Below are 72,089 nucleotides of genomic sequence, written 5' to 3' on the forward strand. Positions count from 1 at the left end.
TGCTGGTGGGAGTGGTCTGAGGGAGAGTTTTCTTCAGTACAGCAGAGGCAAAATGAATGAGATAGAGGACCGATGGAAAAAGTTAAGGCTGACTGAGGAGGAAGCTCTGAATATTGAGCTCGATGATGGAGTTTCGGAGGAAGTAAGTTTCAAAGAGGAGGTGTGCTTGATAGGGAAGGTTTGGATTGACAGAAGAGTTAACAAGGGGGTGATTGAATCGGTGATGGCAAAAATATGGAGGATAAGCAGGAGGGCAAAGTTTCACGTAGTTGGGCCAAATACGTTTGTGGTTGAGCTAGCCAGTGAGTCTGATAAGTTGAGAATTATGGTAGGAAGACCTTGGCTATTCGATGAACGCCTGTTTGTGCTAAAAGAATATGATGGATGTGTCCCCCCACACAAAATGCAGTTTAACACCGAGAGGTTCTGGTTACAGATGTTCGAGTTGCCCCTAAATTGCATGAATAAATCTAAGGGAGAAATGGTGGGTGGCACCATTGGGAGAGTTATAGAAGTCGAAACAGGAGAGGATGGGCGTGGATGGGGGATCTCTCTAAGAGTGCAAGTAGAGATAGACATTCAGAAGCCACTAGCAAGAGGGAGGACCATAAACTTGAAGGGGAGGAGTTACTGGATTCCTTTGAGGTATGAGAAACTACCTCATTTCTGTTTTACTTGTGGTTGTATTGTGCATGATGAGATAGGTTGTAAGGGGGAAAAGGAAGGAGAGGCTCAGTTTGGTGTGTGGTTAAGAGCAGGGAGCAGGCCGAAATATAGTGATGACTGGAGATCCAAAGAGAAAACAATCAATAATGCCATGGAAGGAGTTTGTAGTGGGGAGGGGAGTGACAATACAGGAAGGGGGGGTGGGACAGTGAGAGAAAAGGGTGGGGAAGTGGGAATTGAAGTGGAGTATGTCCCTGTTACCCAAGAGATAGAGATACTTAACAAAAAAGTTAGTGAAAAAAAGGGAAGAGCAATGGATGAGGGGGAAAGCAGGTTGTGTGAATGTCTCGACTATGAAGAAGTGGAGGGTAGCGAGGGGATAGGGGTCAAGAAGGGGATTAAAAAACAGAAAATGGAAGTATTGGCTGGGGAGGGGGTGAGTAATGACCTACCTGAAGTGGTAAGAAGAAGCAAGGGGAGGGGGGTTTGGAAAAGAAAAGCAAGAGAGGTTGGGAAGAGGGGTGAGGATCCAACAGCATCTCTTTCACCTTCAAAAAGAATGCTAAGATCAGGGGTTGACAAGGAGGAGGAGGAGAGAATAGAAAAAAAAATCAAGAGGAATGGATGGGAGTGGAACTGAACCAAAGGAAGGTTATGCAATTGAATTGGTGGAGGCTGTGAAGCAGCCCCACCAATCATCATGAAAACACTAAGTTGGAACTACTGAGGGCTTGGGAACTCTCGGACAGTTCAGGACCTCTGCCATATGGTAGAGGAAAGAAGACCCAATGTAGTGTTTTTAATTGAAACAAAAATGAAAAAAAACAAAAGCTGAAAGTCTGAGGAGGAGGTTAAAATTTGAAGGTTGTATGGTAGTAGAATCAGTAGGATTGAAGGGAGGCTTGATGATGTTGTGGGATCACATGATAGAAGTAGAGGTGGTTAATTTCTCATTCTGGCATATAAGTGCCTGGATAAAGGAACCCGGCTATGTAGAAAAATGGCTGTTAACAGGTTTCTATGGTCAGCCTGATTCTAGCTTAAAAGAGGTAACATGGTGCCTCTTGAGCTCTTTAAAGCCAGAAAGTGGAAAAGGTTGGTGTGTGATAGGTGACTTTAATGAGATAATAGCTCAAGATGAAAAACATGGGGGAAAACAAAGACCAGAAAGGCAGATGGCCAGTTTTAGAGATGGGACAAGTTCACCTGGAGTAATAAGCATGAGGATGAGTCTTTTACCAAAGAGAGGCTCGACAGGGCAGTAGTCAATGCTAAATGGATAGAAATCCACACTGAGGGATGGGTGGAGGTACTGGTAGCCAGGAGCTCAGATCACAGGCCCATTCTACTGAGCAACAGCCTGAAAACAGAATTGAGAGGTAGACAAAAGAGATTGTTTAGGTATGAGGCCAGTTGGGCACTAGAGGATAGTTGTGAGGGAATTGTCAAAGCAATATGGGCAGAAGGTGCTAAGATGGGGATCCAGCCAATGGAACTACTAAACAATCTGTCTAAGACAGAAAGTGCTCTTTCGAGGTGGAGTAAGCAAATGCTTACTGATCAGAGAAAGATTTTAAAAGAAAAGACTGCAAACCTGAAAATGCTACAAGAACAAGAAGGAAGGCACAATACTGCAGCTATAAAAAACCTCCAAAAAGAAATAGGGATCATGATGGCAAAGGAGGATTTGAAGTGGAGGCAAAGAGCAAAGGTAAATTGGTATCAACATGGAGACAAGAATACCAAGTTTTTTCACTGCTGTGCAAACCAGAGAAGGAAGGTAAATAAAATTCAGGAAGTTATTGATGAGCAGAACAGCAGGCATACCAGTCAAGAGGGATTGGCAGGAACGTTTAAGGCTTATTTTGAGAGGTTGTTTGCCTCTTCTAAACCTGGCAGTGGTGAAATTGATAACTGCCTAAGAAATCTGGCACCTTCTGTTACAAACAGCATGAATGAACAACTATCTAAAGTCTTCACTAGAGGAGAAGTTGAGGCAGCTATCAAACTAATGGCTCCATACAAGTCACCTGGACCCGATGGCTTTGGAGCCTGCTTCTACCAGAAATACTGGCACCTTGTTGGAGAAGGAGTCTGCAATTCAGTACTAGCTTGGTTGAATGGTAACTCTCTATCCTCTAATTCAAATTACACTTTCATTACCCTTATTCCTAAGAAAAAAGAACCTAGATTGGTAAGTGAATACAGACCTATCAGTCTTTGTAACGTGGCTTATAAAATTATGGCAAAAGTCTTGGCAAACAGACTTAAAAAAGTCCTAAATGAAGTCATCTCCCTTAATCAAAGTGCCTTCATACCTGGAAGATTAATCACTGACAACATTCTGGTAGCTTTTGAATTATTGCATTCCATGAAAGTGAGGAAGAAGGGGAAGGAAGGGCACATGGCCATCAAGCTTGACATGTCAAAAGCCTATGACAGGATTGAGTGGCCCTTCTTGCAAGCTGTCATGGAAAAAATGGGGTTTTGCTCCAAGTGGGTCGAGCTGGGCATGAAATGTGTGTCCTCAGTTACATATTCAGTCCTAGTGAATGGGAAGCCAGGTGAAAAGATTTTTCCAACGAGAGGATTGAGACAAGGGGATCCTCTTTCCCCCTATCTGTCATACTTTGTGCTGAGGGGCTCAGCACTCTACTTAATTTCTTAGACCAGATGGGGGAAACAAGGGGAGTTACTGTCTCAAGGGGTGGAACTAGAGTCAATTATCTCCTCTTTGCAGATGATTGCATTGTCTTCGGGAGAGCCAAGTTTGAGGAGTGGGAAAAGATCAATGGAATTCTTTGGCAATATGAGAGAGCATCAGGTCAGGTTATGAACAAAGACAAGACTGCAGTTTACTTTAGTTCCAACTCTAAGGAGGAAGAGAAGAGGAAAATCATGCAAAATGGAGGTGCTGTCATGAGAGGCTCTTATGAGTATTACTTGGGGCTACCTCCTGTAGTAGGAGGGTCAAAGTACAATGCATTCAGGTGTATTAAAGAGAAAGTGTGGAAGAGGATCAATAACTGGAAGAACTCTTTTCTGTCAGCAGCAGGCAAAGAAGTGTTGATTAAGGCAGTCCTACAAGCAGTGCCCACTTACACTATGAGTGTATTTCAGCTACCAAAATAGTTATGTAAGGAGCTCAATGTTATGTTAGGGAAGTTTTGGTGGGGCAATCATCAAACAGGGAAAGGTATGAGTTGGTGCAGCTGGGAAAAAATGGGAAGACAGAAGGGGTTAGGAGGATTGGGCTATAGGGACTTAGAGAGTTTCAATCTGGCCCTCCTGGCTAAGCAGAGTTGGAGACTGATCCAAGATGCAAACAGTTTGGCTACCAAGATAATGAAAGAAAAATATTTCAAAGATGGGGCCCTTTTGACAGCAAGGTTGGGTCATAGACCTTCCTATGTGTGGAGGAGTATGTGGAATGCTACGAAGTTGCTAAAAGAGGGACTGAGATGGAGGGTGGGTGATGGGAAGAAGGTCAGAATATAGGGGCAGAGATGGCTCCCTTTACATTCCTCTGGGAAGGTGCAGTCACCAGTTAGAATACTTGACAGTGATGCCTTTGTGAGTGAGCTGATGAATGGACAAGGAACATGAAATGAGCCCCTAATCAGGAGTGTTTTCACTAAGGAGGAAGCTGAGTATATCTGCAACTTGCCTCTGAGTAAGATGGGAGTGGAGGACAGGATGATATGGGGACCTTCTACTAAAGGCCTGTTTTCTGTTAGAAGTGCCTATCACCTGGACAAGGAAAGAAAACAGGCCATTCATGGTGGCTCATCCAGACAAGATGAGAGGAAAAGAACCTGGGATAGCATATGGAGTTTGAATGTTCCAGAAAAAATTAAAATCTTTCTCTGGAAAGCAGCAAATGAGCTTCTAGCTACCAAAAGAAACCTGTTTGTAAGGAAAATTACCAACAATCCCATGTGCCATATCTGCAGGAGAGAGGAGGAAACTATGATGCATGTCATCTGGCAATGCCCAGCAGCAGCCGATGTATGGGCTGAGTACCTGAAGAAGATGCAAAAAATGAAGACCAATGAAGTTGATTTACTAGCTCTGTGGGAAAAGCTAAGGGGATTACTCGATGAACATGAACTAGAAGTAACTGCAGCAGTCATGAGGGGGTTATGGTTGAGGTGAAATGAGAACTTCTTTGAGGAGAAGTTCAAGTCTCCATGCCAGGTCCTAAGAGCAGCAAAGCAGGACATTTCTGAGCTCCAACAGGCACAACAATTGATCAACGTAAGGAATAACAGAAATGAAGAAGTGTGCAGAAGGGAGCAAGGCTGGAAAAAACCAAGTGCAGGTTATGTTAAAGTAAATTGGGATGCTGCAGTTAGAAGGATGGAAAAAAAGGTAGGATTAGGGGTGGTTATGAGAGATGAGGATGGAGATTTTTTATTGGCAGTGGAAGAGAAGAAGTCACACGTTGAGCTACCTATAGTTGCAGAAGCACATGCTCTGTGGAGGGCAATGGCAGTGTGTAGAGAGCTCAGGCTAGTAAAGGTGCAGTTTGAGGGGGATGCTCAAGAAGTGGTAAACGCAGTTAATTCACCTACGGAAGACCTATCCTTCCATGGTAGTTTAATCGAGGACATTAAAATGCTACTCAAGCAAAGGAGTGGCTGGTCAGTACAGTATACACACAGATCCAATAATGAAGTTGCACATTTAATAGCTAAGGAAAGTCTATCCATAGAGACTAATTTGGTATGGCTCGACAGCATACCTGTTTGCATTAAGGATATTGTTGAAAAAGAGAGCTCATGTAATGATCTTTGATTAATGAAGTAAGATGTTCTTTTCAAAAAAAAAAGTATGCATCGCTCAGCTTCTTTTCATAAAATCCTTTAATATGCATGCATGGAAAAGTTCATATATTTTTACTCCTTTTAATGGATATAAAAAAACCAAAAAAAAAAAAAAAATAGTCCCAATCATCTTTCAAGAATGTTCCCATTTTACGTTAGAGTACTGCTTCATTTCCATACATACGTTAATAGATATATATCATGAGAATGGCATATGATCTAATAAAAAACAGAGTATGGCACATGATCCGTCCATGCCAAAAGGGTCGTCTTCTACATCATTACACATTTCCGAACCCTTCATTTTCATTCAATTACCATAGTCCCAAACAGCCACACGCTTACCATGGCCATATAGCCCTTTAAAACGTGCACCAAAGAATGCTGATGAGGCTAGCAATTATATATCCACTTACATTTCCTTTCTTCCTCCGCCATTCGCATACGCGGCAAACTTCCCCATCCAGAAATTTCTACAAGCTCAAAGCATAGTGATCCCTAGCGCATATATATCAACGGCGACGCTTGTCCTACACCTTATGCTCAGCTGGCTAGCAGTGTACAAGATGCGGCTTGGCCTTTTGGGTGCATCAACGGTGCTGAGCTTGTCGTGGTGGATTATAGTGGTGGGGACAGTTTGTGTATATAGTGAAGAGTGAGAGATGCAAGTATACGTGGAGAGGGTTCAATCTGCAGGCGTTTAAAGGCTTGATGGGATTCTTCAGGTTATCGGTGGCATCGGCTGTGATGCTGTGCCTGGAGACGTGGTATTTCCAGATTCTTGTTCTGCTTGCTGGATTGCTAGAGAACCCCGAGTTGGCTTTGGACTCTCTATCTATTTGGTAAGATAATTATTTGCAGCTAGCTAGCCTTCTTTTTATCTTAATTGCTTCCCACGTACAGTGACAAAGTAGTTTCTTTCATTGTTTTGCTTGCGTTCTTCTAACATCCTCGTTGCATGGTTTCCGACCCATCTCTGCAATGATAAATATTATTATTCATGTTCATAATTATTGTAGCTAGGATTTACTTTTGTGAAACGCTTCAGACCGGATACTCCTATAAGTGGAGAACAACGGAGACCAATTGGTCTGTGCCACGTAAGGGTTAAAATTTTAAACTGCTACACCGCGATGCAGGGGAAAATTCCTGCCGAGAACAACGCTCGCACACCCATTTTTTGAAATCCCATGCAATGCGATCTATCCGTTTTTTCTTGTGACTTCTACGTGGCATGTCTCTATTTGACTCCGTTGGTTGAAGAATAACGGAGGCTCCTGCGGGAAGGTTTTCTCAAAGGGTAAATATGCTGTACCGGTTGGGAATGCCTTAAGGTAAAAGATAAGTTCTGCGTAGATTTTTACAAAAAATATGAGATATATTAATAAAAATAGAGTTTTTTTAATATTTTTTATAGTGTAAATTCTTTTATAAAAAAACTGTGCGAAGCCTACTATTTAAAATTTATACAAATCATTACACTTTACAAGTTATCTGTACGGCACCTATATATATATATTTTATGAGGGAACGCCAGGTTAAAAATAAAATTTCCCGGAAACTGAACCCTTGAAATGGCCATTCCGCATGGGCTTCTTTTTTCTTGTTAAAGGTTAGCCAATGGCTCTATTTTTCCTTCTTTTTTTTTTTTTTTTTTTTTTTTTTTTTTTTTTTTTTTTTTTTTTTTTTTTTTTTTCTACATTGTCAAATGGAATGCTAATTGCAGCACTATAATCTCGGGATGGGTCTTCATGAACTCCGTTGGCTTCAACGCAGCCGCAAGGTCAGTCTATTTTTTCCTCCCTTTGTACATGTTGCATGCATGTATGTATAAATCCTACTTATTTTCCCCTCAAAAAAAGAAAAAACATCCTACTTATTTATGTCTAATAGGATAGTAAAAGAATTACATCGCATATTATTTCAATATTCAAACCATATAAATGTAAATATTTTTTAATTTTAAATGTTTAATTTTTTTGTCTAATCATTACAATTTTCACAAAATTCATTTTTTTCAAATCTTAAAATAAAAATAATATTATAACAATGTTTTGATCTTATAATATTTTTATTCAATTTTTTATTTCTTATTTCCTAAAATTTCATAAAACATCTAAACTCAAATAATTTTATTACTATTCACAAACCATTTAACTACTATTTAAAAATAATATGATTTCATCTTATTGTTCAAACTAGAACTAAGAGCAATGTTACGTGAAGTTACCGGTCCTTCTCTCTCTACTCCCGGCAGAGTGAGTGTAAGGTTTTGTTTTCTTTGTATCTTGATACAAAGAAATCTGTCTCTTAGTGAGAGCTAAGAGGTTTGGTGTATTGCAGTGATCTTCTTTTGTAGGGTAGGCTTTGATAACAGTTTTCATTCTAGTTTCAAGGAAACCTGAAGCCTTTGCAAGTTAAGAGTACCAGGTTGTGTGACGTAAAACATCCATGGAGGAAGAGGACCTTTCAAAGCTATGGGAAGGTCTCAACTTGACTGAGGATGAAGAGGCCTTTGTCCAAGTCTCCGACCAGGACCTAATGGTGGTGGCTCAGAGAGGGTCCTTCTGTCTGTTGGCAAAAACTATCATTGAAAGAGGCTTTCACAAAATTCATTTTTTCTAAATTTTAAAACAAAAATTATATTATAACAATATTTTAATCTTATAATATTTTTATTCAATTTTTTATTTCTTATTTTTCAAAACTTCATAAAACATCTCAACTCAAATAATTTTATTACTATTCACAAATCATTTAATTACTATTAAAAGATAATCTCTTCTCATCTTATTCTTCAAACTAGAACTAAGAGTTCACTTCCTTAAAAGTTACTGCCTCTTTAGTTTCTTATACCATCCCCTAGCTAGCTACTTCGATTAGATCGTACTTATTACCTGTTTTACCATCTGTATGTATCCTTTGACATGTAGATTAGAATAATGCTACTAATTTTTAGCCTAACTTTTCTTATTAATTTTAGTTGCATGAGTCAGAGCTAGAGAATAAAATGGGCTTTGCAGCATATATTTACTCTAGTATAATATATATCTATAGATTAGAAATGTATATGTTTCATTTTATTTTTTACTAGAAATGAAATTTGCAGTATTAAATATGTAAATTTCGTGTACTCTCTTTAAAAGATATGGATAAATTTAAAATTTATGTAAAATTAAAAATTATTTTTAATAATAGTAGATCCCACTTTTTTTTAGAGAGAGTGCGAGTGACTTGTTTATTTTAATACTGTATGTAGTATTACTCAATTTTTATTATATATATCAAATTACACATTAATTATTGATAATGCACATTTTAAACGCGCGATTGTCCATGCATTTAACATGTGGACACGATACTAAACCACTTAAAAATGAGTTTAGATCATTACCTATAGTTCAGTTAATATTATAATACACAATTTCGGTGCATGCATGACATGAAATAGTTGTAGAAAATGATTTATTTGTCCATGGGAAGCGCACAGTGTGAGAGTGAGCAATGAGCTTAATCTTTATATATTGCAGGTGGAAGAAGCTAGGAAAAGGTTGGACAAGTGGGAGGATCATAAGATCAAGGACAAGCTGGAACGTCCAGCACTTAATTTGAAGAACTGATCAACTGAAACAAGTCGTTTTTGTAGGCTGATCGATGATGATGATCAACGCAGCTAGCTTGCATAATTTGCTAGAAATTCATTTTTCGTTATCAACTGGTACCATCCATATTAATTAATTAGCACGATATATTGACATTTTTTGATATCTCCGATTATACTTAGTGATTGAACTCTACCTCCAACTCTAATTGTTGTCGGCGTGTTTCGTAGATCTAAGGGTTGGGTTCTTAGTGGTCTGGGTCTTTTATGGCTTGGCCCTGTAGATACAAAGATAGAGTAGAAAAATGTGGCCTTGGGATATCCCGGGAAGTCTCCAATGGCAAAGTCAGTAATTGCTCACAGAAAATAAGGATTTACGTAAATTAAGTATTGAATATGAGGAAAAACTTATTAGAAGAAGCAGGACCCTTTAATTGAAGGTTGAGTGACCTTATATACCCAATCTCAGGAGTCAGAAGGCCATACCCTGCGACCTGGAGGGGGAAGGAAAATCCTCACGGAGCTCCTTCTGCCATATTGTCATTAATGCAATGTGGCCTCTAGGCTTAGTCATTAATGCAGCGTGGTTGTCTGAGGAACCTATTTAATGTGGCGTGATCTCTTCGTACTGTTTTGGAGTCTTGTCCATTCTCTTTGAAGTGCCATTTTCCCTTTCTTTTGGCTTGGCTTTTGAGCTCTGTGCAATGTCTCATCCTAAAAAGGATGGACATGCCCAATTTTTGTGAGTCACAGGTCCCATCCGAGTTGTTAAATGGCACCGCGAGTTTGGGCCAGGCCTCTCGAACACTCTAGGGTATGGGAGACTTGCCTGATGTTGAGTCTTAGCTCGTCTTTGTGGGCTTTATGCCATTGGCGAAAATCCCCCCAACAGTTACCCCACTAATTCTCATTGGGCTAGACCGATGGAAATTTCTTTTGCTTCTATTTAATGTTGCCATTTGTCGTTCTTTTCCTATCGTTGAGAGCAAATACTAGTGCGCTAATTGTTCTACGTGTTCGGACTTGAGTCTTGATTGAGCTGAAATATTGTATATTTTATACATTTAGAACTAATATATTTTATTTATTTCATTACATTACATTATTATTGGTTTTAAATGAAAAAATGTTAAAGATGAATAAATCTGAGTTGTAATTTAAATTGGTTAATAGTATTATTTATACTTAATTTTATAACTTGTGATTTAATTGGATAATGTTCATTCACATACACAACATATTTTTTATATTCTATTATTTCTTTTTATTTTATTTTATTTCTAATTTTTATTGCTTTTATAGGTCAAGAAATGAAAAGCATAAAAAAGAAGAAGAGAAAAGTCACATTTGCATGTGGGATCCATTACTTTTGATTTTTGGCCGAAATTTGGTTTCTCTCAACTCACACACATTGCTCCTTAAGGAAAAGACATGCACTAAAGACAAAAAAATGCCTTTTGGAGCTTGACACACAGGAATGTGAGAGGTTTGGGCAGAGTTTTAAAATTCGTTCTAGAGATCATTCCGATTGAGGCACTGGAATGGAATATTTCGGTACCGGTACGTTTCGGTGTACCGTTTCGGAATTAATTATATATTATATATAAATATTTATATGTATATATAAACTAACAATTAATAAAATAAATACATATATATGTAAGTGTGTATCATGTATATGTGTATATATATAGAAGAATTAAAGATTTATAAAATGAATATATATTAAAAAAATCACAAACTTGAGTTAGGACACAAAAATAAAGAAAAACAAATTAAAAAATAGACTGATTATTAAAAGTAACAATACTTCTAGTGCACGGAAAGGGATATTTGAATTCTAAAAGTATAATTTTATCCATTATTTTTCAACTTATTTACAAGAGAGCTATTTTTTATTTATTTTTTAATTTAAATTTTAATTTCGGATTGGAATTACTATTCCGGCTGGAATACCGGAATCCAGCCAGAATTGACCGGAAAGACCAGAATTTGACCGAAATTGCCAGAATTTGATCCAAAACGGAATAGATACCTATCCCATTCTGGTCACTGTTCCGGCACGAAAAATTCCAGTCATTCCAGCCTGAACGAAACGATTTTTAAAACTTTGATTTGGGGGCTTTTTGGGAGTTTTGACAGAAGGACATTCTGGGATGTTAGGGTCTAAAGTGCACGGGGAATTGATATTAATTTCTCTTGGGAGTCTTCATTCATGTAAAAAAAGAAGGAACACACGCCACACTAATTTTTTTTTTTTCGAAAAGGAAGACGACAGTAGCGGCAGCTTGAAGTCAAGGATCCAAACTACAACGGCTTCATCCATCTTCATCTATTTGGTTTACTCTTTTCTTTTTCTAATCTCTATTTAATTTTAGTCTGAATTTTATAGTGCATTTTTTAGATTTTTAGTTTAGAATCATTTTATTTTGGATATTTTATTTTTAGTATATTAAAGTTTGATGTCGTTATTTTTCTTACTTTCATTTAACAATGATTACAATTATTATGGATTGATTTTGAAAATTTGTGATTTGAATACAAGGATGAACCATAGAATTTTGATTTTGAGGCTTTTCAATTTTTAGTTCATATTTTGTTAATTATTTTATACTTAATTTTAATTCTTAACTTAGTTTTATTAATTTCTTAGTTCCATTATATTTTAGATTGATTAAAGGTTAATTAAGGTTTAAATAATTTCAGTTTTATTATTTAATTTTCAGATTAATGAAGATTTTTTAGCTTAGTTAATTCCTTAATTGTTAATTTCAATTTATTAGTCTTTTACATTCTGTTTCAACACTTAAAAATATAAAAATATGAATCTAGTTTATGGCTAGTGCCATTTTTATTTACGTTGCACTCTTCCACTCATTACACATATCACCACTTTGATTTCTTCTTTGTGAACATTTTTACATTTTACACAAGTTTGATTTTAAACAAATTTTTCCGATGAGACGATTTAAGAATTTTATTCCTAGTTATTACACGACATTCTTCTGTACTTGGGATAGCCTTTGTGCTACTCTTTTTTTAGTGAGTCAAGTTTTTGACATCGTTGCCAGGGATAATTGTCTAACTTAAATTTAAACTTGTTATTTTTTTATTTTTTATTTTTTTATCTCAATTATTATTATTATTATTATTATTTTTCACTATCTTATCTCTGATTACACATTTCACTTGCCATCTACTGCTCAGTCACTTGAACCTTATTTATGCTATTTGGACTGATATTTCATGTCATGGGTGAGGGATAGTTCAAATAGATTGCTTAGAGTTACACCGAGTATTAAGATTAGAATACATAACTCAGAGATAGATAGCTCTTCTGTCTCTTCCATGAGTAAGGATATTGAAATTAATAAATCATGACTGCACCTGCACCATGCACTCTTAAGGATTATTTGCAACCCACTCACACTACTACACTTTTATCCATTGTTTTACCTGATGATGCACCTAATTTTTCTATTAAGCATGGTATGATGTCAGTGATACCTCAGTTCCACGAGATGGATTCTAAGAGTCCTTACCAGAACCTGACAGATTTTGAGCTGGCTTGCACTACTTTTATTACTAGGGCCATTACTGATGAATTTATTAGACGTCGTTTATTTCTTTTCTCTTTAAAGGATAAAGCAAAAATCTGGTTTAATTTTTTGAGGCCTAATTCTATCTCTAGTTAGTCTGATATGCAACGTGAATTCTTACAAAAAAAAATTTCCTTTTCATATAACTCAGTAGCAATAGCAAATCACTCAATTCAATTAGAAACCTGATGAGACTTTTTAGGACAGTTGGAAAAATTTTAAAGATTTGATAAATATCTGTCCACATCATGGTTTGGAATCTTGGAGGTTGGTGAGCTATTTTTTCACCGGTTTCACTCCAGAATGCAATCAGTTTGTTTAGATGATGTGCAATAGAGAATTCTTTAGCAAGAAATTCGATGAAGTACTATCATTTTTTGACTATCTTGTCAAGAGTGCAGAACAGTGTAACACTCGGATTGATCAAGTTCCGTTAACAGCCCAACCACTAAGATCTATTTATTGTGGGGGCAAATATGAGTTTAAGGAGGATATTGATATTTAAGCCCAAGTAGCTGCTTTAACTAAAAGAGTGGAGGTCATGAAAATGGAAAAAGCAAAGGCTGTGAAAGCAGTAGAGGCATGCTCTATATGCGTTGATTCAAACCATAAGACCCAAGACTGCTCGATTATGCCAGTATTTCAGAAAAGCAGGTCTGAGCAGATGCAATAAGCTAACTAGGTTAATAGAGCACATAATCAACATTTTTCCAACACATATAATTCGGGGTGGAAGAATCACCTAAATTTCTCATGGAGAAATGATCAGCCTGGCAGGTCTCTACCATTTTCACAGCAGCCATTTCATCAGGGTGCTCCTCATCACCAGTATCTGCCATATCAGAGTTCTCAGAACTATCATTTTGTAGCACCATCTAGATTTCAGCTTCATGTAGTTGCACAGAGTTCTCAGCTTTAATCATCTACAAAGAAGTCTCTAAAAGATAGTATGACACATATGGCCAATACACTTCAGCAATTCATGCAGATTCAGGCTACCACAAACAATCAAAACACTTAGGCCATAAATGAGTTGTGAGGCACCATTAATAAAATGAGTAAGACATTGAGCACTCTAGAGAAGGGGAAATTTCCAACACATCCTCAACCTAATCCTCAAGTATACAAACAACAACAACAACAAGTGCATAATGTCTCAGGAGATGTTATTGAGACAACAAAGGCTGTTCTTACTTTGGTAAGTGGAAAGAAAGTTATCTAAGCTGATATGACCATGGACATACAGGTAGTTGCTTATAATCCTGAAGATGTAACAAAAACTGATGAAGTTGAGAAAGAACCAGAGGAAGTGAGGCTCGAGTCGAATAAGCATGTGAGTGGAGAGGCCGAAACTAGTAGGGGGTACCAAACTGTGGTTCCCTATAATCAGAGATTAGCAACTGACCAAAAGAAAAAATATCACACTGAGATTTAGGAGATCTTCAAGCAAGTAAAGATTAATATTCCACTCTTGGATGCCAAACAACAAGTTTCTTCATATGCAAAATTTTTGAAAGACTTGTGCACAGTGAAGAGGAAGCTAAATGTGAAGAAGAAAGCCTTCCTAACAGTACAAGTTAGTGCATTGATATTGAGCAAGACTCTTCAGAAGTTTGGAGATCCCGGTTCTTCCCACATTTCCATTATGATTGGTGAGTCACATATTGGGAGAGCTCTACTTAATTTGGGGAGTAGTGTGAACTTGTTACCATTCTCAGTGTATGAGCAATTGGGATTGGGAGAGCTGAAAAAGACCTCCATCATGCTATCGTTGACTGACAGATCAATTAAAGTGTCGAGGAGTATAGTTGAAGAGTGCTAGTCCAGGTAGACAAATTTTATTACCCAGTGGATTTTGTAGTTCTTGACATGTAGCAGCTAGTCTCCACCATTCACCATGCTCCTGTCATCTTTGGATGCCCATTCCTTGCTACCTCCAATGCACTTATCAATTATTGAAGTGGAGTACTGAATCTCACTTAATATGACATTGGAGGTGAATGTGTTCAACGCTTATAAGATGCCTAGTGGATGCAATGACTCAGATGTGCATGCTATTGATATGGTATATGATTTTGACGTTTTGGAGTTGTTATTAGTATTTGATTTCGAGAGTGCATCTGAGGATGGCTTTCCTGAGCAGCGTATGGTTCTTATTGAGACAATTCCTACGTTTGACAGAATCAAATGGGCAGTTGACAGAGACAACTGAGTCTTTTCAGTTATCAGATGTGAGTTACATGAGCAATTGGTGTAGGCTAGTCTTTGAAGTTCTTGATTTACCAGAAGCCATGAAGTCATCAGAAGAAGAAATCCCAATAATAGAGTTGAAGCTATTATCCGAGAACTTGAAGTATATTTTTTTGGACCCAATTGAGGGTACATTTCTTATAGTCATTTCTTCTCAGATTACTTCAAAGCAAGAAGCAGAATTATTAACAGTGCTGAGACATCATCGAGAAGCGATAGGCTGGACTATTATAGATATCAAAGGTATTGATCATTCAATTTATACCCACAACATTTTTCTAGAAGGATATGCGAGCCCAGTTTGTGAAGCACAGAGGAGGTTGAATCCTACTATAAAGGAGGTGGAGAACAATGAATTACTGAAATTGTTAGTTGTGGGTATCATCTATCCTATCTCCGACAGCAAGCGAGTAAGTCCAACACAAATAGTCCAAAAAAATCTAGTTTAACTATTATTGAAAATACTAATGGTAAATTGATACCGACTAGGAAGGTAACAGGCTGAAGAATGTGTATTGACTACCAAAAGTTGAATTTGGTCAGTCAAAAAGATCACTTCCCGTTACTTTTTCTAGACCAGATTTTAGAAAAAGTAACTAGTAATGCTTTTTATTATTTTTTGGATGGTTTTTTTTTTTTTATTGTCAAATTTCCATAGTACCAGATGATTAAGAGAAGACCACATTCATTTGCTCCTTTGGTACTTTTGTTTTTAAAATAATTCCATTTGGTTTATGTAATGCACCTGCTACTTTCTAACCTTGTATGATATTTTTTTATATGCTTGATGACATGTGTGAGGTTTTTATGGATGATTTTTCTGTGTTTGGTAAATCTTTTGATGTCTATTTAAAAAATCTTGTTGTGTTGAAAAGATGTGAGGAGAAGAATTTATTGCTAAATTAGGAGAAATGTCAGTTTATAGTCACTAATGGTTTGGTACTTGGACATTTAGTTTCTGAATGCGACATAGAAGTTGACAGGGCCAAGATAGAATTAATATCTCAACTGCCTATTCATAAGACAGTGAAGGATATTCGTTCTTTTCTTGATCATGCTGGCTTTTATCGACGTTTCATTCAAGGCTTTTGTAGTATTGTAAAAGCATTGTGTAATTTGTTGCAAAATGATACTATTTTTGTTTGGACTGATGAGTGCCAGCATACTTTTGAGACCCTGAAGGAACACTTAACAGTTTTACCTATTATGCAAACTCTTTGATGAGACTTGCCGTTTGAGATTATGACCGACGCTAGTGATTTCGCTCTTGGTGTCGTTCTTGGCCAAAGAGTGGATAATAAGTGTTCGGTCATTTATTATACAAGTCGTATTTTGAATCATGCACAGAAAAAGTACACCACCACCGAGAATGAGTTATTAGCTGTTGTGGTAGCTTTAAATAAATTTCGTTCTTATATTATTGGGTCTCATGTTATCATTTTTACTGACTAATCTGCTTTTAAGTATTTGTTGGCAAAGAAGGATGCTAAACCCAGGTTGATTCGTTGGATTCTTTTGTTCCAAGAATTCGACATCACTATTCAGGATAAAAAGAGAGTCGAGAATGTGGTAGCCAATCACTTGGCACAACTACAGCTACATGATGTGTCTACATCAATTCCTCCCACAAATAAAGATTTTCTTGATAAGCATCTTTTTGTCGTGTCACGCACTCCATGGTTCACAGACATTGTGAATTACCTTGTCACTGACCGGATGCCGAAACACTGGACAGTTCAGGATAAGCGTAAGTTCCTTGCAGAGGTACGATTTTATTACTTCAACACTCCTTATCTTTTTAATTATTGTATTGATCAGTTGGTGTGTCGATGTATTTCTGATGATGAGTTTACCTCTGTTTTTACTTTTGCCATACTGGGGCTTGTGGATGCCATTTTCCAGCTAAAAAAATTGTTGCTAAAATTTTGTAAAGTTGACTCTACTGGCCCACCATTTTTAGAAATGTGGAGTCTTTTTGTAAGGCATGTGAGCCTTGTCAGAAACTTAAAAAAATCACAGCACGTAATATGATGCCCCTTTCCCCTATTCTTACACTTGAGATATTTGATTGTTGGGAATTGACTTTATGGGACCATTCCCAAATTCATTTGGAAATTCTTATATTTTAGTTGCTGTGGATTACGTTTCAAAATGGGTAGAGGCTATACCTTGTAGAACAAATGATCATAAGGTTGTCATTTGTTTCTTGAAAAAATTGTTTGCACGTTTTGGTATACCTAATGCGATCATTAGTGATGGGGGTTCACATTTTTGTAGCGAACCTTTTCAAAAGTTTATGCAGAAATATGAAGTGACCTACAAAGTTTCTACCCCATATCACCCCTACACTAATGGTCAAGTTGAGGTGGCCAATAGAGAGATCAAACTCATTCTTGAAAAAATAGTCCATCCTACTTGAAATGATTGGTCTGAAAAACTAGTTGATGCTCTCTAGACTTATAGGACTGCATTCAAAACTAATTTAGGGACGTCACCTTATAGATTGGTTTATAGTCGGGCTTGTCATTTACCTATTGAGATGCAACATCATGCTTTATGGGTTATTAAACAAATTAACTTTTTACTTGATACTACCAAAAATTTAAAAAAATTGCAGATTTTGAAACTTGATAAAGCAAGGAGGGAGGCCTACGACAATTGTCACTTGGCAAATGAGTGAATGAAGGTTGTGCATGACAGGAAGATACATGACAAACATCTTGTCCCTGATCAAAAGTGCTCATTTATAATTCTAAACTATATTTTTTTTTTCAGGAAGCTGAAATCCTAATGGAGTGGGCCATACATTGTAAATGAGGTTCATCCTCAAGGGGCAGTAAATATTGTCAATCCGAAAAATGACAGATGCACTGTCAATGAATAACGTCTAAAGCCATTTATGACTGCCTTTGATTTAAACGAAGAGATCTTGTTTCTGTAAGACCCAGGGAAGTTTTTTATTTTGATTTATTTATTTTCTTCCTTATATGGCTTTCTTTACATGCATTTTGTCTTTTATATTTATTCATTGTTTTCCCTTGATTTTATATCACATGATTGGTTGTCTGTGTTGCTTAATTATTCTTGTGCACCTTGTTTTTTTTCGTTCGATTCATTGAGGACCATGTATCTCACTAGTTGGGGGGTAGTATGTGTGCACAATACACAAATGATTGACACACACTCTATTTCTAGCATTTTGTGAAATTTGAGCACTTTGGTGGAGTGTTTGAACATAATTATTTTGTGAAGATTTATTTTTAAGCCTGAGCATAGAGCATGATTTTTGATGCATCATATTTTGTTGATATATGGTTTGAAATACTGGGATGCTATACTTATTGAGATGAGACATGGTAAGATTTATATAGAACAAAGGCAAAAGTTTGAAAGACATTTTGCACATGCTTACCCTGTAGTGTTCATCATTTATTGTCTACTGATTTAACACAGGAGAAGTAAACTGCAGGACTATCGAGCTATGTTAAAAAAAAAAAAAAAAATGGATTCGAAAAGAATCGAGAAAAGGAAGAAGAAGAAGATAAAGGCAGCTTAGTGAACTTTCCTAAATAAATAGTTAGAAAAAAGTTACCCTAACTAGGGGGTTGAGTGTTCAACCTTTAAACAAAATTGGCGTAAAAACTACTAATCCCTTGGGTTTTGAGGTAGTTAGAATCAACAATGATTAATCTTAATGTTGAAAAATCCTAGAAAAAATCATGGCTAGTAATAAGGAATACACAAACGTGTAGCTATACACACATCTGAGTTTTAAAACATTTTTTCAAATTCTATGTGAAAGATTGTAGAGACAATCCTGGTGGGCATAGATCCTGGGGTTGAGTAGTCATAAATCACCTATTGTATGAATTTGGAATTGTATTTGATTGCTTTTGTTTAGATTTCAATCTTTTCACAATATTCATCTCAACTAATTTTTACTATTTTGCTTAAGGATTAGCAAAATGCTAGTTAGGGAGTGTGATTAAATTGAAATATTGCATATCTTGTACATTTAGAATTAATATATTTTATTTATTTCATTACATTATTATTGGTTTTAGATGAAAAATGTTAAAGATGAATAAATTTGAGTTGTGATTTAAATTGGTTAATAGCATGATTTATACTTATTTTTATAACTTGTGATTTAATTGGACAAGATTCATTTATATGCATAACTTATTTTTGATATTCTATTATTTCTTTTTCTTTTATTTTATTTCTAATTTATATTGTTTTTATAGGTTAAGAAATGAAAATCATAAAAAAATTTTTTAAAAAAAAAAGAAAGAAAGAAGAAGACAAAAGTCACATTTGCATGTGCGATCCATTACCTTTGACGAAATTTGGTTTCTGTCAACTCACACGCATGACTCTTAAGAAAAAGACATGCACTAAAGACAAAAAAAATACCTTTTGGAGTTTGATACACATGGACGTGAGAGGCTTGGGGGCCTTTTGGGAGTTTTGATGGAAGGGCATTCTGGGACATTAGGGTCTAATATACATGAGGAATTGACATTAATTTCTCTTGGGGTCTTCATTCATGCAAAAAAAAAAAAAAAAAAAAAAAAAGGAATGCACGCCGCACTATATATATATATATATTCTTTTTTGGAAAAGAAGATGACAACTGCGGCAGCTTGAAGAACTCTTCAAAGGTCTAAATTGCAGTGGTTTTATTCATCTCTATCTATTTAGCTTACTCTTTTCTTTTCCTAATCTCTATTTAATTTTAGTTCGAATTTTATATTCTATTTTTGAGATTTTTAGTTTAGAATTATTTGATTTTAGATATTTTGTTTTTAGTATATTAAAGTTTGATGTCATTATTTTTCTTGCTTTCATTTAATAGTGATTAAAATTGTTATGGATTGATTTTGAGAATTTGTGATTTGAATACAAGGATGAACCATAGAATCTTGATTTTGAGGCTTTTCAATTTTCAGCTCGTATTTTGTCAATTACTTTCTAATCTTGTTTAATTCTTGACTTAGTTTTATTAATCTCTTAGTTTCATTACATTTTAGATTGATTAAAGGTTAATTAGGACTTAAATATAATTTTAGTTTTATTATTTAATTTTCATATTAATGAAAATTGTTTAGCTTAGTTGATTCCTTAATTATTGATTTTAATTTGTTAGTATTTTACATTCCATTTTAACACTTAAGAATCTAAAAATATGAATCTAGTCTATGACTAATGTCATTTTTATTTCCGTTGCACTCTTCTACTCATTACACATATTACCACTTTGATTTCTTCTTTGTGAATATTTTTACCTTTTACATGCATTTGATTTTAAACAATTTTCCTCGAGGAGACGATTTATGAATTTTATTCTTAATTATTACATTACACCCTCCTGCACTTGGGATAGCCTTTATGCTACTTATTTTTGAATGAGTCAATTCTTCCACTGCTGTTGTTAGGGACTTAATCCTGATGCTCGATGGGGTTGATCCATCTTTTCCACAATGATGACTATTAGTTGTTCTCTATCCTTTGTAGCCACGTATGCATGCGGGGCTTTAAATCTTTCCTCCCAGATGCATTTGTAGTGTATCGAGAACTGATAGCTTATGTCATGCTCTTTTACTTCTCTCTCATCTCGTTCACTCCGTGTGTATTTCTTCCTACTCCTCTCTTTTTGTCAGATTCTAGATGCCCACGTGGAAATATGCCGAACCCACAGGTTCCGAGCGCTGTCCTGAGGCTGGTTCATCGAAGCCAAGCCACGCAGGTTGCTTTTGGCGTTCTGAGGCCTCCCCTAACTTCCTTCAATCGTTGGCTCTGACTTACCATATTTAGGATATGGTGGTTCTTGAAGCCCTGGGGCTGCGTGATGGGGCTATAAGTGCTGACAGCTAGGCAATGTGTGTTGCTCTCTTTCCTAGCATGTTCTCCTGCGGGTTGAGGCTTCCTTTCCCTCATTCTGTTTGAGAAGTCTCGCATCGTCTTAGGTTGGCCCCCACTCAACTTCATTCAAATGCTTGGCGGATCTTGATCTACTGCTGCATCTTGTGGCGATGGCTTTGTTGAAGTCTAACCCTGAACACGCCGACCTAACCTTCCGCGAATTTCTCTTGACTCAAAACGTGAAGAGGGGTGCTAGGGATATCTGTACCTTCGTGGGAATGCACGCTCTGATTGTACTAAAGCTGAGATATCGCAAGGTGTTAGACTAGATCGGCAAGTTCTTCTTCATGTCTAGCCATGGATGGGAGTTCCCGGTGGATCAGGTCAACCATGTTGAGTTCTTGATTAAGGCTTCTTGGGGAGTTGTCCCGAGCAACAGGGCTGTGCATCCTACTGCCACGCTGGACGAGCTACGCCGCATCGTGATCGTCTGAGACTAGGCGACCCAGCATTCCTTCCTCGTTCACTCAGAGGTTCTCCTTAGGAAGGATAATCTTGTCACTTTCCTCCCTCCGATAGGCCATGTTGTCCCTTCCTCCCACGGCATTGTTATTTCCTCGTCGCCCGATTATTCAAGAAAACGAGCCTTGGACCTTCCTTATGAAGGCAAGGGGAAGAGGGCCAGCTCAGAGCCTAGCTAGGATGTCTCATTGTTGAAGAAGGCCTTGGCCCCTAGGGCTATTGGTGCCAGAGGTTCTGGCTCTTCTTCTTCTTCTGCGAGATTGATCCGACTTCATGGGAAGGAGAGCCTGCGAATCCGGGTGCTTCTAACACGCCCCCCTGTGGCCTTAATTGTGGAGCCTGGTCCAAGGGGTCTAGGTGTTCTTGCGGCACCATGGGATGCTTCCTGATAGGCAAACTTGGTCAACATGCATTTCTGGTGTACTCTTTTGGGTAGGGCACCTTGCCAAACCCGGGTGGTGGAATTGTGCCTGGAGCTGAACTTGTAGATGTCTCCTTCTTCGGCGTCTACCACTCAATCCCTGGCCGAGGCTTTTGAGTCCAAGGAGGTCTTGGGCTATCTTGTGGTGGACTTTGAGTCTGCCAAAGAGAAGACTTCTATCCGACGATCTCCTCATGATGGAGTAACTACAGGCAACTCTTCTTCTGTTATTGCTGCGATTGGGGTCACCGGTGCGTACAAACGCCGGTGCTGTTGAAGATGACCAAGTAATGGTCAAGCACGTCATCCCTACCCCACCGAGTCCTAGAAAGGCCGCGGTGGTCGTACCTCCCGCTCCTACCCTGCCAAGCCCAATGAAGGCTATGGCTGCAGTAGGGAATTCTGAGGGGGGAAGCTGGCATAGCCCTTAGTTTGAGGAGGGGTCATCATCCCTCACATTTTCCCTCATACAAGTGACTGAAGGTGCTTCTGCTTCTTGCAATTGTAAGCCATTGAGGCAGCCCCTGATGGAACTAGGGGAGGTGGGGTGAACCCACACCTTATGGAAACTGTGGATGAAGCTGTCCCGACCCCTCCCCTTCTTCAGGGTAGAACCTGGTAGGAGGAGGCTCTTGAGCGGGAGTTTGAGTTGTTGCAGAAGCTTTTCTTTGAGGTCATTTTTTGTTTTATGTTCGGCTATACTTCCTTCCTTCTTCTTCTTCGTTAGTCTTCTTCTCCAACCTCAAAATCTGCAAGGGATCGAAAGGTTGGCCGAACATATAGTGGGGGGCCGAGAGGCTGTTGAGAGGGAAAACTTGGGCCTTCAGTGATAATGATGCTTCACTATACCAATAGAGATAGGGAGGAGAGAAGCTGTCTGGAAACGGAGCTGGCTATGGCTAGAGGGTGGGCCATGAAAGCCCAAGAGTCATTGAGTAAGCTTCAAGAGTCACAAGACTAACTCTAAGCAGAGAACGAAGAGCTGAGGGGCCTTAGAGCATTGGCAATGGCCTCGCCATTGCCAAGTCCAAAGTTTGGTTAGAATCTCAACTTTTAGCTATAGCATCAACTTTTGACTAGATGAATCCACATTAGACTAGTCATCTTAAAATCAAAATAATAATATAATATTATATATTTTAATAATATTTAACATTTTTTTTATATTTTGTAAATACACTTAATATATTCTCTAGATCTGCATGCTTTGTATTTGCCTTTGTAGAAATAATGCATTTACTTTATCAATATTCGTGATCAGTAAAATAAAATAAAAAAATTCTGCCAATGCATGCAATGCATGTTTTTACCTTTCAAAGTTCCAAAAGTCAAAGTAGTATTGAATAAACATTAACAACACAATCCATATCAATACCAACACAATCTACGAAAGTACCAACACAGTCCATACAAATGCCAATACAGTTTACAAAATACCAACATAGTTCATATAAATACCAATACAATCCACAAAAATACCAGCATAGTCCAAACAAATTACCAATACAATCCACAAAATACCAACACAGTCCATACAAATACCAATAAAGTCTAAAAAATACCAACAGAGTCCATATAAATACCAATACAGTCCACAAAAATACCAACACAGTCCATACAAATTACCAATAATGTCCACAAAATACCAACATAGTCCATATAAATACCACCTTCAGCATGTTCAAGTATGCAACGGGAATCACCAACAGATGCAACTGTTATGACCCATCCTTCTATTATTACAAAGGTGACAGTTGTTCCTGATCTCTGCGCTGAGGTAACCATAACAAATGCATCAATAGCATGCATGGAAATTATAGTAAAAGAAAATGAAATAGAGATTATAGGTAGAGACATAAAGCTACATAGGAAACTGTCCAACACACTAACCTTTACAAGAAGCCTTCAAAATATGTCCATCAAATAGCTACACAACATGGTTTAGTAAGAGCAGCCTACAAAATATGAAGGGGATTGTGAAGGAAAAAATACTACAATATAACATAGATGAAATGTAGGCACCAGTACTCCAATGGCTTTCTAGCTCATAGATAACTAATATAGTAGTAAAAAGGCAAAAATATACCAAAACTGAACTAAAAACCACAAATCAGCATCCTATTACAACTCTAATTTATGGGGAAAATTACAGAACCAAACAAATTAAACATGAAGTAATCATTAAATATTAGATGCAGAAAACATGATTCAGACTCATAGGTGATAGCCAAATGTGGTTAAGATAACAACATTCAAGACCCAACCAACAAACAACAACTCCTACCTTAGAACAGACATAAAAGATTAGCCAATGTATATACTAACCTAGCTAGCTGGTCTAAACAGACATCGAGAATGTTGAAAATGCCTCACAAACCAAACACATTAGCCTACAGTTAAAATCACCGTTTGAAAATTAGCTACAGGTTCAGAAACATACCATAGATACCCAATGATTCGTTTCATTCATTCTAGGAAATACTTTATGCAGAACTGAGAAGAAGACCTTTAAGTTTCCTGTAATCACCTCTCCAGATCATTACCCCACACCTCACTCCTAACAATTTTACAGACCTTTAAACAAACCTTCTCCATTGAATTATCCACTGACCCAGATGCATATACATCCCTCAATTTCTCAACATCACTACTAAATCCATCTTTTTCATAGCCTCAACCAAATCCCAAAACTCCTTCACAAACCTGATATTACCAAGAATGCCCAACATTAAATTAAAAGATTGAGAGCTCAACCTTTCACTCTCACTCTCCAAAACCCAATTGAAAACCTCTTTGCCGCACCAAGATCGATTCGAGCTTCCGTAAAACCCCTAATACCAATTCATGAATAACCATAACCTCACTCAGCGCCAAATATTTCCTAATCTTAACAAAACCCTTGTCACTTGCAAAAATGAGAGAAGTGGGAGTACATCAAAATCAGATCAAAAAATGAGAGAAGAGGGAGATGAGTGACTCAGAGCAAAATGAACAGAGAAGAGGAATGTAAGACTTACTGTTGCCCAGATGACTAATACAAGAGGGGGGTGAATTGAATTGTATTAAAAAAATAACAATTATAAATTAAATATACAATATAAAATATAAATAAAATATGAAATAGTAATAAATATAAAGAGTAAGGGTAAGAGAGAAGCAAACTCAGTATGTTAATAAGGTTCAGCCCCACTACCTACGTCCTCGCCTCAAGCTACCCCTTGAAGATTCTCAAATTCACTATTCAACCTCCTTCAGGTGGAGATAAAAACCTATTACACCTTTAAACAACACCGCTACAAAGGATCCGTGTAGAACACCCTCTACACTTGCAATCACCTTACACGTGATGATTCAACTATTTCCTATGTAGAACACTTTCTACACGTACAAGGGTTATACACACCCTTTTACTAATACAAGAGCTGATAGTAGGTAAGTTATCAGAAAACACTCCTCAATGAGTGGAATAAGAACAATACAGTGCAAACTATATCTCTTAAAATGAACAAGAATTAAGGCTCAATGCTTAGAGAAGAGAGAATAAAAGCTTTGAATGAATATTATATGCTCTTGGTGTTGTAAATGTGAAGATCTCAAATGATCTATTTATAGGCATATAAGACTTCATATTCAAATTTAAAAAGATTCACATGTCAAAGACAATATCATTCACTTTTTAAAAAAATTCAAATAAAATGTTCTTATTTTTCAATTGTCAAATACAACATCATTCATTTTTAAATATTTCAAACATAATCTTTTACTTTTGACATATGACAAAATGACCACACTTTACTTTTCAAAAAATTCAAACTTAATCTTTTACTTTTTGCATATGACAAAAGGAGCACACTTTACTTTTTAAAATTTTCAAACAAAATCATCTACCTTTTGCATAAGTAAAAAAAAAACGTATCAATCACTTTTGAAAAAATTCAAATAAACTATGCACATGTGAAAGATGACAATCAATTATCTTTAATATTTTCAAAGTTCAACCCTTTAATCAAGGTATGCACATGTGAAAGATGACAATCAATCATCTTTCAAAATTTTCAAATTTAATTTTCAAAATATTTATGCGCATGTGGAAAATGTATTTTAATGTTTTATGATAAAATATTAATTTTTGAGCCTTAATCCTAATTTCAAATTTTTAATAGATTTACAACATTACTCTATGACTTTAATGTGAACTTGTTCCCTTCTTGCTCATGCTTGTTTTCTTGATGTGCTTGACTCCATTGTGTAGACAACTTGAGTTTGAGACTTCTTTATTCTTTGAATTCATTTGCTATCATCAAAATTCATGTGTAGATATATAATTACACAAAACTTGAAACCTTGGGTTCAACACTTACTTGTTGGCTTGGAAGAAGATAGGAAAGAAGACAACTGACAGAGAGAAGAGAGATGAACGAGGAAGCTTGCGCGTTGAAGAAGAGCAATGGAGAGAAGAGTGCGAGGTTGCTTGCAGGTTGAAGAAAAAGAAAAGAATGAGGGAAAGAGACAGCGGTTACTAATTGATGAAATAATAAAATATACTTATCCAGGGCAAATGGTAGCTCACTAGGTATGGTGAGTGGCTAAGACTTACTATAATTGAAGTCTTAAACTTTTGTTGAATGGCCAGTCCGATGCAAAAGAAAATAATCAAAAGGGTCTAAATTTTAGACTTGCATTGAATGGCGAGGCCATTGCCAATGCTCTTAGAGACTTTAAAGCCCAAGGAGTCTTGCTGTCCTTGGCCAAGATCTGGGAGGAGGAGATGCTGGTCGAGTTGGGAGCTACTCATAAGAGGATAGCCACCCAGGATGTGGTCATCTGGGACCTACAAAGTGACTTGTCGCAGGTATAAAAGGCTTCCACTCAGCCCAGTGAACTATTGGGAAGGGCCCTATTCATTCGAGACAAAGCCTAATCCCATAAGTATCTTGAGGGCCTCCAAAGGATGCGCGACCATGTGATCCTAAATCCTCAGAGAAGCTTCAAAGCGTTGGAGGTACACTTGCTAGCTATTGATTTTAGAGACCTCAAGCCCGATCTGGCTGCCCTCAATCATGCCGGCGAGATTAGGCAAGTGGTGATTTTGGATGCCTTTCTCTTGAAATACAATGATCCTTCCGACCTCCCTCCTGATGATAATTTTGGTGCTGGCTTAGGAGGAGGTGGCTTTAAAGAGCCTGGGGATGACCCCGCTAAGCCTAGACAAGAGTTGGGTTCCCTTGAGGCGAGCCCTTAACCCCAAAGGGGACCTAGGGGTTTCCAATGATTGATCCCCCTTAGCACCATTGACATGTCCCTTTCTTTTGTTTCTCTTGTCTTTCCTTAGGGCTATGATGTAACGCTTTGTCACTGTTTTCTGTCTTACGTAGCCCGTGGACGTCCTAATTGTGTTAATACATATCCTGTATATTTTTTTCACATTTGTATATATTTTTTGTGTTAATACATCTCCTTACACCTTGATTGCCATTTTGTATTCTTGGCTTCCTTTTCATAGTGTCTATCTGTCTGTTCACCGTAGAGATTTATGTTGCTTCGTATTTTGCTCATTCTTCATCGTATGATAAACTTTGGTTTCCCAATGAGATTGATCTAATTTTTGATGTCCCGCTCGTGAATCTACACGAATCATGGGCAGTTGGCTATTAATGTACATCCATTAGCCTCCTAGTGTTTATAGCTTCAAATAACTCCTGCCTTATGCGCTATGGGATTCGTGTTGGGTTCTCCATGGGATTCGAGTTGGATTTGATATGGCTTTGGGATATGCATGCTTTCAAAAGTCTAGGGGAACGAACCGTCATCCCTCGCCTATAAATAGTCCCATTTACCTTTGTCATTTGCAATCAACTCTCCCCTTCTGCTTCTCAAGAACTCCAAAGCTTTATTTTCCCCTACGCTGAGTTGTTGTTTTGCTATTTTTTCTGGCCGTAGGCCAACCTCTTGGTACTATATCCTATGGTGGGCTTTTGTGGAGGCAACCGCGTGGCAGTCTCTTGAGACTTTCAAAGGATGCCTTTCTGAAAACCATGTCACTCTTTGCAATTACGAGGTGCTTTGTGAGGATGGTGCAGATCCAGCCTTGTGGGTGTGTCGTTCGATGGATTTCCCTATCTCAAAACTCTTTGTGAAGTTCATGTTCTGTCATTACATCTAGAGTCATTCCCATATTTGGGACAGAGTTGGGCTCCTCCCTCAGGCTTGGCGGGTGAAGGGGATTTCTAAAGTCCTAAACCTGCCAGGCTTCAGGCACTTCCTCGCCAACCAGGGGGAGAAAGAGGAGGTACTCATCCTGCTGGGGAGGGGTTTCCTTCAACTCAAGCTCTTCTCTGCCCCTTAATCTTTGATTTGGGTGATGATTACGGCCTCTATGTGCTTCTTCCATATGGGCCCAGGTTTGTGTGGAGGTGGTTTTGACTGAGACTAGTTTCCCCCTTTGGTTGCGTGGTTCGGGGGCTTGAGCTGCTGAGCCTATTTCTCGCCCATTTGCTTATTGAGCTCGTCTTTGAGCTGATTCTTGTCCTCCAGCTCCCTCATAGTTCTAGGATGGTGCCCCTCTGACAACCCTGTCAATATCATCTTTTTCTACCGACTGTACCGTAGGGTACCCCACTGAGTATGGCTCTGCTCATGGATTGTTTTGAGCTTCTTTCTCATTGCATGGTTTCTGTGTGGATATGTTGTACCTTTTCTTTTGTATGAATTTCGGTAGTTGTTGAATAAAATGTTCTTTTATTTATGGCTTTAATCTTTATTAATTTTTCCCACTTCATTTGTCTGTACTCTGCGCATACCCCTTGCGGGTGTAACCTATTAGTCACTTGTCGAGGCTTGGCATTTTCTTTTAACCCAACAAGCAAATAAACTATCGTGTCATGAGAGCAATCCGACACGTCGGGTAGTACCCCCCCCCCCCCATCTCGAGTATGGTGGTTTCTTCACCCACTTATTGCTTATTCATGTTTGGCTCGAAACCCCTTATGACTTAAGTGGTGCTTGCTTGCATCTTTTTATGGTATGGCATGTGTTGTCGAGTTCATTTATAACTACTAGCGAAGGATGTGCAGTGTGCATGTAAGCATGAATTTTCCCAAAGGCTTTACATAAACCCTTTGCAGAGGCTGCTCAGTATGTTAGACCCAACTTCCATAGGAATCCTTTGTGAGCTTAGGAGCATCTCATTGGCGAGAGGGTCAAGTGGCACGTAAGCCTGAACTAGTCCAAACACTTTGGTGGAGGTCGCACAATATGTAAGACCAAGTGTGCCTCGTTGACCCTTGCGCCTGGCAGGAGGGTTCAACTGTCGTGTAAGACTGAACTTTCCCAAACACTTTAATGGAGGTCACACGGTATGTAAGATCCCAGGTGCTCCTCATTGACCCTCTGCCTAGCGAGAGGGGTTGATGGGCACGTAAACTTAAACTCACCCAATCACTTCAGTGGAGGTCTCATGGTACATAAGACCAAGTGCGCCTCGTTGACCCTCATGCCTGGTGATAAGGGTCGAGTGGCACATAAGCTTGAACTCACCCAAACACTTCGGTGGAGGTCACATGGTATGTAAGACCTAGTGTGCCGCGTTGACCCTAGTGCCTGGCCAGAGGGGCCACTGGTTGCATGGTATGTAAAACCAGGTGTGCCTCATTCACCCTCGTGCCTGGTGAGAAGGGTTGAGTGGCACGCAAACCTAAACTCGCCCAAACATTTCGGTGGAGGTCGCACGATATGTAAGACCAGATGAGCCTCATTGACCCTTGTGCCTGGCGAGATGGGTAGAGTGGTGTGTAAGCCTAGACTTTCCCAAACACTTTGGTGGAGGTCGCATAGTATGTAAGACCAGGTACACCTCAATGACCCTCGCACCTGGCCAGAGGGGTCAAGTGGCATGTAAGCTTGAACTCGCCCAAATATCCTGCTAGACTGGAACCAAGATATAGACTTTTATTTGAAGATTACTAACATGTCTTGCCGCTCAACCATGGTGGAATTTAGAGTCTTTGTTTACTTAAGAATGTGGCCTTTTCTGAGGTTGCATTAGATATTCTTGGGACTATCCCGCACTCCACCAAGGGAGAGGGTAGGGGCATTTTAAATCGCACCCTTCCCTTTCTTAGGGAGGTAGCCATCACTTTTCCACGACAGGATGAGGTAATGTTCGGGCAGCCACAGGGCTGGTCCAACTCTCTTCCATAGGGGAGATCGGTCTAACCTGGAGTTAGTCCTGCATGTTGACCCTTACGTGGAGGTTTTCTATTCGCCTAGTGTGTTTAATTGAACATGCTCCTATCCATTGACGTGGTAGGAAAATTAAGTAAGGCTAGGCTGGTGCTGGGCCCATTCTTCGTCATGGCAAAATGGGGTAATGTTTGGGTAACCTTAGGGCTAGACCTGCTCTTCTTGTGGGAGGTTCAAGATGGCCTTCTAGCTTGTCTCGCCCCATGTTGCCCTGCAGGAAGGTAATTTGTTTGGGCAGTATGTCTAACTGAACCTGCTCCTGTTGGTTGACGCTCATGAGGAAGGTAATGTGTGTTGGGCTATTGAAGACAGTCCCGCACTCCACCGAGGGAGGGTTAGCGGCACCTCAAATCACTCTCTCCTTGCTCATTCCCTCGGGGGAGGTAATTAGTCGATGGTCTAAGGACTGGATTACTCTTCACCACGGTGAGATGGGGTAAAGTTTGGACTGCCTCGAGGCTAGTCCCGCTCTCCATCGTAAGGGAGGTCGGGCTAACCCCGGGTTAGTCCCGCTTATTGACCATTACGCGGAGGTAGTCTATTCACATAATGTGTCTGATTGAACCTGCTCCCATCTGTTCATCCCGCAAGAAGGTAGGTGAGGGCCAGACTGGTGTTGAGCCCACTCTTCATCATGGCAGAATGGGGTAACAATTGGGCAACCTTAGAGCTGGACCCGCTCTCCCTGCGGGAGGATTAAGATGGACTTCGGCTCATCTTGCCCTTTGGTGTCCGGCGGGGAGGTAATTTGTTTGGGTAGTATGTCTGACTAAACCCATTGTTATTGGTCGACGCTCACGAGGAAGGTAATGTATGTCGGGTTATTTAAGGATACGCCCACACTCTGCTGCTAGAGGGATAAGGTAGCTTTCGGTATTACACCTATCCATTTGTTATCTCATAGGGAGGTAGTCAATGGATGACGATTTGATGTTTGAGCAAAATAATTGTAGGTGGAGACGTGTTTCACTAAATCCCTGAAAAAGACTAGCGCTTTTTATTAAGTAGAGTTCATAAAAGAGAGAATTGAGTTCACAAAATTATAGGAGGACTTGAATTGCTCTTCGTTTTTCCTATGTGAGCCCTTCTCCCTCCCCCCTTTAGCCAAGGTAGCTCGCATCATGACAAGAGCTTGTTGCAGCTTTATGAGAGGCGCATATTCGCATCTAGCATCCTTCCTATTGGAGTTGGCTTTAGCTCCTGCATGAAGCATTCTCATGCTGAAACTTGTTCTCCTCTAATTTCGCCCCCCCTTGGGCCGTCGAGAACTTTACCTTTAGGTGGTAGGTGGAGGTGATTGCTTTCAGTTTGTTGAGTGTGGGGCGACCAATGATAGTGTTATATGAGGAAAGGGCTCTCACCACTAAGAAGTTGACCATGACTGGGGCAGTACAAGGAGGGTTTCCTACCAAGACAGACAAAGTGATCATCCTCATTGGTTGGACTGTTTCTCTCGAGAAGCCTTTGAGCGGCATTGGGGTTGGAATGAACTGGGCCGCGTCTATTCCTATGAGGACAAATGCTTCCCAAAATAAAATATTCGTTGAGCTGGCATTGTCGAGGAGAATCCTTCTAGTGGTGAAGTTAGCGATTTGCATGGTTACAACCAATGCATTGTCATGCAGAGAGAGGGCTCCCTCCTCGTCGGCTTCTCCAAAGGAAATTATGGGAGCGGGTTCACCTCTCCAGCATTTGGTGGGGCGGTAGGAGGCCAAGTAGACTTCTCGATACCTAGCTTCTCTTGCATGGGCTTTCCTCCCAAACGAAGTTGCTCCTCCACTAATGAAGTCCCTTGCGATGGTGCGAATCTCTCCCGTGGGATGTACCTCTCCGTGCAGTTGTTGTAGAGGGGCACGCGGTGGCTCTCACTTGATCTCCCTTCTTCTTGGGCTCTCCACCCTCTTCTATCGGTACCCTCTATCGAGACTCCTCTCCCGGGAATGTCCCTCCACTGCTGCTCTCCTTGTTGAGATGGAGGGTATCGGGGTGTTGCTTGGTCCCCCCCAGTATGAATGGCACTACCTAGTGTTGTGGGTGGTCGACTAATGATAGGTGCAATAGCTACGCTCCTTCTGGGTGGGTCGCTTATCCTCATTTACCATGAGAATCTAGACAGGTCATGTTAGTACTGTGCGTTCCTTGTGGTCGGGTTTTTCCCCTTCTTGTCCACTTGCTCAAGCTCTTGTCGCCTTGGTTCGGCCAGGGCGTGGAGGGTTTCCTCCACGTCAATAAAGTTGTCAGCTTGGTCCATGAGCTCTTGGAGGGTCACGGGGATCCGTTTGGCCAGCTCTTCCATGAACTCAGACTGGGGCCATACTCCCCATAGGAGTACTGCCAGGGTGATTTTTTTGTCCTTGTCTTTCGCAGTCATTTGCTCCTTATTAAACCTAGTCTTTTTAGGCTCTCATCTTACTGCTGCTTGATGGTGAGAAGGAAGGTGGTAGGGCGCCTTCTCCTCATGCTACCATGAAATGGGTAAGGAATAAGCGAGCCAATTGATCAAAAATCTTGATAGAACTAGGCGCCAGTGAGCTAAACCACATCCTTGCTGGTCCCCTTAAGGTTAATTAGAAGGCTTTGCACACCACCTCCTTGGGAATCCATGTAGCGTTATGTGAGCTTTGAAAGTTTCAAAGTGCTCTATTGGATTCCAGGTCCCATCATATGCTTCCATTGGGGGAACCCGAAATTTCAGCAATAACAAGACCGTTGTTACCTTCGCATTGTAGGGTAAACCCATGCTAACAAGTAGTTGATCTACTGTAGATAAGCTTCTCATCTTTCTCATCATTTCCTTGTACTTTTCTTTGAGGTTGTGCAAGTCGTCTTGCAAGTGCTTCCTCTCTTCTTGGTCATTGTCACCTTTCTCTTCCCTCCGGGCTTCTGGTTCTCACTAGCACTCAACTCTCCATAGTGTGCCTAATCTTGGTGGTTGTCTTTGAGGGCTTGGTTTTCCTCGCGGAGAACATCAATCTCGTTAGTGAGCTTTTCAATGAGTTTCTCCATGGCCACTAGCCTCATTGCCATGTTGATTGAGGCTTCTTCTTCCTAGTCCTGCGCCAACTGAGAAAGGGTCCTTACATGCATACAAATGACACATTTTTTAGAATTATTCCGATCCCACAGACAACGCCACTGTTGATGGCGTACTTCATACACCTAAGGGCTGAGTTCTCAGTGGTCCGGGTCTTCTGTGGCTTGGGCCTGTAAATACAAAGATAGAGTAGGAAAAGGTGGTCTTGGGATCTCTCGGGATGCCTTCAATGCCAAAGTTAGTGATCGCTCCCAGAAAATAAGGATTTACGCAAATTAAGTATTGAGTATGAGGAAGAGCTGATTAGAGAAAGCAATCCCTTTCACCTGAAGGTTGAGTGACCTTACATACCCAATCCCAGGAGTCAGAAGGTCATACCCTATGACGTAAGGGGAGGGGAGGGGGGAGGGAAATCCTTTCGGAGCTCCCTCTGCCATACTATCATTAATGTGGTGTGGCACTCTAGGCTCAGTCATTAATGTAATGTGATTGTCTGATGAACCCATTTAATGCAACATGATTTCCCTGTGCTATTTTGGAGTCCTGTCCCTTCTCTTTGGCATGCCTCCTTTCCTTTCCTCTGGTTTGGCTTCTGTGCTCTGTACAATGCCCCATCCTGACCTGGATGGGGCCCGAGTTGCTGAGTGGCCCCATGGGTCTGGACCAGGCCTCTTAGGCCCGTGGGATGTTGGGGACCTGCTTGATACTGGGTCTGGGCCGGTCTTCATGAGCTTCAAGCTCTTGGCAAAAATCCCCCAACACTAATTAAAATGTAATCCAACCGAATTGACAATGAAGTTAGGATTTAGAGATTAGAGTTCTTGTACAAACATAGCCTCATTTATTTTAAATTGAAGGTACATTACTGCTAATCTTCTTCTTCTTCTTCTTCTTCTTATTCTTTTCTAAGCATGTGATGAACTTCATTAATAAAATGATCCTAATTACTACATATAGTCTGAAATGAAATTCTGATTTACAGGTGGATCCTTTCCACTATGAAAATCTAGCAAACATTGTGGACCTTTAATTAAGGGGATCGATGCTTTCATACAATTTATTCAGAATTGCCCATTGCACATTGGAATGTGCGTGTATCAATTATAGGATCAATGTATTTTGACTGCCTCACATCTTTCAAAGCTTTGGAGTAGTATTCTTGTATCTTTGACTATTCCATCTATTGGATATGAATGCTGCTATAGCTTCACCTTGGTTAGGGTTGCTGGTACTCTAAATGTAGTGACTACAAACTCTATAGAACCATCATGAGCTCAACCAATTGTTGCTACAGTACTACCCGATGATCTCACTGCTATGCGTGCGTGCGCTCCCGGGGGGGGGGGGGGGGGACCAAGTGGGGCTGCTATTCAAAGTTCTCCATTACAAGCATAAACCATTACAGTGATCTCTATAGGATTTGATGACTTTAGAGACAAATTGATCAATGTTGATATTGAAGGACTCATGAATTATTTGATTTCTATAAAACTAAAGGTTATCCATTGCTATCATGGCAAACAATTGGAAGTGGTGAATGTCCTTGGCCATAATGTTCATATTATTAGCAGGTTTAAGAATTAATAGAATCCAATTGAGAATATATTGACTTACCAAGAAAGATAAATCTAATTGTGAGGGTGATTGTCTCCACAAGATTTGAGAGTAAGGACAATTTAAGAAAAGATATGAAGTTGTTTCCTTTTCCATTTGACAGATGGGACAAAGAGCTTGATAATCATTTAGTGGAATACAACTTTTTAGAAGGGATCTAGTGGGTAGAATGTTGTTAAGTAACTTCCAGAGGAACAGTTTAAGACGATCTTGTATTTTTAATGACCAAAGCTTTTTTCCAAACAGGAGAGGGATTAGCATATCTTTGAGCATTATACCGTGTTGAGATTGCCGCATAAGCAAATTTAACCAAAAATTTCCTAGATGAATAGTGAGACCATTTAATACTATCCCTAATATTGTGGAATTGAATTTAGGCTAAAGGGATTTTTCTCAATTCATTAGCAGTGACGTGAGGAAAGAGTTTATAAGAGAAGTATGTTCTATCTTCTATAATCTTCAAAAGTTAATTCAGAAACTTTCAACTTAAGATATTGAATAACGAAGAAAGAGAGAGGAATTGGGATAAAGAGAGTCAATATAGGTATCTGGGATCCATCCATACTTTGGTATTAGTGTCATTGGTTTTTTTTTTTTTTTTTTTTTTTTTTGAGGGAAATACCAAACATTTCATTAAAACAAAGGAGAGGGAGATACACGATTACAGGAAGGTCTAAAGACCACAACAACCGAATTCTCTCCTAGCTTAAGGGAATCCTTAGCCAGGTTGTGAGCCATTTGATTACCACTTCTCCTAACAAAAGCCATAGACCATTGGCATAAACTAGAAAGCAACAAACTAGTGTCATACATAACCATGCCCACCCTATCCCATCTCTCAACACGTTGACTAATGCCATTCACTATCTGTATAGCGTCCCCTTCTAAGATGACAGGGCTGAACTCCAAGTCCTTAGCCAAAGAAGCTGCATGAAAAGCTCCTAAAGCTTCAGCCAAGAGAGGGTCAGGAATGCTGGGGATAAGAAGCTATTTTGTGACTAAAACCATGCCCTCATGGTCTCGGGCCACCAGACCAATGCCAACTTTAGCTTGGGACACATCCACAGCAGCATCCCAGTTAATTTTAATGGAACCTAAAGAAGGAGGGGACCACCCAGAAGTATGAGTACTTGATGCTTGAGGTGTAGCTTTCTTATTGCCTTGGGCCTCCTTATAAGATGCAAGAGATATAGAGGCTTGCTTCACCACCAGATTGGGATGCATGAAGGATCCCTCAAAAATCAGTTTATTCCTTCTAAGCCATATGTTCCTGGTAACGACTAAAAACAAATCCATCAAAGGTTGAGCACACTGCTTGCTGAGGCACTCGAATAGTTCCTTAAAGCTGTCTACCCTTAAAAAAAATTTTTGGAAAAAAATATGGCCTTGACTCCAAACATCCATGGCAGAGCTGCAGTTCCAAAGAGCATGAGTGGTGGTTTCCTCTGCCAACCAACAAATAGGACAAATAGGAGAGTCCACAATCTTTTTCCTGAAGAGATTGAGTTTTGTATGGAGAGCTTCTAAGCATGCTCGCCACAAGAAGGATTTGGTAGCATTAGGGATCTGCAGATTCCACAAACCAGTCCAGTCCCTCTGCCTCAGCAGCCCTCTAGAAGATAGTCCCTTGAGCTGTTCAAAAAGCTCTTTCTGAAAGTGATAGGCACTCTTAACAGTGAAAGAGCCATCTTTGGATTCCAACCATATTAGTTTATCCTTAGCACCAGATGAGCTTATGGGAATTCTCTGGATCACTGCTGCTAATTCAGAGCCAAAAACTTCTGTAATCAAACCTCTATCCCATTGCTTATTTACGTGGTGTATGAGTCTTGCCACTTTATCATCCTCCAGCAGAATGTGTACAGGTGATTGGATTCTATAGCTTGTAGGTTGTGGCAGCCACCTATCCTTCCATATTTTGGTGTTTTGACCATCACCAATGCGCCATATGGAGCCTTTTTCTATCAGTCCCTTTGCAGCACAAAAACTTCTCCATATAAATGAAGGCCTATTTCTCACTTTGGCTTGAAGGAATTCAACACTTGGGAAATATTTCAGTTTTAGGACCTGTGCAGCAAGGGAATTGGTCTGTTGGATAATTCTCCACCCCTGCTTTGCCAAAAGAGCTAAATTAAAGCTCTCAAGGTCTCTAAAGCCCAAGCCACCTGCAGCTTTGGATCTTCCCATCTGACCCCAAGATACCCAATGCACCCTTTTTTCATTTTGTAGATGGCCCCACCAGAAATGATGCATAATTTTGTTGACTTCATTCAAAAGGGATTTAGGCAGTTTGAAGACTCTCATGCAATAAGTGGGAAGGGCTTGAATCACAGCCTTAAGGAGTATTTCCTTTCCTGCCTGAGAGAGAAACTTGTTTTTCCAGTTACTGATTTTTCCTCTGATTCTATCAATGATATCCTTGAATGCAGCATGCTTGGATCTACCAATGAGAGATGGTAATCCAAGATACTTTTCATAGCTTGAAGAGGCCCTGGTTCCAGCAAGATTCAAAATGTATTCTTTTGTAGCTTGCTTTGTATTGGGGCTGAAGAAGATAGAGGTTTTAGTCTTGTTAAGTTTTTGACCCGAGGCTTCTTCATAGAGGTTTAGAAAAACATGAATAGATGACCACTCTCTTGCATTGGCTCTACAGAAAATCAAGCTATCATCAGCAAAAAATAGGTGATTGATGCTAAGCTTCCCCCTGCAAATAGGGAATCCATGAATCATCTTGATACTTTCAGCATGGTTCATTAAACTACTAAGCACCTCGGCCACCAGAATGAAAAGATAGGGGTAGAGAGGATCTCCCTGTTTGATTCCTCTAGTTGGTATAAATTTGCATTGAGAACTACCATTAATAAGGAGAGAATAGGATACCGTAGTTACACACTGCATGACCAAGTTAATCCATCTGTTGCTGAATCCCATCCTACCCACAACCTTTCTCAAGAAATCCCACTCCACTCTATCGTAGGCCTTGCTCATGTCAAGCTTTATAGCCATATATCCTTGCTTCCCTTTGCCTTTGGTTGACATTGAATGAAGAGTTTCGAAGGCCACTATAACATTGTCCATAATCATCCTACCAGGAATAAAAGCACTTTGGGTGGGGGCAATAATAGTAGGAAGAATCAGTTTAAGCCTATTCGAGAGTACTTTAGACACCACCTTATAAATGACATTGTAGAGAGAGATGGGCCTAAAATCCAGAACAGTTTGGGGGTTTTTGATTTTTGGGATTAAAATAATGAAAGTATCATTAATAGCTGCAGTATCACCATTCCCATTTAAGATTTCCAGGACAGCATCAGTGAGGTCATCTCCTACAACTTCCCAGTGTGATTGGTAGAACAAAGCAGGGTATCCATCTGGTCCAGGAGACCCCATGGGATTCATATGGAACAAAGCAGCCTTTACCTCTTTAGCTGAAAACTGTTTGGTAAGGTTGGCATTCATCTCCCTGTCTACTCGGGGGTGGACCTGGCTCAAGCATGCTTCAATACCACTTGGATTTGATGATGTAAAAAGTTCTTGGAAGTACTGGGAAAACAAATCAGAAATCTCTCCCAGGGCTGTTGTAGAACTGCCATCAGCCCTCATTAGCTTATGAATCCCATTATTCTTCCTCCTCTGATTGGCACATTTATGGAAGAATTTAGAATTTCTGTCACCATCTCTCAACCACAACTGTTTTGCTCTCTGTTTCCATTTCAGGTTCTCCTCCTCAAGGGATTTGTCAATTTCCTTATGTAGCACCTTTATAGCTGCTGAGTTAGATCCCTTGTTTGAATCTTGCATCTTTAAAAGTAGCTTTAATTGTCCTTGGATGTCCCTCTATTTTTTCCCAAGGCTTGAGCTCCAATGCTTTAAAGACTCCTTGCATCTGTTTAGTTTCCTCATGATTGAATTCATCTTTAGGTCCTGAACTGTATCCTGGGAGGACCAAGTAGATTTAATAATGTTGTTGCATGCTTCATGTACATTCCAGCTTGCTTCAAATCTAAAAATCTTCTTCCTTCTTGTCTCAAAACATGAAGACCTCATACCTCTCTTTCTAGCATTAACCAGTAATGGACTGTGGTCAGAAGTTTGGGCAGTAAGAACATTGATATTGCATTCACAGAATAGGTCAGACCACATCAAATTACCCATAGCACGATCCAGTCTTTCTTTAGTGAACTGATCTCCCTCTCTATTATTGCACCAGGTGTATTTTGATCCTTCATAGCCAAGGTCACTCAGGCCACACCAGTCCATAGACATTCTGAATGCTTCCATTTGGGGATAAGGTCTGCTGGCTGCCCCCACCTTTTCATGATGATGCATTATCTCGTTGAAATCTCCCAAACAAAGCCATGGTTTGTCCTCCCTTGGTTTGATCATCCTCAATAGGTTCCAGCTTTCCCCTCTCCTTGATGTTTCGGGAAAACCATAAAAACCAGTAACCAAAATCTTTTGGGGAATCTCCTCTTGGGTGAGAACCATTGAGATATGATTATGAGAATAGTTCTCTAAAGAGAAGTCCACATTGCTTTTCCATAGAAAAGCTAAGCCCCCACTGAGGCCTCTACTTCCCACCACAAAACTACAGTCAAATTGAAGATTGTTCCTCACTTCCTCAATCATTTTCCTACCACATTTGGTTTCCATTAAAAATATGAAGTCGGGGTACTTTGACCTCATTAAGAGGTTTAATTCTCGAACTGTACGGGGGTTCCCAAGCCCCCTACAGTTCCAGCTGAGGCCTATCATTGCTTATGGTAGGGCTGCTCAACAGCCTCCACCAAGATAGCATTGTCACTAAATTCTGATAATTCATGGATGCCTTTAGGTTTTTTCACTTTATTTTCCGTGTCTAATTGGGAGATCAGTTCCCTTTTCTTATTGCCCCTTCTTTTAGGAGTTATGACCAAAGAGATAAGATGATTTACCTCTCTAGCCTTTCTTTTCCAGGTGGCCCCTCTTTGCCTAGTCACTGCTCCCGTGATGCTTGGCATAAATACTTCTTCATTAATTTTTTCTTGTACCAGATCCCTATTAGATTCAGGTGAGGCTTTAATAACAGCAGGAGAGGCCAACTCCTTGACAGTTGGAAGTTGATCGTCAGAAGTAACGACCTCCACTGTAGGTGCAATCAGGGACTCTATTGTATGGCCCTTGCCAAGCTTTGAAAAACCAGTTCCTTCCTTAGATTTATTTCCAACAGAATTTGTGACTTCCTCCTCACCTACTTTCTGTTTCAGTTTGGTTTCACTTTCTTGCCCATTTGAAGAATTAGTATGCTGCCATTGCTTTTGATTCGGATCACCAGACTTGCCCCCATACTGCCTGCCATCAAAGATCTTAGAGTTCATTGGTTGAGCTCGAATCCAAGGGCCAAATTGCAGAACCTTAGGATCATCGCTAGATATAGGCCCCCTCTGTTGAGTACATCTTTTACCTTTGTGAGCTAAAATGCCACAATGAAAACAGAATGACTGTAGCCTTTCATATTTTATGGCGATCCAGTGTTTTAAATTATTCAGTTCCATCCATTTACCACGTAGAAGGGGTTTGTGTAAGTCCACTGCAACTCGTATCCTCATACATTTCCCCCATGCCACCCCATCAGAGTCTGCATCGACTATAATGACATGGCCAACTGAGAAGCCCAACTGCTTACCAACTTCATCTGTCATTGCTCCCCAAGGAAGACCGTGAAGTTGAATCCAGAAGGAAACCGGAAAAGAATGTCATTTAAGAGAACATCTTCATCAAATTCTAGAAAGGACACAAGGTTTCTATCAAAAAACCATGGCCGTCTCCCTAAAACCTTTTCTTTATCACCAAGAAACTGAAATTCGATTAAGAATTTAAAATCCCCTAATTCTTTGAACTTCACCCATCCCTCCAGTCTCCATATTTGCGACATGGTGACTCTGAAAGCTTCACTATTTATTCCTTTTTCGGTCAACACTCCTCCAACAATGCAAGGGGACTAAAACCTTACTCTACCTCAGACTCGCGGGAGAGGGAGACAGAGAAGGACCCCCAATGTCATTGGTTATTTAAGAACAAAAACTAGACACTAGAAAGCCTATTTGTCTTAGCAAGTCATTTCCAAAATCTAAAGTCGTATTGTTTGGTAGAAACTTGTAACCAAGAAGAATTTTCAAGTATTTATCAAGAGGGTACTTGTGAGGGCACTAGTGTTTGGAAAACGATTGCTGATCTTGTAATTCCTGAAAATTTCTTCTTCAAACGAATTAGAAAACCCATATGTTAAATAAATTATAGCATCGTAAGAGATTTAAGAGAGTTCAGAAGGTTGTACAAGTCACCATTAAGACTGTTCATTTCAGTTTCGGACCTGATACCCAGGTGTACCCAGCCCAGAACTAGAATTTTAAATCCGGGCCGAAACCCAGCCCGGGTATACCCGGTTATGATCTAGTTTGGAACCAGAGTGAATCCCGATTTTTTGAAATCCAGAAATCCGGTTCCGGGTTGTACCCGATTTTATTTATTTATTTATTTATTTATTTATTTTTACAAAGACATATATTATTAAATTTCTTTTAAGAAGGATTTTTTTTTTTTATCTTAAAGCATATATTCATTCTATTACAAAATTTTCAAGAAAAAATGTTGAAAAGCATAGTCTTTTATATACAAAACTAATTATTATTTTTAACTAAATGCATCTAAAAAAAACTGTAATCACTAAATATTATATTATTTGGTATTTATACATTACATTACAAAACATAATTACAAAATATGAAATTACTTATAAAAAATGGATTACATAAAGCCACTAATACATATTATATAATATGCATGCTTCATGCAATTAATGCATTTCTCAATAGCCATTGTTGGTCCAAGCTTCCCTACAAGATGTATTCAATAATGTTCTTGGGCTGCCGAATAATATCATAGTTTCCTATAAAACATACAATGATAAAAAACAGAAAAAAGATATACATGAGATTCAAACTAGTTATTTCTCACCATTTAGAAAACATTTTCCATTATAAACAAAAGATTGGGATCCATACATGATACATGAAACAACTCCTCATATATGGTTTGAGTTGAGTATTTCTCACCAATAGTCTCCTAGCACCCCTGTAATTAATAAGTAGCAGCATAAATTTTAGTCAAGCTAATGAACAATCAATTTATTTGAGTTGAATCAATAAACAACATTCCTAAATAATCCCTTCAGAAGCTATTTCACTTCTCAATTATGGAATTCCAAGTACTAGACAATAAGGTAGAGACAAAAGAGGTAAGAAAACATACATCAAAATATCCTTATGGACAACTACATTAATGTTGGAAGTTTGTAAAAAGATGCATGGCTTCTTTTAAAGCAGAGGTAGATAATAGCCACAAGATGGCTTCTTGTCAACTCTTGTCCCATCACCAGTTTGATTCTTTCCAGTATTTTACACTCTAATTGGCTTATTGCATGCATTTTCCACCCATGTTAGACCTTTGATGGATATCTTCTATATGGGAGATACCTCAATAATGAAGTTCCTAGCTTATCCAAAGTATTTGATAATTTGTTGTAATACTTTATGACTCGGCCACAAATGTGAAATCTCCAATCAAACTCAGCCACAAATATGAGCAATTTTAAATAGAAGAGTGTCAAAAATTGAGTAACTAAGCAAAACCTACCAATCTACTAAATAGAAGAGTGCTAAAAAGAGGCAAGTAGGCCAGGTGACAGAACCAGAGCCACCTTAATGAGTAAATGAATAACAACCACATTGGAGAAACTGATCACTCCAGTGCATATGCAATTAGCATTCTTCTTTGTTTTTGAATAAATTACCATTCTTGTTATTTCATTTAAAAATCAGAAAAAAATTATTAGATATTATTTAAAAAAATATAGACTACGTAGAGCTCCATCTAATCATAGATGCCATGCCATAAAATTGTTTACTAATACTTATCGTTTGGTTACGTAGTTAAGAAGAAATAAGATATTTTGAATAATAATAAAATTTTTAAATTAAAATGAGATAAAATAATTTGAAAAAAAATATATATATTTAGATAGTGAGATGAGATGAAATAATTTTTACTTTTTGATATTTGAAAAAAATATAAATCCCATGACATTTATAAAATATCTGATTAGTGCACTATTCATGCACTGTTTACGTCAGATTCACATCGTTTATGAACTGTTTAAGCACTATTCATATCAATTTTTATTGTTTTATACTATTTATTTAAGTAGATATTTTTAAATTTTAAAAAATAAAATATTATGTTTGAATAGACAAAATTACTGTACAGTACAACTTGAAAAACATCTCATTCCGATATCAATCAGGATATCGGGATTATATTCCATTCTAAAAATTATTTAATAATTTATTGTAAATTAATTGGAAAATTTGTCTCCACGACACGTGTCAACCGCGAGAGTATTGTGGTAACTCCCTACTGGCTACTGCCACATAACTAACACCACCGGCATTATTATTCCTTCCCGCTGATATGCCAAATTTGAACCCGAATTTGACCTTCTTTTCATGTGAAATTTCCATTTCATTTCAGTAAAGCTTCCTATAAATACCTTTCGCTGTATATTTTCACTCTCTCACGCCCACACACACACACTGAAACCTCGATTCAGTTTCCGCAAGAAGCCACCATGAGAGGTCCCAGAACCGCTGCGATTGCTCACAAGAAGCCTGACGCTGAGTAACCTCTCGTTTCTCTTTCTCTCCTTCTTTCTGTCGATTCGTTGACACTCTCTCTGTTGCGTAACCCTTTGTCCTGGTTTAGCTCTTTGAGTTTCAGTTTCTGTAAACCGTTTCCACTTGTTTTCATATCAGTGCGTTTTTTTCTGTTTCTCTAAATTCTGCTGCGTCAGCTATTTTTTAGCTCTGTAACTCTCTTGTTGTTTCCTCCTAATGTTTCTTACTTCTGGTTTTCCGAAATCTTTTGCTGCTCCGCGTGCTTTTTAGCTTCGAAAAAGCGTTTTGTTTTTTTGCTCCGAATATGTTTCGCTAGTTTGAGCTCCTGTGAATGTGTTCCGGCTTCGTATCTCTAGCGTTGTCTCTGTACTTATCTTCTGCGGTTGTTTCTCCACTTACGATTGTCAATTCGCGCATTTTTTTCGTCGATTTCGTTGCCAGGTCACTCATAACAATGACTATTTGCTTAGTAAAATCGCTTTGTTTTCTTTTGAATTCCTTTTTTTAACTTTTTCAATAAGCGTCCTCTATGACTTAACCTCGCCTAGTGATTATTTTTTCGATTTTGTTTCCTGAGTTTTCGATGTCAATTTTGTTCTCTGTGCTTCGTCTACTTCTGAAGGATGCTGAAGAAACGCAAGGCCGAGAAGAACACGAAGAAGGACAAGGCGAGCAAGAAGGACTCAGATGCTCCGAAGCGTCCCTCCAGTGCCTTCTTCATCTTCATGTGAGTTTGTATTCCAAACTTCTTGTTTACCGTGTGCTTCATACGGAAAACTTTTCTACTATGCACAGTTTCCTTTGCTTTTTATTCTTTTTGTTTTTAAGTAGTTTTGAGATTTGTATTACTGGCTTTGATGACTGACAGGGAGGATTTCAGGAAGTCCTTCAAGGAGAACTATCCTGATCAGAAATCTGGTCCAGCTGTGAGAATCAGACCTTCATTCTCTTAAATTTCTTGAATTACAGTATTTCTATCCTTCAGTTTGGATCCGGAGAAAACTGACTACAATAGAAGAAATCATAATTAGATGTTATGGTTTTGTTGTTAAATTCAAAAACATCAAAGTCAATTAGTTGAGTTGAGCTAATAGTTCTTTTAGCAGCAATTTGGAAAAAGAAAACGGAAAAGAAAGATTCAAAAGGAATCCATTAGTTATTCTCACGCCATGCTTTCTTTCTTTTGTTTTCCCGTGGTTTCCTAGCGACCAAACAGGAACTTCCTGTTCGGCGACGACGTTAAATTTGTTATTCTGCGATATATTAACGTGCAGGTTGGGAGAGCTGGTGGTGAGAAATGGAAATCAATGTCTGATGCTGTAAGATCTCTTATCTCCTTTTATACATCAACGCATAGAATCCTATTAACTTAAAACAATTATTATAAGGAAAAAAGAGCGTATAGAATAATATCTCCGTAATGATATTTATGTCATCAGCTTATACATTTCACTTGGTCAATTTCAGTGGAAACCAATAAAATGTGGTTTGTTTTAGTAATTTTAGGAAACAATAAAATCATTTTTTGGCTTTTAGAAATCATCCACCGAGAAATTCTATATTTGTCATTCCTTGTTAGGACAAAGCTCCCTATGCTGAGAAAGCCTTGAAGAGGAAGGCTGATTATGAGCAAGCTGTCCGAGCATACAAGACGAAGCTCGTAATTTCTTTCTGATTTGGTTTTTATTTTGTTTTTTCCTTTGCATCCAACTCATTTTAGAAATTACCGAATTCAGTATAGTTCATTCATCTTTGTTGGTTACAGTGAACTTTTGTACGTCTTTTGCACTATTTTGATTGTCAGAATGGTAATGGATGCAATGAACCGAGGGAGGAATCTTTTCAATCGACCTCTGAGATCCACGACGAGACAGGCCAGGAGGCGAGCTCTTAGGTATACTAACCCTTTCCTAGCTTAAGATATTTACAGATAATGAGCTGGACAGACGTAAGAGTGGTTTCAGTAAAGTTTACATGCTTAGCTACTTCCACTTTGTGCACCTTTTCGCTCATATGTAATTTAAAGAACCAAAGGGGTTAAAAATGGTTTGGCATTAATTATTTAGCGTAATCATTGGCAGGGAAAGGAGAGCTAAGACTCTGTACAGATGGTTCAGCAGTTCTGGACAGCTTTTGGGATAAAGAAATTCAATTGTTCTTGTATGTTTCTAGCATTTATGTACTACTTCAAAGGTGGTATGGACATGGTTTTCTAACTATGGACATGGTTGTCAATAATCAATATGACATTTATTTGGCTTCTGTTCCCACTCTTGCCTTTCATTTTGTGGTGAATACTCTTTTTGGTATTGAAGCAACTTGGGGAAAAATCTGGCAAAAGACATGTCAAACTGCGGTTTTTAGTTTTGTTGATGGCCTTGGTTACAGTATAGTTTTGCTCACTATGGTTGGTTTTCCGTGGGTGTGTGGGAATTTCAATTAATCAATTATATATTGTAATGGTTATCCTACCTGTGTTGCGGTTTTAGGGACCTTTATCAGTTGGAAAATACAGTTTTCTCTATAGAGACCAGAAGTTTAACCTGTGCGATGTGCTTACTGCTTAGAACATGAGTTGTGATGCTATTGGGCCTTATATGGCATTTATTTAATAGATTGGGTGGAGTAGGAACTTTATGTACAGTCTCTTGCATCTTGAGCAGTGATAGCGTTACAGCTCAATCATAATTTATTTATAATTCTTAATAAAATAATATTTTTTAAATATTTAAAAACATCACATCAAAATAAAGTTAGACTAAAATTTTAAAAATTATATTATTTTAGTTCAGAGTTGTAGACAAGCTGTTAACAAGCTGTTGGTGTATCATTTTTGTTGTTCAAAGTCTTTGGTTGGATTGGCTTCGGCTTGACAACAGGTGCTTTAAGTTTTTCAGACTTTCATTTCCTTGGATTCCTATAGACGTGGTGGATGTGGTTTTTCGTTTCGAATCAAATCGATCGGGATTTGATTCGATCCTTGAATGGAAGTTTCATGGCCATATTTTTTGGGACACGTCAATTTTATCTCTGACTGAAAGTGTATAAAGTTTGGAATCTCAGAATCTTAGAGAGTAGTAGCGTCCTCGCGGCTCCAGGAACCCTTGTCAATTTTTGATGGTCCATTCTTTTCAGTTTTCGCTGAGAGCACCAGAAGATTTAAGACCAACTATAATTAGGATCAAGTTTTTGGATATTAACACGGGCTGTTGCGTTATACCATTTACGGTAACAGTCCACAGAATTTGAAGGATGAAACCAAGACCTCAGACATGAAAAGGTGAAAAAGGGCAATTTCATTCAATGGTCGAAACTTAGACGGGATACATGCTCTATCTTAATAAAAAATACACAGAAAATTTGGTAACGAAGGGCCTACGTACTAACGCTCCTTGGTAAGGTTGATACATCATACATGATCTATGTGGGTAGATTTTTTTGCCCTTCCCATATCCGTCCAAATTTGAGCAGTTGTAGCAGCATTAAGCCAAATTAAAACTGAGATAATAAAAATAAAAATATACAGAGAACATACCCTCCACATCGCTTACGCAATAACATTTAATTTGAAAGAAAAATTAATTTTAACTTCAAGTTAAATCCCAACGTATACACCCCCCATGTAGGCTTGTAAGTATAAGAGCTCAAAACAAAACCCAAGACAACCCTACTCGTTGGCCGCTGGCATATTAGGACGTGCATCACCATGCGAAGTGCACATCTGTAGCCTAGAGCAAGCTTTACCAATTGAAACTAATCTTGCATTCGTTATCCATGCTGGGCTAGTGACAGCTTTCAGTCCCTAACCTCGTATTGAACATCACAAACGACCATACATTTTCGTAATACAATCAAAACGCCAACAACATATAGAAGATGGACACCACAAAAGAGGGGTTTTTTTTTGTGGGGGGGGGGGGGGGGGAGGGAAGTCAGCTACATGTTAACTGCAATGAATTGCTTTTACTGCAAGTACGCCCAGCATTGCAAATTCATGTTTGACAAGCACAACGAGATGACAAGGAAACAATGAAACCAAAACCTCTATTACTTCTTCTTTCCGGCTTTTCCTTCCTTCCGTCTAACAACTTCGTCGGCATATTTCACACCCTTACCTTTATATGGTTCTGGGGGTCTCCATCTCCTAACTGAAGCAGCAAACTGTCCAATGGCAGATTTGTCATATCCACTGACAGTAATTCTGGTGTTGTCTTCCACCTTCACTTTTATGCCATCTGGGATTGCCATCCTAACCGGATGAGAGAACCCAAGATTTAGTACCAAGTCTTTTGCTTCTACCGTTGCACGATATCCAACGCCAATCAATTGAAGCTTCTTCTCGAAACCTTTGGATACTCCCACCACCATATTGTCGGTGAGTGTCCTAAGTAAATTATTTATTAAGAATCAAAATATCAATTACAAGCAGTATGATGAAACAGGAGACACGCCAGATTCTCATTGATGGCTAATTTTTGTAAATCAAGGAATGGTCAGTATCAATAATTCGTCATATAGATAGTCTCATGGAGTGGGCAAGTCAACTGTCATGTGTGCATTGAGTTGTGCAATTCATCTATTTGCTTCGCTTAGGACTGAAAACAAAATTGGTGATGCATTGATACACAAACAATCATGCCAGTTACCAGAAGACATGAGTTATATAATTGCCACACGATGTTCAAGGTGAACAGTTCATTCATTCAAGAAAAAAAAATTATTAAAACAATCACTCATTCCCTCTATGAATGTCCATGTGAAATAGCTGACTGATAAAGGATATGTAAACAAATAAAAAGGCATTTATTCAAGCCTGTGAAATAACCATAAGTCCAAATCTCCTCATGCCATACCAGTATATGAAGCATTCCAATGGTGCTATTAAAAGCATTCCCACCCATTCCGCCCCTACTCATATCCTGGACCCCAATTTTGTTTTTAAACCACCATGATTATGTGCTATTTTCCCCAGCTTTGTAATGTTTTCACATAAAAAAAAATACCAGTATATGTTAACTTTCACCTCATAAATCTGTCAAATTCCACATGCATTTCTTTTTTTTTTCAGTCTGTCAAATTGCACACGCAGTAATGGATTACAGTAGCTTTACGGTCAACAAGCCAGGACATAATTGATAGAATATGTTGACTCCCATGGAGAGCTATACAAGCTCGTGTCTACATGTGCGTGTGTGTGTACTTCTCTACCTATTACATTTGATGGCCAACTGCTTTAAATTAAATTATGGAGGTAAAATAGACAAGATGGGCACTTTCCACCTTCATAAACAACAGAAATTAAAGTTCCTAAACAATGAGATTAAAAAAGCTAATCACCACATATAATCTATCAAAACAAGTGACTATCTACAGAGAGAGAGAGAGAGAGAGAGAGAGAGAGAGAGAGAGAGAGCAATGACCAATGGTTTTCAGTTTTTCAACCTATAAAAATAAAATGGTTTTCAGTTTTTCTTTTCTTTTCTTTTTATAGCAATGACGGTTCACACTTAATATGTCTAGCATCCTCTCTCCAACCACTAAACTTCTGTTCGTTCCTAAAATTTTCTAGAATTGTGTGATGATTTCCAAATTCTCAAGGAAAACATTACCTTGATCAAATACTTTCACTCCTTGCTAATATGTGTGTGCGCATGCAAGTTTCACTTTTTTGAGAAGATGAGACCAAAGAATCAAGCACAAGTACAAATTAATTGAAATAGGTACCATTACAATCACAATTTTTTCAGTCGGTAAAAAAATATTTGTGATTTTCTTTGCAACACCTTTTTATTAGTTTTTTTTTTCAATGCAAATTCTCTCTCCCACTCCTCTCTCAATGCAGTGAGAAAAAAGACATGAAGAATTTTGAAACGGAAGCCAAGAAAATAGAAAGGACAGAATCATTTACCTGAATAGCCCATGCATTTGGCTGGCCCTTCTAGTTTCCATCGCCTTTCTGACTCTTATGATGCCAGACTCCTCCCTCTCAAGCTTTACTTCTCGTGGATAGGTCTGTGAAAGTTCCCCTAAAGGACCCTTTACTTTTAAATCTTGACCTTCTAAAGTGAGCGTCACATTGGACGGCACTTGAATTGGTTGCTTTCCTATTCGTGATTCCTTACACACCACAGTTTTCCTCAGGAAACCAACACGATTTACCGGAACACTAGAAACACAGGTTACATTTCTCTCACCCAAAAATACAGACCTCAAATTGCTGAAACATGGTAGGAAAGTTGTCTCACAATCTCAGAATATTCCATGCTTAAAATAATCAGTTTAACATCAAGTGAGATAATTATACTCCTACAGAAATCAGCTTCTTTTGGTCCAGAATTAATACAGCTTCACCAAATACAAGGCTAGCTCATATGCTAAACATAATTCTAGGTTTAGTTGCTGATGAAATGTAAGAAGGGAATGATCTGAATTGAAATCTTTGAGTGATACCCAGGATAAAGCAATATCTCCATGCTGCTATGTTTAGAGACTGCTATTGACCGGTTGAGTAGAGCCCATCAATTATTTTTTCTTGTTGACAAGTAAAACCTCCATCAATTAATTTTGGAAACAAAACAGCACAAACATAAGAATCACAGTTACCTTTACTGTTTCATACATTTTCTTAACGGGGAAAGGGAACCAGCTAGTAATTACACCACTGAATCATATTTCTTATTATTTTAACCACTGAACCCTGCCATACAATTCTATATTTCAAGATACATTTGAAGCAGCAGAAAACGCTGTTATTAATTCTCAAGATCTTGATATGTTGTGCATAATTTACTTGTATCTCTTTGTAATGCCTAGCGTTTGGCTAGGTATTCTGTGTATACTTCTTGTGTACTTGGGAAATACATATTGTTTTCTATTAATAAAATTTTACTCTTACCTATCATTGAAAAAAAAAAACGAAGAAGAGATCTTGATAGGTTTTGCAGAGGAACCGAGTTTTGGTACCCAGCGCATTTTGGAAAAGCAAAAAAGAAAAAAAATAAAGAACCTCTGCAACTAGGGAAAGAGCAACAGAAAGCAAGCACTAGTTGGGGCTACCATATGAAACAATATTTCATATGACAAAAAGTTAAGAATTCAATTTTTGAAAGAACATATTTTTTTATAAGTAAAATAACATTCTTGAAACAAGTAAATAGGCATAGCCCAAGTACACATGAAGTATACAACAGAGAAAAATTTTAGAAGAAAATATTATTGTAATCTTCCCTATTTATAATAAAATTATTAGAAAATAAATAAAATTCGACTGTAATGACCAATGCACATCAGAGGGTGCTGTGGTAGAACCTAGAACCTTGAAGAAGAAAACCCAGTACAAGAAATCATGCCATAAGCAATTTAGAGCTACTGTTATTGCTTTTGAAAGGGATATTTTTAACAATAGAACAAAAATCGCAAAGGAGTATGTCTCTAAAGTTAATGACTCAGGTACCAATTTCCAATGACAACGAAGACCCATATAAAACACCCAATATTAACTGACTATTAAGAGCATAAACCAATTCGACGCTTGTTTTAGGTTTCTGAAACTTGTTACATGGTGATGAAGATTCTAAAATTTCCACATTCAAGCCACCCAGAAGCCTAGGATGGCATTGAGCGCACCAACAATGTTCTAGGTCCCAAAAAGACCACATTAAAGTAAATCCATGAATGAACTTGGTCAAAGAAAAATATAACATAGAAAGAGAATATTTATGGCTGGGTATAGGGTTTCTGACCTGGTTTGGAAAGTGGAGGTGAGCGATGAAGCCATTGATAACAGCTTGGGATTTTCAAAGAAAAGCAAACGCTATCTGAAATGGACAGCGTTATATCCACAGCGAGGAGTCGGATAAGGAAATGACTAAAATACCATTATTTGGAGAGGAAACCCTCGAAGCCCAAGCGAAAAGGGCCCGTCCCATGAGACGAAAATTAGAAAAGAAAAAGAGGCCAGGCCAGCCCATAAGCCCGGTCAGGGCCTACTCTAGAAATTGGTAAACGACCTGTAGTTTTGTAGCCCATACCTTCTCAAGAGTATTCAAAACAGTGCTAAATCTAAATGGGTGTGCCATCACCTATCAAGAACTAATACTGTGGGATGTGATCTTTTTACGCAATCTGCGGTGCGTAATGGCACCTTAACCGTTGCTGACAACTTTTATTTCTTATCTGACGAGAATTTGCAACATGAATGATGCTACTCATAATTCTTTTAATCAAAAATCATTGAGGTTTATTTCTTTAATTATGTAGGTGCTCGTAAGTATTTCAAAGTTTTATCTTCAACTTATCATATTATTACGACCATATATTCATTATTTCATTTTTTTTAAACCATAGGTAGGATTAGATTTGTGATAATAAATGAGTGATAATAATATAATTTATCAGAAAAATGCATGTTACTTTTAAGGGTGTTATTATGTGACACAACTCGTAAATCCAGTACAAACATGATATAAAATTAATGAGTTTAAGTTTGATACAAATAGATTCATGTCAAAATGGGTTGACCGTTAAAATACTATTAATAAACGGATCAACCTGCAATAATCCATTTACATTTTATTTCAAATTTATAATCTTATTATTGTTAGGTTTTCATATTGGTATTTTTCAATATATTTATGTTGTTATTGTTAAGATTATAATTTTAGACATATACTCATATTTTCTATTATTAGGTTTGTAATATTTTTTTTATCATAGGTTAAGATTTGAGAAATATTGATATTTTTTGTTAGTAGGTAGTCTTATGGTTTTTTTTAAGATATTATAATTATTAATAAATACAGATGAGTAATGTTATATACAGTCATTTTTGTGTACTCCTTTCACACTCCACTGATATTATTGGCTTCATCAATTGTTTTTTAATACATGGCCAATCACATCAGTGAAGTATGTAAAAGAGTATGCAAAAATTACTGTACATAAAATTTTTGTTACATAAAATAAATTGAAATGAGTCGTGTCATACTGATCAATTTATTATTAATTATTAAACAAATCAAAATAGATTATATCGTGTCACTGTTATTTAAATGGGTCTTATTAGAAATTTAAAACTAGTTAGCTTAATGGGCCACACTCGAGTTGAACAATATAGTCAAATGTCTATAATTGAACAAGATACGAACACAATCCACAATTCGAATAGCCACTTATTATTGCCGCATCGTCATTATTATTATTATTATTATTATTATTATTTTGATAAAACAGATTTCATTTGTAACTAAATAACATCATACATTGGAAAGAAATAACACCCTATTGGAAAGAAAATTCGGGTATGAATGCATCCATTGAGCCATATCTTCCACCTTTTGGCATGCGTGCTAAGAGATGTAATGCTTTGTTAGCTTGTCTCCCTACATGCAAATATTATAACTCTGGAAGCATATTAGAAGACATTAAATCTCCAAACTCAACAGCCCTTGAGACGTAAAATTAGGTTCATGGGATTTTATAACTTTAATAACAGTCATTGAATCCCTTTCCAACTGTACTCTTGAAAATTCCAACCGTAAAATCATTAATAAACCTCTTAATGTCATCCACTGAGAAATCCCCCACACGAGCCTACTAAAAGCAAACAAAATAATACTTTTATAATCCCGAGGATTATTCCCACTCCAGCAACATCCATATTTGAAAAAGAGCCTATCAAAATTCAATTTCACATACCTTACTGGTGGAGATTTTCATGACATGATCTTCTCTTTATTTAACACAGCTTGAGAATACTTAATAAATTTGAAGCTTTCCTATAAATTTATAAATTTGAATGCTTAATAAATTTTTTAAATCAAAGCAACGGATTTTGGTCCTCTCTCGTCTCTAGAGTAGGGGTTTTCCTTTCTCGTTGGCGTACGAGTTTTTTCCAAAAAAAGAAAGATAAACGAGTATTTGGACATTGTACGCTTCGTTGTCCTTAACGGTAAAGGAGAATGAAGAGGTGCTAGTTGATTCTAGTATGGTAGAAGAGGTTTTGAATAGGGGAAAGCATTGTCTGATAATGTGTTTACTCACTAGAAAGCACTATAACCACGATGTGCTCAAGGCTACTATGAAGAAAGTGTGGAGACCAGTTAACAGAATAAAGTCCAGGGATCTAAATGCGGTATTTACGCTGCTTGAGTTTGAAAATGAGGGAGATAAATCGAAAGTGGAGAGGAACGGACCTTGGCATTTTGACAAACAGCTGATCCTCATGAAACCTTTCGAAAGCTCGATGCAAATTAATTCAATCCAGATAAAGCATGCTGCCTTTTAGGTGCGTATTCATGACCTCCCCTTAATGGCCCAAAACTCCTATGTGGGAAAACTGGTGGGAAGCATGCTGGGAGAAGTGATTGAAGTAGATTTAGAGAAAGGAGAGGTTGAATGGGGCGAATATATGAGGCTAAGAGTTTTGATAGATATATCCCAACCCCTTCAGAGGAGGAAACGACTGAAAGTGGGTGAAGGTGGGTCTCGCTGGGTTCGGCTTTCGTACGAACGGTTGCTGGACATGTGCAATTTCTGTGGGGTTCTAGGTCACACAGTAAGGGAATGTGAAGATGCTCTGACGGGTGACTCTCCTGAGCATTTCCCATATGGCGATTGGATGCGGGCAAATTTCAGCACTACCCGACGTGAAGGGAAATGGGAACCTAGGACAAGGTGAGAAAGGCCATCGGCAAGGGATTCCGGAACCACCACGGGAATGAATTCAAAAAGGCCATCGGCAGGGGATTCGGCACCTTTCTCGGAACCTATTCTGCTAGCTAACGAGGAGGAGCCCGATTCTATCAAATGTGCGGGTACTGGGCAGCACCAGGTGACGAACGAAGGGGGAAAATCATATGTTCTAAAGGAGCCGAACCAGACAGAAGTGATAGAGATAGCCGAGGTAGAAGGAGAGGCGTCGGCTGACGGAGATCCACTAGGGGTTGTTCTAGAAGCTTTGAAAGGGGAGGCTTTTGTGGAGGTTCCTGTATTGGGATTTTCGGATGGGAGTTCGGGCTCTAAGCTCTTTGGGCCGTCTTTTACTAAAGGGCACGTTGATAAAAGCTCAATTCCTCTGAAACCCAAGCCGGTCTCTAGGAAGGCCCTAGCCCGATCACGGAATAATCACGAGCTGAGGATTTCTCAATCGGGAAAGGAAGACTCGCAGGAGCAGAGGTTGTGTGGCCAGAAAAGAAAAGAGGGTGGAGTATCAGACGAGGAAGCAGGTAGCAGGAAGAAACATCATGGGCAGGGAACCCTCAATCCCGATGCATCGGCGGTGGCTGTGGAACAGCACCGTCGGCCTCAATGAAGATTTTCAGTTGGAATCCCCGTGGGCTTGGGAACCCATAGGGAGTCCGTTCGTTTCGTGACCTGCTTACGAAGGAAGAACCCGACGTGGTATTTTTACAAGAAACTCGGTTGAAAGCATCTCAATGGACTTTCTGTAAGTATTCCCTTGGCTTTAAGAATTGTTTTGTTGTAGACTCTCTTGGTCGTAGTGGAGGATTAGCAATGTTATGGAAAAATGATGTTGATTTGCATATTTTAAATTACTCTACGCACCATATTCATGCTTTGATTAGGAACTCTATGTTTGAGGGAGGGGCGGGTATTATCACGGGGGTATACGGTCGTCCACAAACCGAAAGGAGGGAGGAGGTGTGGTCTATTGTTAAAGCTTTGGGGATGGAAATAACTAGTCTGTGGTTGGTGTTTGGAGATTTCAATGAGATGCTCAACCAATCCGAAAAACAGGGGGGAATCTTAAAAGTGAAAGGCAAATGGTAGGGTTTAGATCTGTGTTAGAGGAAAAGGGACTTAGAGACCTAGGATTTTCTGGGAAACCTTTTACATGGTGCAATAGGAGAGAGGGAGATGTTATATGTGAGAGGTTGGATCGGTTTTTGAGAAACCTGATGTGGTGTGAAGCTTTTCCATTTACTCATGTTCAACATGGGATAGTAGCTTACTCAGACCATACTCCGATATGGCTGGACTCTAATGGGGGGTCGATAAAGTGAAAGGGTCATTGGCTTTTCAGATTTGAAGTGATGTGGGTAGGGGACAGAGAATGTTCAAATATTGTGGAAAGAATTTGGAATGAAAGTGAGGGTAATGAAAATTGTAATAACCTCATGGGAAAAATTTCTAAATGTGGAGTTGAGCTATCAATATGGAACAAAAGATCATTTGGAAATGTTCAAAAAGAGTTGGCCTTGGCTAAAGAGAAATTAAAAGAGATAGAAGACTTGGACCCAGCTTATCAACAACTGTCCCAACACAAGGAGGCTCGAGAGGAAGTCTAGAAATGGCTGGAAATGGATGAAATTATGTGGAAACAAAGGTCAAGGGTGTTATGGTTAAAGGAAGGGGATAGCAACTCTAGATTTTTCCATCATAAAACTAATGTAAAGAGGAGGAAAAACTGGATTTAACAACTAAAAGATGATAATGGCAACTGGAAAAGGGGAGACCAAATGGGCGAGATGATAGTGGATTATTTCCAAAGTTTATTTTATACTAATTCAAATTCAGATGTTGCTGATGTTCTTTCAGGTGTAGAAAGGAAGGCCTCTTCCCAAATGAATGCAGATTTACTACTTCCTTATGAGGCAAAAGAAGTTGAGGAAGCTATTCAGCAAATGCACCCTTCCACGGCTCCGGGCCCTGATGGTATGTCTCCGATATTCTTTCAAAAATATTGGAGCAAGATTGGAAACTCAGTTACTAAGTCTGTGTTGAATGTTCTGAATCAAGGATATTTTCCTAGGGACCTAAACCATACTTTTTACTTTGATTCCTAAGAAAGATAATCCTATAGTAGTAGCTGATTTTAGGCCTATTAGTCTTTGTAATGTCCTCTGTAAGATACTATCTAAAGTCATTGCAAATAGGCTTAAAAAAATTCTGCCTATGGTCATTTCTGAAACTCAATGTGCTTTTGTTCCCGAGAGGCAAATAACAAACAATGTCCCCATGGCGTACGAAGAAATTCTACACTACATCAGAAATAAAAGAGTGGGCCGAAAGGGCTATATGTCGCTTAAGCTTGACATGAGTAAATCGTACAATAGAGTTGAATGGGCTTTCTTGAGGGGAATGATGAATGCTCTTAGTTTGAACGAAGGTGGACAGACATGGTTATGCAGTGTGTATCAACTGTTTCTTTTTCAGTCCTTGTCAATGGCAGCCCGAAAGGCCCTTTCTATCCATCTAGAGGAATTAGGCAAGGGGACCCCTTATCCCCTTACTTGTTCCTCTTATGCACTGAAGGCTTGATTAATCTATTAAGAATGAATGCTGAACCAGGCAAGATTGAAGGGGTAAGAATTTGTAGAGGGGCTCCACGTGTGAACCATCTTTTATTTGCGGATGACAGTGTAATCTTTTACCAAGCTGATGGTCCCACTAATGAAAAAATTTTATCCCTGCTGGAGAAGTATGAGAAAGTTTCAGGACTGTGCATAAATAAAGAAAAGACATCGATGATTTTTAGCAAAAATGTGCATGAAGATGCGAAAGCAAACATTATGTCAATGTGGGGAGGAAGTAACACTCAGCAATTTGAGAAGTATTTGGGGCTCTGGCCATGGTGGGGAGATCTAAACAAAGAGCATTTGTAGGCATAAAGCAACGGTTGTGGCAAAAAATTCAGATATGGAAGGGCAATATGCTTTCTCAAAGGGGAAAGAAAATTTTATTAAAAGCAGTGGCAATGTCAATTCCAACATATGCAATGAGCTGCTATTTATTTCCTAAATCTTTATATCACGAAATGGAAATGATGATGGCCAGATTTTGGTGGAGTAATCAGTCATAGGAGAAGAAAATTCACTGGGTGGGATGGCAAAAACTGAGTATATCAAAATTTAGAGGGGGTTTGGGATTTAAAAATCTGTATGATTTCAACAAGGCTCTCCTAGCAAAATAAGGTTGGCGTTTGCTCAATAATTGTAACTCTCTCCTCTTCAAGATGTTCAAAGCTAAGTACTTTCCACAATGCTCCTTGTTTGATGCAAAAATTGGCTTTAACTCCTCTTATGTCTGGAAGGGGATTCATGGTGCATTGCACTTGTTGAAATCTGGCTGCGCTAGGAGAGTGGGAAATGGGGCAGAAATCAATGCTTTCAAGGATCAATGGATTCCTGGAATCCCACCATCTGTGTTACAAAGTGAGTCTTATGCCCCTAGTAAGGTGAATCTGAAGGTGGAAGAGCTCACGGATAGTGGTACGGGTTGGTGGAATGTTGAAAAATTAAGAACTGTCTTCAATCCAAGAATTGTATCCCAGATTTTTAAGATTGTTATAGCTCCCAGTCATGAAGACTCTTGGTATTGGTTAGATGAAAAGAATGGCCTTTATTCAGTCCAAAGTGGATATAGAAACCTTCAGTTGGCAATTTCTCAAAATATAGGAGAGGGATCCCGGGATCAACAAATTAACCCCTTTTGGAAGTGTCTATGGAAAATGAAAATTCCTTTAAAAATGAAGTTGTTTATATGGAAAGCATTTTTGGATATTCTTCCTACTTATTAGAATCTAATGAAGAAGAAAATTTTGGAATCCGAAACTTGCATTTTCTGTCATTTATGTAGAGAGGATGCTGCACATGCTTTACTCTATTGTCCGGCTATCTACCCTTTGTGTGTCCAGTTTCAACCTTTACTAGGGGAGATTGTCCATGGGAAACCATTTTGAGATATTATTCTAGAAGTGAAGAACAAAGGAAACGAAGATGAACTCATGAAATTTATAGCAATGACTTGGGGTCTTTGGTATAGAAGAAACAAGTTTATATATGATAACTTTGCTCTTCAGTTTTCTTCTATTTTATCCACAGCCCTATCAATGCAAATAGAATTCAAACAAGTGTAGATTCTCAACAAGGGCAGCCGAGAGTTTCTAAAGGTTCTTAGCTAGAAACCCCCCCCAAGGCAGTCTGAAAATTAATGTAGATGGTGCCATTTTTGAAGACATTAACAAAGCTGGAGTTGGAGTGGTCCTAAGAGATCAAGCTGGATGAGTGCTGGTGGCTTGCAGCAAGATTGAGCCTGTTGTTCCTAATCTAGAGTTTGTTGAAGCTACATCAATGTTGAGGGGTCTACAATTCGGCCTGCAGTGGGGAATTCCTAAAATCTTGATGGAAACCGATTGTTTGTTTCTAGTGAAAGTTCTAAATTCTCATTCTGAGTGCCTAACTGAGTTTGCATATGTTTTGGCTGAAATTAAAAGGCTTATGCTATACTTTCAGGAAATTGCATTTGTGTATGTTAGTAGACAGGGAAATAACATGGCTCATTGTTTAGCAAAGTTTGCTAGGAATATTGATGATGTAATTACATGGTGGGATGAATGTCCTTCTTTTGTTTCTCAAGCGGTTTGGCTTGATAGGCATATGTTTGTAAGGACTTGAATTTTTATTAATGAGATTTGATTATCAAAAAAAAAATTTTGAAGCTTTCCACATATTCAACACATCTATCAACACATACTTCAATTGAATCACTGAGAGTCCCAAACAAAATAGAATTTTTGAATCTCCACGCACCCCAAGCAATAGCAAGAAAAGATGAGACAAAAGCCATATCATATTTCATAATGGAACCTACTAACTCATCAAAACAATCATATTTCATAATGGAACCTACTAACTCATCAAAACAAGAAGCTGAAGAAAATAGAGGAATTACTTTAGTGCATCCTTACTTCCATATATGGATTACCTTAGAACAAAGGCATAATGCATGGATTAGCTTGAGTTTGATAACTTTCACACAAATTAGATGATAAAACACCTCTATGCACCAAGTTAGATTTTGTTTGAAGACTATTTTTACTAGCCCTTCTAGCAAAATTTTTAGCCTTCGGGGGTAATGACAGATTCCATAATATTTTCCAATAAGTGGAGCACCTGCTGGACTGAAATTCTTCATACTGTGCAGAATTTAGATTCATTACCAATCCAAAATGGTAACCAGATTTGAATGTATACTGACCACTTTTATTCTCACCCCACACATCCTTGTCAACAACCTAGGAATGCAAAGGAGTTTTTAAAATTGTTTCAGCCACATGAAAGGGGAAAATAGATTGTATTAAATCAACTTTCTACTCTCTAGAATATGAATCAATCAACATATTAACAATTGCATCGGATGGAAATGAAGTAGAACATTGAAATTCAAGAGATTTTAAATTTGATAACCATTTATCAGACCATACTTTAATGCTCTCCCCACTGCCAATGCAAAAATAACATCCTTGTTTAAGAAGTATTTTTGCTAAACACAAACTTTTCCATACATAAGAAGAATCCCCCTTAGTTTGTGAATGTAAGAAAGAAGTGTTTGGGTGATACTTAGCTTTAAAAACCTTGGATAGTAGAGAATCAAGAGTGTTCATCAGCTTCTATCATTGTTCTGCAAGTAGAGCAAGGTTAAAAGTCTCCAAGTCTTGAAATCCCATCCCCCCTTCAATTTAGAAACACACATTCTTTTCGAATTGATCTAGTGCATCTTACGCTCAAATTCTCTTTGACCCCACCAAAAGCGTGCAAACATAAATTCTAATTCTTGACAAAGTAGCTTGGACAATTTGAAACAACTCATTGTGAAAGTAGGGATGACTTGGATCACTGCCTTAATAAAAATTTCTCTATCAGTGTGCAATAATAGTTTTTCTTCCCACCTTTATAATTTATTACAAATTCGAGATTTCAACTCTTGAAAAGTTGGCATTTTAGAGCGCCCCACAAAAGATGGTAGTCCCAAATAACGCTCATGAGCTTGGATAGAATTAACATGCCAAATATCCTTTAAAACTTAGGCTTCCTCCATGTCCACATTCTTACTAAGTAATAACTTAGTTTTTTAACAGAGTTAGTTGTTGTCTAGAAGCCTCTTTATAGAGCTGTAGTCATTGCACAAGACTCTCATTTTTAGTGATATTTACTTTACAAAACAATAGACTATCATCTATAAAGAATATGTGGCTGATCACTGGTGCTCCATTACATACTTTGGTCCCCGAAATCATTATTCTGTTAACAACATCTTAAAGGAGAGCAGATAAGCCTTCCGCATATAAAACAAATAAATAAGGTGATAATAAATCTCATTGTTTCAATCCCCTAGAGGAGATGAATGAAGAAGAAGGAATCTCATTTATCAAAACCTTATAGGACACCGAAGATAGACATGACATAATTAGCTTTACCCATTTTGGATCAAACCCCAATTTGAGTAAAAAAATTTCAAGATATGACCACTTTACCCTATCATAGTCCTTAATCACGTGCAACTTAATTGACATAACTCCACTTCTTCCCCTCTTTCGTTTTATAGAATGGACAAACTCATATGTGAGAAGAATATTATCAGTAATAATTCTTCCTGATATAAATGCACTTTAACTGGAGGAAATAATATTTGGCAATAAAAGTTTCAGCCTATTAGCAATCATCTTAGCAATTGTCTTATATACCACGTTACATAAACTAATAGGTCGAAACTCTTGGACTTTTTCAATAAGGGTATAACCTATCCAGTTTGGTCTGATTTTGGACAAAATTTTAGACTAACTGGTATGCACCAGTTTTGCATTTTCAAGAATCAATTATACATAAGTTATTCTCTTAAACTGGTACCTCCAGTTTTACCGGTTCTGGTCTGGTTTTTTGGTTTTAATAGTATTAGTATTAGTTATAGTGATTAGAATAATTAAATCATTATTTCATATATAATTATTTAGTATAGTGATTTATATAGTAATTTATATATAGACTTAAAATATATTACTAATAGTAATATAGTATTAGACTATTAGTATTAGGCCATAAAATGTAATTAATTAAAGCATAATTCTCATATTTAAGATTAAAACTTTATGTTATAAATTATAATAACATTATCTTATATATAATTATAATATATATTATTATATATATTATAAAAAAATATTATACATATTATTAAAAAAATTAATTAAAAAAATATAATATAGTGAACTGGTCCGATCTGGCCCTAAAAAGTATAGAACCTGAACTGGACCAGTACCAACAAATTTTGGAACTAAGGGAATGGGTCCCGGACCAGACCGATCCAAAATCGGACTGGTTCCAACAGTTCGAACTGGTCCAATCTGATTTTTCGGTTAATTTTTACACCCTTATTTTTCAAACTTATTTTTCCTTTGAAATAAGGAAAATAAAAGTTTCATTCAACTCCATGGGTACCACACTTTGCTGTAAAATAGACAAAACTGATTTACTAACCTTTTCTCCAGTTATGTGCCAATATTTCTAAAAAAATATCGGTAACATCTCATCAGGACCCAGTGCTTTCATGGGTTGCATAGAGAACAATACTTCTTTAACTTCCTCAGCTGTATATGATTGTAAAAGTGTTTGGTTAATCTTAGTTGTAACTCTTGCATGCATAACACTAATCACTAGATCCATCAAACATGGGTGAGCAGTAGAAAAAAGATAAAAAAAAAATTAAGGGACTATAATCTTATCCAATTCCTCCCCTACCTCAAAGTACCCTATCGTCTCTAAGTTTTGATATATAATTTTTATTTTGCGCTGAGAAACTTTTTTATGGAAAAAATTTTGTATTTTGATCACCCACATGTAACCAAAAACCCCTAGACTTTTGCTTCCACATCATTTCTTCTCTTTCCAATAACACATTGATTCATACTGTAGTCGCTTAATATATGAAATTGAAGAAAGATTAGATGCTAATCTATTCAATTTAGCCCGTTTTGCCACCAATTTCTTCTGAATATGTTTAAATTGTCTATACTTACTTGATTGTAAATGGATAGTACACTGAGCAAGAGACTATTTTAAAATTTCAAATGCACCCACACTAGCACTTTTAGCCCATGTATAAGAAATGATTTCTTCACAACCTATTACCCCAATCCCCATTGATTCAAATCTGGAAGGCTTCCTACCCTTCCTTGAATAACAAACTGATCCACTTGTATCAAGCATAAGACAAGTTTGATATGAATGTGTTGTAATAAAATTATTCACTTTCATTGAAGGATATAATTGTAACCATCTTGGATTCGCAAGAAATCTATCTAATCTTTCTTAAATATTAGTTTTCCCTTCCCTCATATTGGACCATGTGAAAAAATTCCCTTATGTTGATAAATTCTTAAATTGACAATAATCCAATGACTCCCTAAAATCATGCATTTGCCACTCACATTTGTATCTACCTCCATTTTTTTCTTTATTCAACAACATTTCATTAAAATCACCAAAACAAAGCCATGGACAATCAACAGATATTGAAATGTATCTCATTAAAACATTTCCTTTTTGCGCCCAATCTCATGAAAACTGTATATTGTAGTCAATTTCCATTTTCATGTGAATTTATAGTAACCACCCAAGCATTAAAATGATTTTTTTTTTTTAAAAAAAAAAAAAAAAAGATATCATGTCCAAACTAGTATTTTTTTTCCCAATACAATACCATCCCACCACTATGCCCTTCACTACCAACAAGAAGACATCCATAAAAATTCAATGAAAATTTTAAAACTTCTATCTTTCGAAGTGTGGGCATCATTAGTTATTACCTTAGAAAGAACTCAAAATTTCTTTGTACCATATTGTATATTAAAATAGTAAAAGTTTGAATTGAAAATTGTTAACTTCATACGTGTTATGTGGTATTAAATGATTGGATATATTTTCGTTATTTCATCATCACATGGTATTAAATAATTAGAGATTATTTATTTTGTCCAACTTGTGAACCGATGATCTAATACCACATTATAGAATGTTGAGATGATAATAATAAAATTAATGATAAATCGAAATTTTTTATGAAAAGGGTAATGATAAATATAATTTTTCTTTAAAAAGGGTAATGTTAAGACAAGACATTGCGGACTCAAAACATGGAACAACAACAAAAATTTACTATTCATGTTGTAATGTTCTGTGTCAATAATTTGTACATAGAAGGATATATTTGTAATTTTGTATCTTATTTTTCTGTTCTTGTATATGGTGGTTATTACATGGCCACATGTTTAGATCATATACATTAGGGTTCTGCTGTGTTATGAGTTAGTTGTATAAAAGGCCAAGTGATGGCCACTGGAGAATGTAGATAGAGACAGAGCCGTATAAGAGAAAGGGGCAAACAGAGAAGCTAGGGTTTATGAGAGAAACTGAAATCAGTGAAGATTGAGAGAGAGTTAAGGTCATTTTATGACCTGAATCTTGTAACCTGTTCCTCTATTGCGATTGGAAGTTCTAATAAGATGATCTCTAGCCAGTTCCCCCTGTGGATGTAGATCCGAAAGGATCGAACCATGTTAAATCCTCGTGTTCTTGGTATATTCATTCTATTTTCTTATTTACAATCTGATTGTGTTTTCTGTTTTATATTTCTTGATTCAATCTTGGTATCTTGTTGAGATATTTGGTGTTCTTGCTGAAACCCTAGAAATACAACAGTGGTATCTAGAGCCTAGGTCGAGATGTGGTCTACTAAGTTTGAGGTGGAGAAATTTACAGGAAAATATGATTTTGGTTTATGACGTATTAAAATGAGGACTCTATTAGTACAACATGGTCTCCAAGAAGCACTTCTTGGAGACAAGAAGCTATCTAAAGGGTCCTCAGAGGAACAATTAAGTTCCTCTACTATAGAGAGGGTTAAATCCGAGATATTGCAAAAGGCACATAGTGCCATTATTCTTTCTTTAGGGGACAAGGTCTTATGGGGAAGTAGCCAATGAAGATTCAGTTGTAGGGATTTGGTTAAAGTTAGAAGCTCTCTACATGACCAAGTCCTTGGCCAATCATCTTCACAAGAAGACTAAGCTGTATACCTTTAAAATGACCCCGGGGATGTCTATTGAAGATCATTTGGATGAATTTAACAAAATCATCCTAGATCTTGCTAACATAGATATCACAATAGATGATGAGGATCAGGTTATACTGTTACTGCGTTCCCTTGATAGTTCATATTCTAACCTAAAAGAAACAATTATGTATGGCAAAGGGAGTTTGTCATTGGATGAGGTGCAATCTATATTGCATGCAAGGGAACTTCAGAATAATTCTGAAGCTAAAACTCAGACTGGTGAGGGGTTAGTGGCTAGGGGAATATCCAATAAACCTGTTTATAAAGGAAAGAAGAATAAGCTTAGATCAAAATCAAAAGGAAAACAATTCAAGTGTTTCCTTTGTCACAAAGAGGGACACTTCAAGAAAGATTGTCCTGAAAAGAAAATGAGAGAGGGTGATAAGATTAAACATGAGGGAAATGCATCTGTTGCATCTGAAGGCTATGAGAGTGCTGAGGTACTTTATATCTCTAAGACTGAATCTAGTAATGAATGGATTTTAGATTCAGGATGTTCTTTTCATATGTGCCCTTGTAAAACTTGGTTTGAAACCTTTTCTGATTTTAATGGTGGATATGTTATGCTTGGTAATAATGAATCTTGCAAAGTTCTTGGAATTGGTTCAATTAGATTTAAATTGCATGATGGTGTGAAAATGATACTAAAAGATCTAAGATACATACCTGACCTTAAGAGAAATCTAATTTCCCTTGGAATGCTTGATAAATCTGGTTGCACTTTTAAGTCTGAGTTAGGAGTTCTAAAGGTAGCTAAAGGGTCCTTAATAGTAATGAAAGGGAAAATAAAGAATGGTCTTTATACCCTGGTAGGTCAAACTATTAAAGGACATGCCTCTGCTGTCCATAAACCTTTGGAAAATAACACTTTAGTATGGCATAAAAGACTAGGACATGTCAGCCATAAAGGCTTAAAGGAACTCCAAAACCAGCGGTTACTTAGTGACAAAGACCTAGGAGACCTTCCCTTTTGTAAAGATTGTATACTAGGCAAGTCCACTAGAGTTAGCTTCAAATCTAGTTCACACCTTACTAAACAAAGTTTGGACTATGTCCATTCTGATTTGTGGGGGCCAGCAAGGGTTAGTTCTCATGGTGGGGGAAATTATTTCCTATCCATTATTGATGACTATTCTAGAAAGGTTTGGGTTTATATCCTTAAACATAAAAGTGACACCTTTAAAACGTTTAAGGAATGGAAAAGTTTGGTTGAAAATCAAGTTGGGAGGAAGGTTAAAAAGCTTAGGACAGACAATGGACTTGAGTACTTATCAAATGAGTTTAATAACTATTGCCAAAAGGAGGGTATTGCAAGGCATAGGACAGTGAGGGAAACACCCCAACAGAATGGCCTAGCTGAAAGAATGAATATAACAATTCTTGAGAAGGTTAGGTGCATGTTGTCCAATGCAAAATTACTTAAAACTTTTTGGGCAGAGGCAGTTAGTGCTGTTTATTTGATAAATAGGAGTCCATCCACTGCCATTAATTGTAAAACTCCCTAAGAATTATGGATTGGGAAACCCTCAGACTATAGTAATCTGAGGGTATTTGGCTGTGTTGCTTATGCACACATTAAAACTGACAAACTAGAACCTAGGGCTGTGAAATGCATTTTTGTTGGGTATCCTGAAAGAGTAAAAGGTTATAAACTATGAATAGAGGAACCTAGAAAACAAAAGTGTATAATAAGTAGAGATGTAACTTTTAATGAGTCACAAATGGCCAGATCTCAACTGGATTCAGTTGAGACTCAACCTGCCACTGTCCCAGAAAAGGTTCAAGTTGAGGTGGAGTCCTTGGACTCACTACCTCAAGAAACATTTATGCAGTCTGGAGATTATTCGATGTCTAGATTAGAAAGTGACCAAGGGAAAACCACTGACTCTTATAACCTTGTAAGGGATAGATCAAGAAGGGTTATAAGACCACCATTGAGATTTGCACATGTTGATATAACAGCCTATGCTCTCTCTGTAGCACAAGACATTGAAGATCCTAAACCAAGGTGTTATAAAGAAGCAATGAATACTAAAGAATCTAGTAATTGGCTTCTTGCAATGCAAGAAGAAATGGAATCTCTTTATAAGAATAAGACTTGGGAAATGGTGTTAAAACCTGAAAAATTTAAAATCATAGGGTCTAAATGGATATTCAAGAAAAAGAGGGTATAAATGGGGTAGAAAAACCTAGGTACAAAGCTAGGTTAGTGGCAAATGGTTTTACACAAAGAGAAGGTATAGATTTCAATGAAATCTTCTCTCCTGTAGTAAAACACAGTTCTATCATATTGTTGTTAGCCTACACTGCTTATCATGACTTGTTTCTAGAACAGTTGGATGTTAAACTGCTTTTCTACATGGTGAATTAGAAGAAACTCTGTACATGCAGCCTCCTGAAGGCTTTATGAATGAATCCAATAAGAACCATGTGTGTTTGTTGAAAAAAACTTTATGTGGACTAAAACAATCCCCAAGACAGTATTATAAAAGATTTGACACACATGGTTGATAATGGTTTTAAAAAGAAGCAATTATGATAGCTGTGTATATTTTAACGTTTCTAATGATGTCACTATTTACCTTTTATTATATGTAGATGACATGCTCATTGCTTGTAAAGATAAGTGTAAAATTGAGCATGTAAAAGAAATTTTAAAATCTGTTTTTGAAATGAAAGACCTTGGACCTGCTAAGAAAATCTTAGGTATGGAGATAATTAGAGATAGAAAAAGGAAATTACTCTACTTATCACAAAAAACATATCTACAAAGGGTACTTAAAAGATTTAGCATGGATTTAGCTAAATCTGTGAGTAACCCAATTGGACAGCATTTTAAACTTTCTGTAAATCAGTCCCCTAAAATTGATGATGAAAGGGAATTTATGATCAAAATACCATATGCAAGTATGGTAGGTAGTATCATGTATGCAATGGTCTGTTCAAGACCAGACCTTACCTATGCTGTTAGTCTAGTTAGTAGGTTCATGGGAAACCCTGGGAAACCCCACTGGCAAGCATTGAAGTGGGTGTTTCAGTACTTAACAGGTTCCTCTGGTTTAGGATTAAGGTTTGGTGGCAATGTGTTAAGTGGTCAAGAAATCTGTGATTTTGTAGATTTTGATTTTGCTGGAAACTTGGATACAAGGAAGTCCTTGACTGGCTATGTATTCACTGCTTTTGGTGGTGCTGTGAGTTGGAAATCTAATTTACAATCAGTTGTAGCTTTGTCAACAACTGAGACTGAATACATAGCCATGGCAAAGGATATAAAGGAGGCTTTATGGTTGATAGATATAACAAATGAGCTAGGTTTATTTGAGGGTAATATCACAGTCTACTGTGATAATCAAAGCACTATACATCTCACTAAAAATTAAGTTTTTCATAAAAGATCAAAACATATTGACATTAGACTTCACTTTGTTAGAGATGTGGTTGCAGGTGGCACTGTCAAAGTGGAGAAAGTGCCAACAGAAGAAAACCCAGCAGACATGATGACCAAACCATTGCCAAGATCAAAGTTCAAGCACTGCCTAGACTTGATCAACATGGAGGAGAGCTGACCAGGGAATAAAAGGTGGGATCTGGCCAGATATGGGGAACCTTAAAGTCAAATTGATGACAAGGTGGAGACTGTAGTGTTCTGTGTCAATAATTTGTACATAGAAGGATATATTTGTAATTTTGTACCTTATTATTCTGTTCTTGTATCCGATGGTTATTACATGGCCACGTGTTTAGATCATATACATTAGGGTTCTGCTGTGTTATGAGTTAGTAGTATAAAAGGCCAAGTGATGGCCATTGGAGAGTGTAGAGAGAGACAGACACTACAACAAAAAATTGATTTTGGGATGATTTTGGTTTGGGACGAAATGAAAATCGTCCTAAAAAGTTAGATTTTGGAACTTCCCAAAAAATGACGGATGTCCAGACCGTTCGAACGCATTCGAACGGTCTAGTTAGGGATGAAATATTTTGTCCCAAATTAGTTAAACGTTCAAACACTAAAGATATACCATTCAGACGTATAAATTTTACCGTTCGAACGTAATTTTGGCGTGTTAAGTAAAATGTTTTTAAAGGGAAACTGATTTTATCGTTCGAACGTTAATTTTTTATTTTTTATCGTTCGAACGGTAACCAGGGGTTTTATTTTTTATTTTTTAATTTTTTTACAAAATTATATTTATATTAACTAGTAAATATAAGAAATTGGTTAATTAAATAATAGGAATAATATAAATTAATAATTAGTTTAGAAAATATAAAATAATACTATTTCATAGTTAAATACTGAATTTACAAAATATTGTCCATACTTAAAACAAAAACTAAATAAATAAAAAAAGATAGAAGGTACTAATTAAGACTCAAGTCTTTACACACTTCCTCGACTGCAGCTATACATTCGTCTATTTGTGTCAGTCGAATACAGATGGTGACCTGAGTCGCAGACATGGCATCAATTTGTGTATGAAACACAGACACAGCAAAATGGATCTCCATACGCATTGCATCAATCACCACTGATGTCTATTCGTTGATCGCTGCACACACAATCTCGGCCATCTCCTCATGAGTAACATTATTTACTGATGCCTCGGCTTGTATGGATGTCTCAGCAGCTGATACTCCATGATCTCCCGACTCTGCATCTCTCTGAGGATCAATCGGATCTGGAACATGTCCACAAAGACGCAGTCTCGAGTGTCCCGTGTTGCGTGAGAGGGTGGTGCTGTTTATCGGTCCCATCGGCTCCCGTTTATGCTCGGCAACATCAGGCACAATACCAGCAAACAGTAGAAATCAGGTAATCAGGATCCCAAACGGTAGTATATCCATTGAAATGTACTGAGACTCTGATTGAATCCTATCGAATATATACCCCACCAAGTTGATAGGAATGCCACGAGCGACCTGTATCATAAATTTCATCTGATCAATGTCAACCTCTGTCTTGTACTGCCGAGGGTCAATGTTGTTGGCAATCATCAAATTCAAAATCTTGAAGAAAGAGGATAAATCTGCTTGTTTGATGCTCTTCATCCCATCATACGATGGAGCATCTGGACCAACAACCAAATCCCTCACCTCATAATCAGCAAGGGTATCGACCTCATCAGTATAAACTGATGCCTCATCCTCAACTATCTCCGCCTCAGCTGAAGGATCAGACTCTCTAGGCACCACATTCGGATATGCATCTGGCAACATAGGAATACCGAGATGCTCAACAAGTAGTATCCGTGAAAATACAATAGTTACTCCTCGGACAGAGATCCTATAGGCCCCTCCGTCATTGGGGCTGGCACTACCGAGCTCTCTATATAACTCAGCAACAATATCAATATAGGAGACTGGCTCCCATGCTTCCTCCCGTGCGTCTAGGATGGGTCCCCAACCACGATCGTTGAAGACTGCTAGCAGTAAATGACCCTCCCAGACAAGACTCTGGAAATCAAAAATCTTCACTAGTCGCTCCAGTGAAACAGTCCTCTCCCTGACTGGACCATTACTAGTCTCACCAGGATTGCGTCGCTTACGTCCCACCCTAGAAGAAGACATTATAATCAACCTGAAATTTACAATTAAAAATTAGATACACAATATTAACAATAAAAATACATTAAATAACTATTCACAATACACATCAAGGAATAGCAATTTAATAAAGTGAGACATTGTGAACAAAATAACTTTTAATAAATAATATCACTTTATTTAATATTAATGTGATTAATATTAATAGAAACATTAATATTAAATTTTATATTTTTAAATTATGACATTAATTGTATTATAATATAGAAATTATTTTTAATTAAAATTGATTGAAACTATAATATGGAAAAAAAAACAATTAACAAATATTACTAAAATAGTTTATACCGTTCGAACTTCTGGAATAGTGATCGAACGGTAAAATTGTACCTTTGAACGTGTAAAACAATATTCGAATGTTTAACGTTTACCGTTCGAACACCTAACGTAGAGATCGAACGGTCCATCTAATGTTCGAACGTTTAAATGAACGATCGAACGGGTTACTACTTGGCCCAAACGTTTGAACATCTAAAACAACGTTCAAACATGCAAATACCATTAGAATGGTTTGGATGAACAGTCAAATAGTTGGGATGAACGTTTGAACGCCCAACCAAACATTCAACCGGTTATTGAATATTGTTCGAACGCTTTCTGAGTCGACTCAGCCATTGAAATCCATAGAATCCTTCGATTCCATGGATTTTTCACCCAAATAAACCAAATACAAAGCTAAATAAACATTCATACAAAAGGATTAAAACAAATCTACGGTGAGTATTGATGGAAAAATCAGTTTATCCTAATTCAAACAATAATCCATCAAAACCTAAATCTAAACGGTAAAATGCTTTGAAAAAGAAGAATACCGGTGCCTAGATCGATTAGCTTCGAGTGGGTACTGTTTACGTCAGAGAAGACGACGTTGAACGGTGGAGATCAACGGTTAACGGTGGAGAACGTACGAAATGCACACGTTTGGCTTCCATGAAAATGACGTCCGCGGCAACTTATATGTGCAATACCATTCGAATGGTAAGTTAATACCGTTCGAACATATTAACTGTAATTTATTGCCCAATTACGGTTATCATTAAAATATTTGTTTATTATCATTATAATTTTTCATTATTACTATATTTATTATTTATAATATAGTATATAGTATATTTTCATTTATAGATAATATTATATTATATTATATTATATTAACTTATATATAGTATAAGTTATATGATGTAGTATAATATAGTATACTATATAGAGCTCTCTATATAATAATATTAGGTAACATATACTAGTGTTATGGTAAATGCATGTTATGAGTTGTTTAGTATATTAAGCTAATTATATTTTAGTTATAAGCTAATTAACTAACACTCTCTATTCTAGCACTATAGATGACATTATATTATATGATAGTATATATATGTTATATATATTAGAATATATTAACATATTAACATATATAGTAATATTTGATTATAATATATAATCAAGCATATATATTATAGCTATTGATGTCAAGTTGTTCATTAAATTAAACTAAACAATCATATGTCAATTGTTCTTTAAATCAAACTAAACAATCATATGGCAAAGAGACTCTACAGTAAAGTGTAGTCTCTGATATAAGATATGCATTTTTTTAAAATAATTCTTAATCATTGTCTCCGAGATAAGAAGCTTGTAAGCATTTTCTCCATCTTATTTAGCAATTTAACATTATTATTTTACTTGACATATCGAATTTGTAAACCTAATTAGATAAAAAATAGTTCATTTTGATTACATAGAATGTCTTAAGTTTTGTACTCTCAGAAAGAAATACACTTTTAATTTGATTTAGTTTGGCTTGGAACTTTTATAGGACATTAGTAGCTATAATCTCGTGCAAATCCAATTTTTAATCGAATAAAAAAGTACACTGAATTTGAGTTTGAACATCGTTTGAATGCTTACTATTATGCGTTAATATTAACGTTCGAACGTAATATTTCACGTTCGAACGTTAAAATCACAGGGGGAAACTTTCCCGCAAAATAATTTCATATTTGAATGGTTAGTAAGTTATCGTTCGAACGTAAATGTTCTACATTTAGACTACAGAACCTCACAATCTTGCGCTCGTCTCACCGCTCCCAGTGTCGCTCCCAGTTCATTTCCCATATAACCAGCGCCATTCTCTCTCAATCCAGCTCTCAAATATTATTTGCTTTCATTTATCTCGTATATTTTCGGATTAAGAGGTTATTTTTACTGTTTTTTTAAGAGCTTTT

General features: G+C 37.7%; 5 protein-coding genes and 1 non-coding gene across 7 annotated transcripts; 2 read left to right on the forward strand and 4 right to left on the reverse strand.

Annotated features, from left to right (window-relative positions):
* Positions 1 to 3,339: 3,339 nt before the first annotated feature.
* LOC122304616 lies at positions 3,340 to 3,798 on the forward strand. Its single transcript, XM_043116875.1, has one exon. The coding sequence runs from the start codon at positions 3,340 to 3,342 to the stop codon at positions 3,796 to 3,798; it is 459 nt and encodes a 152-aa protein (XP_042972809.1).
* Positions 3,799 to 12,841: 9,043 nt separating this feature from the next.
* Positions 12,842 to 12,947, reverse strand: LOC122305903. Its single transcript, XR_006241334.1, has one exon. It is a non-coding gene; the product is annotated as a small nucleolar RNA R71 (small nucleolar RNA).
* A 20,608-nt stretch (positions 12,948 to 33,555) lies between these two features.
* LOC122304618 lies at positions 33,556 to 38,440 on the reverse strand. Its single transcript, XM_043116876.1, has 3 exons — positions 35,674 to 38,440; positions 35,297 to 35,586; positions 33,556 to 33,786 (listed from the first exon to the last, which is right to left on the reverse strand). Exons 1-3 carry the CDS (start codon positions 38,438 to 38,440, stop codon positions 33,556 to 33,558), a joined length of 3,288 nt encoding a protein of 1,095 aa, XP_042972810.1.
* A 36-nt stretch (positions 38,441 to 38,476) lies between these two features.
* LOC122304619 lies at positions 38,477 to 39,394 on the reverse strand. The gene has a single exon (XM_043116877.1). It carries the CDS (start codon positions 39,392 to 39,394, stop codon positions 38,477 to 38,479), a length of 918 nt encoding a protein of 305 aa, XP_042972811.1.
* A 3,808-nt stretch (positions 39,395 to 43,202) lies between these two features.
* Positions 43,203 to 45,618, forward strand: LOC122305566 (high mobility group B protein 3-like). 2 transcript variants are annotated; one of them, XM_043118160.1, is made up of 7 exons: positions 43,203 to 43,354; positions 43,973 to 44,077; positions 44,219 to 44,276; positions 44,625 to 44,669; positions 44,930 to 45,010; positions 45,155 to 45,244; positions 45,432 to 45,618. In XM_043118160.1, the coding sequence occupies exons 1-6, from the start codon at positions 43,305 to 43,307 to the stop codon at positions 45,242 to 45,244; spliced, it is 429 nt and encodes a 142-aa protein (XP_042974094.1). In that variant the 5' UTR covers positions 43,203 to 43,304; the 3' UTR covers positions 45,432 to 45,618. The 2 variants fall into 2 exon arrangements, with proteins under 2 accessions (XP_042974094.1, XP_042974093.1); XM_043118159.1 differs by lacking the exon at positions 43,203 to 43,354 and adding an exon at positions 43,361 to 43,791.
* A 1,649-nt stretch (positions 45,619 to 47,267) lies between these two features.
* LOC122303813 (50S ribosomal protein L6, chloroplastic) lies at positions 47,268 to 51,242 on the reverse strand. The gene is made up of 3 exons (XM_043115776.1): positions 51,093 to 51,242; positions 49,259 to 49,567; positions 47,268 to 47,734 (listed from the first exon to the last, which is right to left on the reverse strand). Exons 1-3 carry the CDS (start codon positions 51,125 to 51,127, stop codon positions 47,398 to 47,400), a joined length of 681 nt encoding a protein of 226 aa, XP_042971710.1. The 5' UTR covers positions 51,128 to 51,242; the 3' UTR covers positions 47,268 to 47,397.
* Between the last annotated feature and the right edge of the window lie 20,847 nt (positions 51,243 to 72,089).

The sequence above is a fragment of the Carya illinoinensis genome, chromosome 3 (genome assembly GCF_018687715.1).
Source record: "Carya illinoinensis cultivar Pawnee chromosome 3, C.illinoinensisPawnee_v1, whole genome shotgun sequence".
NCBI classification, from domain to species: domain Eukaryota; kingdom Viridiplantae; phylum Streptophyta; class Magnoliopsida; order Fagales; family Juglandaceae; genus Carya; species Carya illinoinensis.

Bases quoted from the DNA above. Each gene is read 5' to 3' on its own strand.
- LOC122304616 (XM_043116875.1), top strand. From the start codon at position 3,340: ATGGGGGAAACAAGGGGAGTTACTGTCTCAAGGGGTGGAACTAGAGTC.
- LOC122304618 (XM_043116876.1), bottom strand. From the start codon at position 38,440: ATGCAAGATTCAAACAAGGGATCTAACTCAGCAGCTATAAAGGTGCTA. The intron at 35,587-35,673 runs GTCTGGTGGCCC...TCTTGGCTGAAG, and splicing joins CCAAGCTAAAGTTGGCATTG to CTTTAGGAGCTTTTCATGCA. The intron at 33,787-35,296 runs GTATCTCCCTCT...CATTTTAATTAG, and splicing joins TTAGACCTTCCTGTAATCGT to TGTTGGGGGATTTTTGCCAA.
- LOC122304619 (XM_043116877.1), bottom strand. From the start codon at position 39,394: ATGATAGGCCTCAGCTGGAACTGTAGGGGGCTTGGGAACCCCCGTACA.
- LOC122305566 (XM_043118159.1), top strand. From the start codon at position 43,682: ATGTGTTCCGGCTTCGTATCTCTAGCGTTGTCTCTGTACTTATCTTCT. The intron at 44,078-44,218 runs GTGAGTTTGTAT...GATGACTGACAG, and splicing joins AGTGCCTTCTTCATCTTCAT to GGAGGATTTCAGGAAGTCCT. The intron at 44,277-44,624 runs GTGAGAATCAGA...ATTAACGTGCAG, and splicing joins ATCAGAAATCTGGTCCAGCT to GTTGGGAGAGCTGGTGGTGA.
- LOC122303813 (XM_043115776.1), bottom strand. From the start codon at position 51,127: ATGGCTTCATCGCTCACCTCCACTTTCCAAACCAG. The intron at 49,568-51,092 runs GTCAGAAACCCT...ACCATGTTTCAG, and splicing joins ACCTCCACTTTCCAAACCAG to CAATTTGAGGTCTGTATTTT. The intron at 47,735-49,258 runs GTAAATGATTCT...TAATTTACTTAG, and splicing joins CAAATGCATGGGCTATTCAG to GACACTCACCGACAATATGG.